Source organism: Ambystoma mexicanum, chromosome 6q (assembly GCF_040938575.1).
Source record: "Ambystoma mexicanum isolate Mex_15411 chromosome 6q, UKY_AmexF1_1, whole genome shotgun sequence".
Lineage (NCBI taxonomy): Eukaryota > Metazoa > Chordata > Amphibia > Caudata > Ambystomatidae > Ambystoma > Ambystoma mexicanum.
In genome coordinates this window covers 1,678,938,175-1,679,010,263 of record NC_090937.1, presented here as the reverse complement: position 1 = coordinate 1,679,010,263, position 72,089 = coordinate 1,678,938,175, and the positions used below count along the sequence as shown (strand labels likewise).

The 72,089-nt window shown below is 46.1% G+C and overlaps 1 protein-coding gene across 1 annotated transcript; it reads right to left on the bottom strand.

Annotated features, from left to right (window-relative positions):
• Positions 1-15,750: 15,750 nt before the first annotated feature.
• LOC138517044 (zinc finger protein 182-like) lies at positions 15,751-43,823 on the bottom strand. The gene is made up of 3 exons (XM_069632562.1): positions 43,653-43,823; positions 43,354-43,416; positions 15,751-18,493 (listed from the first exon to the last, which is right to left on the bottom strand). Exon 3 carries the CDS (start codon positions 17,940-17,942, stop codon positions 16,602-16,604), a length of 1,341 nt encoding a protein of 446 aa, XP_069488663.1. The 5' UTR covers positions 17,943-18,493; positions 43,354-43,416; positions 43,653-43,823; the 3' UTR covers positions 15,751-16,601.
• Between the last annotated feature and the right edge of the window lie 28,266 nt (positions 43,824-72,089).

Below are 72,089 nucleotides of genomic sequence, written 5' to 3'. Positions count from 1 at the left end.
GTTAGTGATGTTCAAATCCAGGAGAACTTTTGCTCCGCGGATATAGCCCAGGTGGAGTCCTGCATGATAATGATCTCTCAGATGCAAGACTCTGGATCCAGTCGGGCCTAGTTCTGAACATCATATGGCAAGGAAGAGCTGAAGCATTTCAACTGGGCCTCATTCTTACTCAAGAATAATTGCTGCACAAACTCAACTCAACATGCCGACGTTCCCAGCTCAATTGCACACTCAAACAATATCATCTTAGACAATTTGCGTCTGGAAGTAACTTGCACTTGGGGAGATTTTGAGTCTCCTCGGCGGGTAGAAACTATACCCAAATCAAATTGCGTCCTTCAATCACAATTCCTAAAACACAATTAACAATCCAAGCTCTTAGAGAAACACATCTGCAAACTCGCCAGTTGGAACATCAGGGGATTTAATCTTTTAACCTCCACCAAAAATCCCTTGACTCCGTATGATATCATTGCTCTGCAATCAATCTGGCTAGCGAAGGACTTACAGCATGACACTGCTGTCAGCTAAGAGCTTGGCCAGAGGGAGACCAATGACAGGCCCATTAGTAGCAGTGAAAACTACTCAAGGCCTTCGGTTAGAGCCGTGGGCCTCCCCAAACCCCTGCACCCAATTAGTCAGAATCAAAACCCCATCTGAAGCGCTGGCCCTCGTCAACATTTCCTGGAACCATTCTTGCATGGAGGTAGACTCGTTTCCGGGAGACTTGGAACACTAGACCTAACCACCAATGACTCTTCCACCAGACATGCCATTCTGGCCGGCGATCTAAATTTGCATTGTCTAACCAGAAAACCTCCTCATGCTGCAGCTTTAGAGCAGCGCTGGCTATCATTAATGGAGGAAGCTAAACGGAGCTGTTCAGGGAGATATTGCCCCTCAGAGCATGTGGAAACGAGGCCATCAGGGAGATATTCCCCCTCAGAGCACGTGGAAACGAGGCCGTCAGGGAGATATTCCCCCTCAGAGCACGTGGAAGCCGTCAGACAGATGGAGATATCCAAGTCAAGCCTCAGGAATATAGCACTCAAGAACTGCTCTCATTATCCTGGACGTGGTCCTTTCCTTTATCTCCATCGCGATTCTATAAACTGACCCTCAACATTTCTGGTGCCAGAAACAGATTCAGATGGTCCCCAGAATCACTAATGCACTTCAACACACTCATACTGAACCAGCAGGAAATGCTGAATCCAGAAATAGTACATTCTGATGGCCTTTATGCAGCTGGGTTGCAAATATTTAAGCTGCGACCATCTTTGTTTTCCAAAATGGTTCATAAGCATAAACATGTCTATGATCGGATGTTGCATGAAAGACCGACTGAACTGCGACATCACAAAAACGAATCTCAGCAGTCTGTCCCTTGAAACTAGAGTTTTAAAGATGATACTATTGAAAACACAATATAAGAACTGGCTCAAATCTCACAGGGCCCTGATTATCCAACAAGATGCCGAACACATTGTACAATCTCTAGCTTCTAAAAACTGCTTCAATTTGGAGCCTGTTAAATCGAGCAAATCATACCACCCAAGTTCCAATGCGAATTAACGCCGTGCTAGAAGAAGACTGGGAGCAATACTAGCAAACATTGCATGCCCCACCTCCTGATACCCAGGCACCCTCCACCGACACAACCATTCGATTTGACTTGGAAGATCCCATTTATCAAATTTCAAGCTTAAGCACCTCTAGAGCTCCAGGGTCTGAAGAGCTCAGTAATGCCATGTTAAAATCTCATCCCAAATCCTGGGCCGTGGTCTTATTCAGTATTTTCACTGAGGTCGTCACCATCATGGCGAAAGTTGATCATTATTCCGATTTTTAAAAAGAGGGATCGCCAGCAATTAGATAATTATCAGCCCATTGCCTTACTAGACGCCCCTGGGAAACTATGTGCACGTCTGATTCTAAGAGATTTCAATCATTGGATGTCTAGTCATCATTTGCACCATATATTTCAGATGGATTTTGGTCCAGGGCTTGGCACGGCTGTAAATCTATGAACTGTAAGCAGTAAGCCAAGTGGCCTGTGTATATAGAGTTTGTGGATATTAAACTGCTTTTAACTCTGTTTCTAGAGAACTGCAGAGGGACAAATGGATCAACGCAGCTTTCCCCCCCTCACATCCAGGCTCTGGGTTTGCAACTATGCTCTGGTACAACAGTCCTAATTCGTCTCGCTCTAGACGGTAGACTCGGCTCCAATTCCCATATGTAGAAGCCTCAAGCAATGATGCATTTTAGCCTACCCTCCGCATAGTTCATTTTTTTAGATCTGACATGAGGCATCACTTTACTAGCGTAATTTCTGTTTCCCCAAAACTTGGTCAGTGAGTTATGCCATAGCTGCTGTCTGCCGACGATCGAGTTCTTCTCTCCGAAACCCCGAAAGGCTTGCAAAGTCTCTTAACAGCATTAGAGCAGCCAGCTGACAATCAATCCAGATAAAGCCAAGATCTTAATCTGTGCAAACAAGCGCCAGATTAATAAAATGCTCATATACCTGGCGGCTACATGTCTCGTGACTAGAAGTGGTTAATGAATAGCGCTATCTAGGTTTAAACACCAATAATCACTTCTATGACTTGCCATATTGCCAGAAGTTAAGGAGAAAAGGTCAGACAGCTGCTGCACAAGTTCGTGTTATTCACGCGAAATATGGCAAATATTCCACTAGTCGCCCCGAGTGGGACGGGTATGCCGAGATGTGGGTCCCATGCCTGCTGGGCCTAGAGACCCAAGCTTCTCCTCACTGATGTTGCCAAATATGGTTGAAACATGTTTGGGGATGCTTGTGGTCTCGTGCAGAAGGGATGTGACTTAGCAGTTCGGGCTGGGTTGCCCCTTTTGGGGTCGGACCAAGCCTGATTTGCATATGGTCTTTCCCCTTCTGTAATGACTTGGCAGGCAAAGAACGATGGTCTGGAGGGTTGCCCAGAGCAATGCCAGAGGTTAAGATTCATTCTAAGCCTTCCAGCCATCACCTCTTGTGTTTTGCTAAAATATTCCTCTAGACCACTGATCCAATCTATAAAGAGAAGGTAGTAGCAATAATAATCTACAGTTCGGAAACGAGAGCCTGGAACAAGGGAATGTTCTGATTGCGACTAGAAGGCCTGTTTTGGAAGCAGGTTCTTTCGTTGCCCTTCACCCAATCCATGTGCATAATGAGGAATGAGCTGGGATTGCTTTCAGACCGCACTTCTTATGTTTGGAAACTCTGTACTTTGTATAGAAAATGCTTATTGGCTACCAACCCACTTTCCTTGCTGTGACCTCTGGCCTCTTACGTGAACTCTACCATGGTGCTGTCAATGAAACGTCCTAGTACTTCCTTCATGGTCTTTCTATGTATTCAGTCTTTAGTTTCCTCCTATCATGGCTATCTCTCAGTTAGTTGTTCGATATGTTGTGGAGTCTCTTCCTTAAAAGCTAGGGTCTGTTGGAACATGGCTATGGTTAGGGCCAGGGTGCTATTGATGATTCATCCTGTGGTACTTCCATCTTGGTCTTGCTATATGTTCGGTCTTTTGGGTCCTATCATGGCTGTCTCTCTGTTAGTCGTTTTGGTCTGTCTTGGAGTATCTTCCTTAGAATCTTTTCTCACTTGATTGCTTAGTGTGGATCGTAATCGGTCTCTTCGTTCATCATTGTTTTAGTTGTGTGTGTGTCCCTGTGGGCGGTCTTCTATATATGCAGTGAAGAGCCAGGTTTTGAGTAGTTTCCTGAATAGTAGGTGGTTTCTTGTGTTGTGTATGTACTTTGGTAGGTTGTTCCAGGTTTTTGGCGCCTGGTGAGAGAAAGACGATCCTCAGAGTTTTCTTTTATTGCAGGGTTTCGGTTCCAGGCAGCGGTCGTCGTTTGTTCTGAGCGTTCTTATTGGTTGATGTAGGCGCAGTTTGTCTCTCTGGAACTCCGCACTTTGGTTGTGTACCGCTCTATGCGCGATACACATTGTTTTGAATTTTATTTGTTGTTTTATTGGTAGCCAATGTAGTGTTTTTAGCGCAGGTGTGATGTCTTGGCTTCAGGGTAGTTTCTGAAGAAATCTGGTTGTGGCATTTTGTACGCATTGTAATTTTGTTAGAAGTCGTTCAGGCATACCCAAGTATGGGCTATTGGCATAGTCTACTCTGGACATGACAAGAGCGATGATGGTGGTAGTTTTGTTTGCAAATAATAGAAACGGTAGGATCCTCTTCGCGGCTCGCTGGAGAAAGAAGAATTTCTTGAGTAGAGAGTTTACTTGTGGCTCTAGGGTGAGATTGTTGTCAATTAGGGCCCCAGGTTTTTTACAGTCAGGGAAGGTGCTGGTGCTGTCCCGAGTTCCCTTGGCCAAGGGATGAGGTGGTTTTCTCCTCCATTTTTTGTGACCATCATTATTACTGTTTTGCCTGGGTTGGTTTTGAGGTAGTTAGCGTTCATCCAGTTGAATACATCATGGAGTCAGTTTTCTAGTGTTGAATTTATTTCTGGATTCTTTTGTATTTGGAAGATTTGTGTATCATCAGCATAGTTGTAGCAGGTGAGGCCGTGACTTTTGATGATTTTGATTAGTAGAGATAGGTAGATGTTATAATAATAGCGGGGAGAAGGATGATCCTTGTGGTACTTCGCATGTGGTGTCTCTTGGGTTGGACTTGAAAGGTTTTATCCATATGGTTTCCGTTCTATTTGTTAGGAAGGATTTGATCCATAGTAGGGAGGTGTCTGTTATTCCCAGTCCTTCTAATCTCGTTATGAGGATGTCGGGGTCGACTGTGTCGAAAGCTGCGGATAGGTCTAGAAGTATCAACGCAGTGCTGTTGTTCGAGTCAGTGTTTATTTTTAGGTCATCCCATATTGAGAGGAGAGCGGATTCTGTTCCTCTCATTGGCCTGAAACCAACTTGTGCCTGGTCTAGTAGGCTGTGCACGTCTATGTATTCTTGGGTCAGTTTGTATATGTACGTTTCGAGCAGCTTGGCTGTGTACGGGATGTTGGAGTTGCGCCTGTAGTTGGAGAGGTCCTCTACATTTCCTACTGTATCTTTGAGTAGTGGTCTGATGTGCGCTGATTTGAAGGCTTGTGGCACTTTCCCAGTTGCGATTGACAGGTTGAGGACGTTCCTGTGGTATTCCAGAGGAGTTCCTTGTTTAAGAATTGATTTGTATATGTCCGGTGGGCAGGGGTCCTCAGGAGAGTGAGTTATTTCTTTGATTTACCAGTTTGACGAAAGTCTCTACTGATATTTCGGGGAAAGCTTTGTAATTTGTTTGAATGTTCCTCCTGAGTGTAGGTGGGGATCGTGGTATGATCGTGTGGTCCGCTTTGTATGGTTCGTTGGATGCTGGAGTTCGTGGGTTGTTGCAGCCCAGTGGATTTTTTATTTTATTTATGGTTTTGAAGAGTTGTTTTTGGGTGTTTGGTGCTTCGAAGATTAGGTTGTCATAGTGTTTCCTCTTCGCTTTTTGTATTTCCTTTTTGTATGCGCGGTTGTGTTGTCGGAATTACAGCTTATTCGCAGTGTCATTTTTTTATTCTCCAATCTATTTCTAGTCTTCGTTTCTTTCTTTTCATGTGGCCTCGGTAATGGTAATGGCATTGGTAATGGTGCTGTTAAACCCGTTCCTACCTATTACGAGGTTCCCTTGCGGGACCCGCTCAGAACGTCTGGTCAGACCAGACGTTCTTTGCAGGTCCCGCAAGGGGACCAGAGAGCTAATAAAGGGCCCGTTATTAACGGGCGCCTATGGGGGCTCAAATGGGAATGGGGATGGGTTTATTGAATGAGGAATTACTGGGTCCTCCAAGGTTGGAATGACCGGTAATTCCTCATTCAAGGAACCCGTACCCGGATACGATTTTGGAGGCAGCCATGGTGCTAATAGCACCATGGCTGCCTCCAAACTCGTAATGAGGCCCATGGTGCTGAATAGTGGGGTGACCCATTTTGCCATTACTCTTTGATGAGAAGGAGTGAACGTTTTTTCTTCGTTGTCCTTCCAGGCACCATGCTGGAAGCTTTGGTGGTGGTATTACTGAAGAGTGGCAGGGACACAGAGGATTGTGGGTCATGTAGGCCATTGTCCATGATTAATGTAGATATAATGGAGAGTCTGGTGGTACAGGAACTGGTGCATCCGGACGATACATACTTCATCCCTGGCCGAAGCACAGTGCAGAACTTGAGGAGGCTCTTTTTAATAATGGATAAATACAGGGATTAAACCGATGAAGTGGTGATAGGTAGTTTGGACTCCAACAAGACCTTTGACTCCATTTGATGGGATTTTCACGGGATGGTACTGGAAAGATTGGCATTTGCCTCCATTACATGGTAGGTAAAGTGTTATATGAAAGGTTGGATTCCAGGGTGAAGGTAAATGGAAATTCATTGGCTTCATGGCCAATGCAAATAGGCACCCGCCAGGGCTGCCCTTTGTCGCCCATGATATTTGCCTTGATCATTGAATAACCCGCGAGGGTTATCAGTAGGAAGCACTTGGCTATGGGATTGTGCATGAGGCCTGGCAACCACTGCATCTGGCTGTATGTACGTAACCCGGACCGCATCTTGGAAGGCGTAATTGACTCGATCAGGGTATTTGATGAACTCTCAAGCATGGAGATCAACTGCTCCAAGTCGGTCCTTTATAGGATACCTGAAGATGTGGGTGCTGAAATGACGAATATTGGCGTGGACACTCCGAGTGCAAATTCAAATATTTGGAAATATGGTTGGTAACAAACAGGGAATGGGTGTATGAAAACACTGCCTGTAAGTCTTCAGCTGATCTGTGGAATCCTGGATGAAGTTCCCCCAACGGTGGAGGGTAGAATCACATTTCTGAAAGCAATCACTTCTCTGCTTACTATACATCTTCCAGGCAATGACGATGTCTGAAAGTTTCACAAGTACGATTAGATATTGGGAAAGTGGTTACAGAAGGATGGGAGTCTGAAGGTAGCATTGAAGACGTTGCCGAATGCGGCTGGGAAGGGAGGTATTGGGGCAACGGACTTCGCTTGTACTTCTGGGTGGTAACGCTGTAACCTATGGTGGAAAGGCTTGTGGTGCGGCAGAAGGTGGTCACCCAGATGCTTGCTTTTCTGTCGACCATTGCATTTGTTTGAGGTGATTGAGGACAGGGAGCTTGCTCGGCTCCCCATCACTACTGGCAACATTGGTATAGGTCTGGTGGCAGGCCCCTAGACTGCGGGTCAAAAGGTGCCCTTATCCCAAAAATGAGGTTGTCCTGCAGTAGGCTAGGCTATTATTGGTAAGGGCACGCACGTGTGGGGGGGGGGGATGTGTGAATCGGTTGATTGGCTGAGTTGCGAGGTGAGTGTGGCTCTCAAATACCAGACATTCTGAGTCCAGCATCCTGGTATGCGGCTTGACTACCTGGAATAAGCCCAAATGATGGTGGCCATTAGGGGTTCATGGAGGGGCCTTCCAACAAGACCAGAGAGGAATGGAGTAAATGTAGTGTTACTGAGTCTTGCGAGTGGGGATAGGTGGGGCGTCACTGAACTCTGTGGCTGAAGGAGCGCTAGAGAGGAAGCAGTGGCTAAACCAAGAAGTAGGTGGGATGAGGATCTGGGCAAACCACTGATGGATGGTGAATGGGCTAGGGTGATGCTTTATGTCATGAAATGCTAGATTTCAGTGGAGACAATATAAGTGTGTAATGCGTGCCTACGTTACGCCTGCGGTGGCAGCAAATATTGCTCCAAATATTGACCTTACTCCTTAGTTGTTGGAGGTGTGCAAGACATGTGGACACATATTTATTTACATGTGTCGGGGATGTGAGGAGGATCAAACATTCTGGGGCCAAGTGATTGATAAAATCTACATCGTCACGAAGGTGTGGCTACAAACCACGGTCCCACAGTGTATGCTGGGTTTGCTCTCCAGCAAGCGTGGGAAAAGAAACCGGAATCTCATGAACGTGGTTTCCCTGGGAATTGACTCTGGCAAAGCAAGCAATGGTCTGAAAGCCGACTATGGCTCCTCTTTTGGACTCTTGGATGAGAGAGGTGCAGAAATGGGTCAAAGCAGAGGTGAGGTGGATGCGGGGGATCGGGCAGTGACACCCGAGAGGGAGGAGATTCACGATGGTGTATGGCATTAAGTTTGGGACATGCTACACGAGCCTTCAGATCTAATGCTCCCTTGAAGCAGGGTTGGGAGTGTGGAGGTGAAATATGAAGGGCAATTGGTGGTATGGAGCCTGTTGTCAGGGGTGGACAAGGAGGCGGGGGGTGACTTGGGTGGAGCGACGGTTATGGGCGAAGGCAGGGTCACATGTTGCACCAGGTTTTGTAAGACCAAGGGAATGTACTGTACTGTTTTTGAAGCTGTCAAGTACTGGTGTAGCTCACAGATATGTAACTGGACAGGATATTGTTGGGCTTGATTTTGTATAATGTTGATTTAAAGGTTGGATTGATACATACATTAGCAGCTTGGTGCATCCTGTCTGCCAATCAGACTGCAAGGAGCAGTGGGTACATCTGCCATACGTGGATGCTTAACCACACTCTGCTGTGTTCCATACCATACCAATGGTATATAAGTGCTATATAAGTGCAAAATAACATAACATAACATCGTGTGCCATTTTATCTCACCACAGTCATTTCCATCTTACCTTTGACACGTTCTGCCATTCATATAAGGGGTGATGTGCTTTGAGAGGGGTAGGGGGGTGTGTAGACACCTGGGAGTTGTCACAATATCTTCTTCCTCTGTATCTCAAGAGCACCTACTGTGCCTGGACCATCACAAACCATACTCTGACAGAGTGGCAGACAGGCTTTTTTTTCTTCATCAGATGCTCTTTTGAGATTTCCTTCCCCCACGTACAAGCTTCTGACAGCTGCGGATGGAGATCCTGGTGTGTGCCACGTGATCTACCAGCCATCGCAGCTACTGGCAGCTGCAGGTGGAGATACTGGTGTGTGCCACGTGATGTACCAGCCACCGCAGCTGCAGGTGGAGATACTGGTGTGTGCCACGTAATGTACCAGCCATCGCAGCCACTGGCAGCTGCAGGTGGAGATACTGGTGTGTGCCACGTGATGTACCAGCCATCGCAGCTACTGGCAGCTGCAGGTGGAGATACTGTTGTGTGCCACGTGATGTACCAGCCATCGCAGCCACTGGCAGCTGCTGGTGGAGATAGTGGTGTGTGCCACGTGATGTACCAGCCATCGCAGCCACTGGCAGCTGCGGGTGGAGATACTGTTGTGTGCCACGTGATGTACCAGCCATCGCAGCCACTGGCAGAAGCGGGTGGAGATACTGCTGCATGCCACATGGTGTACGAGCCATCGCAGCCACTGGCAGCTGCGGATGGAGATTCTGCTGCATGGCACGTGATGTACGGGCCATCGCAGCCACTGGAAGCTGCGGGTGGAGATACTGGTGCGTGCCACGTGATGTACCAGCCATCGCAGCCACTGGCAGCTGCGGGTGGAGATACTGCTGCGTGCCACGTGATGTACCAGCCATCGCAGCCACTGGCAGCTGCGGGTGGAGATACTGGTGCGTGCCATGTGATGTACCAGCCATCGCAGCCACTGGCAGCTACGGGTGGAGATACTGCTGCGTGCCACGTGATGTACCAGCCATTGCAGCCACTGGCAGCTGCAGATGGAGATATTGCTGTGTGGCACGTGATGTACCAGCCATCGCAGCCACTGCAGCTGCAGGTGGAGATACTTCTGTGTGCCACGTGATGTACCAGCCATCGCAGCCACTGGCAGCTGCGGGTGGAGATACTGCTGCGTGCCACGTGATGTACCTGCAATCGCAGCCACTGGCAGCTGCGGATGGAGATACTGCTGTGTGCCACGTGATGTACCAGCCATCACAGCCACTGGCAGCTGCAGGTGGAGATACTGCTGCGTGCCACGTGATGTACCAGCCATCGGAGCCACTGGCTGCGAAATCAGCTGACATCAAAATGGCCATCCCTCTACTTACAGGAATCAATGTACGCCAATGTAAAGCTAGAAAAAATAAACATTTAACTACTAACAATGTACAACACAGTGACATATCGGCTGAAGCTCAATATTGTTTTAATTAGCATTTCATTCATGTTTAATCACAAGTAGCTCAAGTTTAAATTCAACATGTCAGCTTATTCAGGATCAATTTCATTTGGTAACAATTTGTCCACTGTTCATTCTTTGTATAGAGAGGGAACCGCAATGATATCATTACACCCACAGCACTTTAATTTCACGTAGAAAAGTGCCATTTCATGTTCAAACGCGCATGAGTTTTATTGCCCAACAGCTCAGTGATTAACTATTTTTAAATGCATTTGACATGAGCTTCACGCTCTTCACAATGAACACATTTCTTATTAAAATAGTGCTTTAACTGTGGACATGCAGCCTCCCTTAGAAATGGTACCTAGTTCCCTGGCCTAGGATCGGCATCCATCTACTAAACTTACAAGTTCCACTAGAGATTGGCAAACGTGTGGGGATCCTGAGGACTACAGGGGATCCTGAGGAGAAGAATGCTCCACTAGAGATAGGCAATAGTGTAATACACTAGAGGGGGTTCCAAGGAGAAGAGTGATCCACTAGAGATAGGCAATAGTGTAATACACTAGAGGGAGTCCCAAGGAGAAAAGTGCTCCACTAGAGATAGGCAATCGTGTGCGGATCCTGAGGACTAGAGGGGATACCGAGGAGAAGAGTGTCCCACTAGAGATAGGCAATAGTGTAATACACTAGAGGGGATCCTGTGAAGAGTATTTCACTAGAGATAGGCACTAGTGTAATACATTAGAGGGGGTCGCGAGGAGAAGATTGTTCCACTAGAGATAGGCAATCGTGTGGGGATCCTGAGGACTAGAGGGGATACCGAGGAGAAGAGCCTTCCACTAGAGATACGCAATATTGTAATACACTAGAGGGGATCCTGAGGAGAAGAGTGTTACAGAAGAGATAGGCAATTGTGTAATGCACTAGAGGGGGTCCTGAGGAGAAGAGTGCTCCACTAGAGATGGGCAATAGTGTAATACACTAGAGGGGGTCCTGAGGAGAAGAGTGTTCCACTAGAGATAGGCAATAGTGTAATACACTAGAGGGAGTCCCAAGGAGAAAAGTGCTCCACTAGAGATAGGCAATCGTGTGTGGATCGTGAGGACTAGAGGGGATACCGAGGAGAAGAGTGTTCCACTAGAGATAGGCAATAGTGTAATACACTAGAGGGGATCCAGAGGAGAAGAGTGTTCCACTAGAGATAGGCAATAGTGTAAAACACAAGAGGGGCTCCTGAGGAGAAGAGTGTTCCACTAGAGATAGGCAATAGTGCAATACACTAGAGGGGCTCCTGAGGAGAAGAGGGTTGCACTAGAGATAGGCAATAGTGTAATACACTAAAGGGGATGCTGAGGAGAAGAGTGTTCCACTAGAGATAGGCAATAGTGTAACACACTAGAGGGGATCCTGAGGAGAAGAGGGTTGCACTAGAGATAGGCAATAGTGTAAGACACTAGTAGGGATCCTGAGGAGAAGAGTGTTCCACTATAGATAGGCAATAGTGCAATACACTAGAGGGGATCCTGAGGAGAAGAGTGTTCCACTAGACATAGGCAATAGTGTAATACACTAGAGGGGGTCCTTACGAGAAGAGTGTTCCACTAGACATAGGCAATAGAGTAAAACACAAGAGGGGCTCCTGAGGAGAAGAGTGTTCCACTAGAGATAGGCAATAGTGTAATACACTAGATGGGATCCTGAGGAGAAGAGGGTTGCACTAGAGATAGGCAATACGTTAATACACCAGAGGGGATCCTTAGGAGTAGAGTGTTCCACTAGAGATAGGCAATAGTGTAATACACTAGAGGGGGTCCTGAGGAGAAGTGTTCCACTAGAGCTAGGCAATACTTTAATACACCAGAGGGGATCCTTAGGAGTAGAGTGTTCCACTAGAGGTAGGCAATAGTGTAATACACTAGAGGGACTCCAGAGGAGAAGAGTGTTTCACTAGAGATAGGCAATAGTGTAATACACTAGAGGGAGTCCCAAGGAGAAAAGTGCTCCACTAGAGATTGGCAATCGTGTGCGGATCCTGAGGACTAGAGGGGATACCGAGGAGAAGAGTGTTTCACTAGAGATAGGCACTAGTGTCATACACTAGAGGGGATCCAGAGGAGAAGAGTGTTCCACTAGAGCTAGGCAATGGTGTAATACACTAGAGGGTATCCTGAGGAGAAAAGTGTTCCACTAGACATAGGCAATAGTGTAATACACTAGAGGGGCTCCTGAGGAGAAGAGGGTCCCACTAGAGATAGGCAATAGTGTAACACACTAGAGGGGATCCTGAGGAGAAGAGGGTTTCACTAGAGATAGGCAATAGTGTAATACACTAGAGGGGATCCCGAGGAGAAGAGTGTTCCACTAGAGATAGGCAATAGTGTAATACACTAGAGGGGATCCTGAGAAGAGTGTTCCACTAGAGATAGGCAATAGTGCAATACACTAGAGGGGATCCTGAAGAGAAGAGTGTTCCACTAGAGACAGGCAATAGTGTAAAACACTAGAGGGAGTCCAGGGGAGAAGAGTGTTCCACTATAGATAGGAAATAGTGTAATACACTAGAGGGGCTCCTGAGGAGAAGAGGGTTCCACTAGAGATAGGCAATAGTGTAACACACTAGAGGGGATCCTGAGGAGAAGAGGGTTTCACTAGAGATAGGCAATAGTGTAATACACTAGAGGGGATCCTGAGAAGAGTATTTCACTAGAGAAAGGCAATACTGTAATACACTAGAGGGGGTCCTGAGGAGAAGAGTGTTCCACTAGAGATAGGCAATAGTGTAAGACACTAGTAGGGATCCTGAGGAGAAGAGTGTTCCACTAGAGATAGGCAATAGTGTAATACACTAGAGGGGATCCTGAGAAGAGTATTTCACCAGAGATAGGCAATAGTGTAATACACCAGAGGTGTCCCGAGGAGAAAAGCGTTTCACTAGAGATAAGTAATAGTACAATACACTAGAGGTGGTCCTGTTGGGAAGTGTGTTCCACTAGAGCTAGGCAATACGTTAATACACCAGAGGGGATCCTTAGGAGTAGAGTGTTCAACTAGAGATAGGCAATAGTGTAATATACTAGAGGGGGTCCTGAGGAGAAGAGTGTTCCACTAGAGCTAGGCAATACTTTAATACACCAGAGGGGATCCTTAGGAGTAGAGTGTTCCACTAGAGATAGGCAATAGTGTAATACACTAGAGGGACTCCAGAGGAGAAGAGTGTTCTACTAGTGATAGGCAATAGTGTAATACACTAGAGGGGGTCCTGAGGAGAAGAGTGTTCCACTAGAGCTAGGCAATACTTTAATACACCAGAGGGGATCCTTAGGAGTAGAGTGTTCCACTAGAGATAGGCAATAGTGTAATACACTAGAGGGACTCCAGAGGAGAAGAGTGTTCTACTAGTGATAGACAATCGTTTAATACACTAGAGGGGCTCCAGAGGAGAAGAGTGTTCTACTAGTGATAAGCAATAGTCTAATACACTAGAGGGATCCTGAGGTGAAGAGTGTTCCACTAGAGATAGGCAATAGTGTAATACACTAGAGGGGATCCTGAGAAGTGTGTTCCACTAGATATAGCCAATAGTGCAATACACTAGAGGGGATCCTGAGTAGTGTGTTTCACTAGAGATAGGCTATAGTGTAATACAATAGAGGGATCCTGAGGAGAAGAGTGTTGCACTAGAGATAGGCAATAGCGCAATACACTAGAGGGGATCCTTAGAAGTGTGTTTCACTAGAGGTAGGCAATAGTGCAATACACTAGAGGGGATCCTGAGAAGTGTGTTTCACTAGAGATAGGCAACAGTGCAACACACTAGAGGGGATCCTGAGAAGTGTGTTTCACTAGAGATAGGCAATAGTGTAATACACTAGAGGGGGGTCTTAAAAGGTAAACAAGAAACTGTGGTGTTCAGCAAGGAGGGCATTCGAGGTGAGGTGATGCGTTCCTTGGAAGCTGACTTCTGAAGTAATATTGGAGATTCCAGTTAATGGATTCCATACTCTAAGTTTTCCCCTTGAATAATATTGCCTTTTCAGATGGTTTTGCCAAACAGTCTAATTAGCCACGTGAGAATGCAACTTTCTCCCACTGAATTAAGGAGGCCACCAGGTAATTTAAATTTTAAATGTTTTAATGCCTGATTTGAAGCTGAAAGTAAAATTGCTTTCAAATGTTATACTCATTCCCAGTAGAGGCAATTTTTACTTAAGTAGAAAAAAATGGTAACTCTGTTTTTCATGCATCTTTGTGTCTAGCAATTCATTTAAATAAAATATGCAATTTTACTTTACAGTCACTCTACAGATCAGGCAGTGATACCTGGAGAACACCTTCCAGTGAGCATATCCATGGCGCTGAGGGGCGAGAGCAGGAAGGCCGGCACCTATGTGCCCATTGCTTCCAGTGGCACTGCATGGCTGGTATCAGTGGGCTATACATATCCATTGAGCTGAGGGGAGAGAGCAGGAAGGCCGGCACCTATGTGCCCATTGCTTCCAGTGGCACTGCATGGCTGGCATCACTAGGCTGAACATATTCATGGAGCTGAGGGGTGAGAGCAGGAAGGCCGGCGCCTATGTGCCCATTGCTTCCAGTGGCACTGCATGGCTGGCATCACTAGGCTGAACATATTCATGGAGCTGAGGGGTGAGAGCAGGAAGGCCGGCACCTATGTGCCCATTGCTTCCAGTGGCACTGCATGGCTGGCATCACTAGGCTGAACATATTCATGGAGCTGAGGGGAGAGAGCAGGAAGGCCGGCACCCATGTGTCCATTGCTTCTAGTGGCACAGCATGGCTGGCATCACTGGGCTGAACATATCCATGGCGCTGAGGGGAGAGAGCAGGAAGGTTGGCACATATGTGCCCATTGCTTCCAGTGGCACAGCATGGCTGGCATCACTGGGCTGAGCATATCCATGGCGCTAAGGGGTGAGAGCAGTAAGGACGGCACCCAATTGTCCATTGCTTCCAGCATTACAGTTGGGAGTATTGCTACTTTTTTGATGCAAGTATTTGCCAATTCTTGGGGAATAAGTGTGGTCAATACACAGCTTGTCTGTAGGGCGGGTACTAAGAGCTGCTTATGGCACTTGTCCACCCAAAGGTTTATGATTTCTAACAGCAGGTGGGCATTAAACATAAGAGCAACCAGCAACATTAAGGAAAGGGAAACCAGAATAGATGCGTCTTCAGCAAGCATCTGAAGGTCACATGGTACCGGGAGGCGTGCAATTTTCGACAGAGCCCATTTCAGATATAGGGAGCTAAAACCAAAAAGGGTGCATCTGGAGTACTAGAATTAAAGGTATAGGGAGACGAAGGGTGGAAAGGTGTTGCGGGGATGCCATGAAAGGCACAATCAACAAAAGACCTTAATCAGACTCTGAGAGATCACAGGAAGCCGGTGAAGATTGCAAATGAACCAGAGTGATACGGTTCCATTTCAGAACATACGCAAGAGAACCCATGAACAAATGGTATAGGCACAGTCACATCTGGAAAGGATTAGGGTTGTAGCAACTGAGATCCGAGTCTAAAAAGGTGGGGTCATTTACAATGTGGAAATAATGTACTTCCAAACACAGTGTCTGAGAGACAAGTGAACGCTCATAGGGGGAGGGTGTGCACACCAAGACCAGAGGAAGGCCAGGAAAGCATGCCAATTGCCGGTGAAACGCCCAACATCCAAAAATGTTTATTTCAGAGTCCAGCTTTAGTCATTGATAAACGATTCACAGGTTCACATTTATCAGACAGCTCTGAAAGTATAGTGATGCTTTGCTGAGCTCCCAAATAAGTGCCAGAGGATCCGAGTGTTGTGACCGTAGAATACATAGTAGATTAGTCTGGTCAGGGGCAGAACATACAATCTCAAGTATAGGGGATAAGACAGTATGCTGGGGCATGCCACATCCTGTAAAGCAGGGATACTGATATCAAAAGCTGCTTATGTTCTATTAGCCTGGTAAGATTGTAAAAAGGAGTAGGCGGCGGTACCGGATGCAGGAGTCTCTTAGGATAAGTAGGGTCTAAGGGTCAATGTTGACATGGGCAACTGAGAGGTTCAAAAGAATGACTAGAGGTTGCCCAAATTCACTTCAATGATGCAGGTTCTCATCTGTATACACTCTCCGGCACCATCTACACAAATGACTACGCATTCAGTGCTACGTGGCCTCTTGGAAACTAATTCATAGAACAGTTTCTCCTTTATATCCAATGAAGGTCTATAGTTATTGATTCAATCAGTCTTTAAGCTTTTACAAAATGGTGGGGCCCATTAATTATGAGACTCCTTTTAGAACATTCCAAAAGGGATGCATTTCTAAGTGATTCAACCAATCGTAATCACCTTCTATATCTGTGCCACAGGACAGTGGGAACAGCTGCAGAGGCAGGTTCCACACTAGCCAAGTGAAACTGAGTCCCACTGAAGAAGCCCCTCCTCCTCTCAAAAGCAACCTACATGTCCTCTCCCATGGTAGGATAAGAACACCCTGCATACTGAAGTAGTTCCCTTACATATGTTCCGCTAAATGGATCCTCACATGTCTTGTCTGGTGCCTGATAAGATGACAACTCTCTCTGAAGCTTTTCCCACATTCAGTGCACACATGAGGTTTCTCACCTGTATGTGTTCTCTGGTGGCGATTAAACGCTCCCTTCTCAACAAACGCTTTCCCACATTCAGTGCACACATGAGGTTTCTCACCTGTATGTGTTCTCTGATGGATAGTAAGATTTCCCTTCTGAGCAAACCCTTTTCCACATTCAGTGCACATATGAGGTTTCTCACCTGTATGTGTTCTCTGATGGACAGTAAGATATGCCTTCTCAGCAAACCCTTTCCCACATTCAGTGCACTTATGAGGTCTCTCAGCTGTATGTGTTGTCTGGTGGAATGTTGGTGGTCCCTTCTGAGAAAACCCTTTCCCACGTTCAGTGCACTCATGAGGTTTCTCAGCTGTATGTGTTCTCTGGTGGTCAATAAGACAGCCCTTCCGAATGAACCCTTTTCCACATTCAGTGCACACATGAGGTTTCTCACCTGTATGTGTTCTCTGGTGGCGACTAAGTGCTCCTTTCTCAACAAACCCGTTCCCACATTCAGTACAATGGTATGGTTTCTCACCTGTATGTGTTCTCTGATGGATAGTAAGATTTCCCTTCTGAACAAACCGTTTTCCACATTCAGTGCACTCATGAGGTTTCTCACCTGTATGTGTTCTCTGGTGGATAGTAAGATTTCCCTTCTCAGCAAACCCTTTCCTACATGCAGTGCACTTATGAGGTTTCTCACCTGTATGTGTTCTCTGGTGAAGCGCAAGATATCCCTTCTGGGCAAACCCTTTTCCACATTCAGTGCACTTGTATGGTTTCTCTCCTGTATGTGTCCTCTGGTGGCAAGTAAGATACCTCTTAAGAGAAAACCCTTTTCCACATTCACTGCACGCATACGGTTTCTCACCTGTATGTCTTCTCTGGTGATGAATAAGATTTCCTTTCTGAGCAAATCCTTTCAAACATTCACTGCACTCATGGGGTTTCACACCTGTATGTGTTCTCTGATGGATACTTAGCGCTCCCTTCTGAGCAAACCCTTTCCCACATTCACTGCACTCATGAGGTTTCTCACCTGTGTGTGTTCTCTGGTGAAGTGTAAGACCTCTCTTCTCCGCAAACCCTTTCTCACATTCAGTGCACTCATGAGGTTTCTCACCTGTATGTGTTCTTTGCTGGCAGATAAGTGTGCCATGTAAATGGACACTATATTCAGATGCAGTGCATTGATCAATATGTTCACCAGTGTCCTCATGTGGGCAATTAGGATGTTCTTCAGATTGTAATATTTCACACATTCTGTGCAAATTTAAGGTTTTCCCCCTGCTTATTTTGTCAAGTACTTAATAAGAGGAACCTTTCCAATGAACCATTTCCCAAATTCAGATCACAGATGAGCTTTTCCATGTGTGGGTATTTCTGGTGACAAACGAGATTTATCCACTGACTGAAGTTCTTAATATATTCACTGCATGGATACAGGTTGGCCATTCATATTTGCAGGTGTTGCAAAAAAATCTGTTAAAAAAACTAGCCTTACATTCAGAATATATATAAACTAGAACTCACATGTGTTCTCTCAGGAATAATGTGCAGTAAAATGAGCCTTTTTGCTCTGCCTATCAAACCACCAGGATTGACAAAAAGAACACGCTTGGTTGCATGCACCGAAGCAATCACGTATCCAAACGGCTCCTCAATCCCAGAATACTCCGAAAAGACAACAGCACCCCAAATGTTTATCCTTCTAAAAGATTTGGAAGTTGCATATTCTGAGAATGATGCTTTGCAGGGCACTAGTCCAGAGAATATATCAATCACTGCTGTTGCATTTCTGGGCATCAATCACCTATTGAAATAAAAGGAGATACGCATTATTAGTTTCAACGCATAAACTATCGCAGGCATCACACGTAAGAGGAAGACTGGTTCTCAGTAGCAGTGATGTGCACTAGTTATTTACTCACTTAGTTAAGTGGTGGAGTAGCAGTGCTCCAATTATAAAATGTAATGTCACAAAGATGGCATGCAGCAAAAAGAGCACGATTCATTTTTATTGAGAACATTTTAGTATCCAAGAGCATGAGGGCCAAAAAAAAAAGGAAAAAAACAGGATGGGTAAAGAAACATTGGGCTTCAACCCGGGTTGCTGCCGGACTTTAACACTATTTCCACCTCCTGACATCCCGGTGCCAGCGGGACATTACAAGACCGAGCAGCCTGGGGTATCAGGAAGCGGAAAATGTTAATCCACATTCCCAGCACTCCCTGGGAATGGGGAGGCGGAAGCACCGACACTGTTGCTAACAATGCCGGTGCTTCTGTGACAAGTCTGCTTTCCGTGGCATTGCGCCCGGCAGCTCTCGGAAAGCAAAGTTGTAGTCTGCCGGTCCGGAAAGGGTATCGGTACGTTACTACCGGCACCCTTTGCTGTAATGTAGTCTTGTGATGTGATGTCACTGGCCAGGAGTGCTTGCTGTCCGAATGTTGATGCATGAATGCAGCTCGGGAGAATGTTGAGTGGATCTGTGAGTGAATGTTCTGAGAGTGTCAATTGGGGGCCTGAGCTGGGATGTCAGGATGGCCTGTGGGTTTTCTCCTATGTATGTAGAGTCAAATTCCATTCCCTTTCCTGTCCTGTCATCCATGTCACTGTACACAGCACAAGAGTAACTGGATTATGTATAAAATGTACATTCTGTACAATAAAGCTTTCCTGGATCAACCCGAGACTCCACAGCAGGTCTGTGTGTGAGTGCCAGCTTCAATGATCACAAATAGACTTTATAACACTGTATTGTACATTATGTACAGTAGCCGGTTACTCTCCTTTTCATACCCAGAAACAAACCACAACACCCTTGTTTCCAGACCGCAGACTTATCATGATGCCCATTAAGTGGACACCTTTATCATCAGGGTTCTGCATATAGGTGCTACCATTTTATTTCTTCAGAAATTACTGAACTTATATTGGCCACCTGGAAAACTGATGTCAACAGATACATGCTCATATGTTTTGGTTCTGTAAAAAGGTAGATCATCAGGTTTACAGCTTCAAATCATGAATCTCAATTTGAACCTTTGAACAGTAGTAATAATGGATATACTATTACTGAACTTGAAAGAAATCTATCGAATGCTAGATGCTAGAAAAAAAATAGAGGCAACTAGATACATTCCCAATGACCCCAAAAAATGGACTGTGAGAAATAAGAAGAAAACGTACTCCCAGGCAATAATGTACAGTAATAGGCCTCTCCTTTGTAATACAATAGAAAGTGTCATACTTGATAACGCTGAACAAGAAATAACATCTAAAGTAGTTGCATTGAGGCCTCTGCCTCTACTATATTGGGCCACACACAGTCATGAGTCATGAGTCATGCCAGAATGAGGCACACGTATGGTCCTTAAGTGCTAATATAGAGAATGTGAGAAGAAACACAGGACTCTGTGAGGGAAACACCTGAAGGTACAACAAAGATAATGGCAAAAGGCCCCCCAGTGAAAGGTAACAATGACTTGAGAAGTAGATCTAAATTGTCTGAAGATGTGTGCCTCACACTGAAGGCTACTGGCAGTGGCTGTCTTTAGAATTTAAAAGTTAAGTTATCTGGCGACTCGGTCCCGATGACATTGATTTAATCATGTCATGGAATACATGTGGTAATTCACATTATGTGGCAGTTAATGGTTTATTTGAGTTTATTCCCCATACTAGCATAGTGGCATTGCAAGAAACTAGGCTCTACACTGTATGTGATATAGATGGGCGAACCACAATACAACGTTTAGCCACAAAAGGCCGAACAGGCCGAACAGGCCGACCGACCTCTATTAGGCACCGATGGACAAGCCAAAACACCACCTGGGCAACATGTATGGTTTTAGCAGTGTTGGTGAAGTGTAACCAATCAATGTTGCCCAGTGTTATGATAGTGAACGTCTACAATCCACCCAGTGGCTTGTTTAACAAAGAAAATATAGCCACACTTACAGGTATATTGGATGAATAGAATTCTTCTGTTCCTATCATTATACCAGGAGACTTCCACGCTCAGACTGGAATGGTGAATGGTGAATCTATAGACAAACAGAGGTCTGGCCCGATGGAACCCCAATCTAACACCCATGGAAAACCCTGGGCCCAGTTATTTCTCAAATATCATTTTACGATGTTAAATGGAACCACTTTGAGTGATCCCAACCGTAGTGTGACACAGATTTGTGGCTTATATATGTCTACCATGGATTACATCTGTACTACTGAAAGTGCACATGCAGTAATACTGGATATGGCAGGAGGTTATCGCGATGAAAGCAACCATCTACCCCTGTATCTCTTGCTATCCACGATTTACACATGAAGCAAATTTCCATTGAATGGAAGTATCAGTGTAAATAACAGGGGGGAATCAGATTGTTTGGAACACAGTTAAACTGGAAAAAGGCAAATTGATTGCAGAATGAGAGCTGGCAACATTTATTGACTGTATGATAAGTATGCAAGATGAGAACCACAAAGAAATGATAACAGAATTTGAAGAGATAGTTGTAGCTATAAAACTGTAATGACTCAGACGCACAAACTGAAGTACTTATGATCGATGGAACTCTACCCATGACAAGAACCATCAATTTGATGCAGCGATATACACAAGTCCAAAAAAGAACTCAGAGTTGCCATTAGAGAAATTAACAATAGTGGCAACAAAGATACCATATGTCTTCGATGCCATGCTAATGAAATATGGCGTAATATTGCTCTGTTTGCAAAGAATAATAAAAGCAAAGGATTTTGGCCGGTAATTAATGGCACCAAGAAAACAAAACTTCCCTTAAATAGTGTTGCACAGAAAGATTGGATAATACACGTAGAGGTGCCTTTGTATCTGCTGACACTAATATATCATGTACCTTTGCCCCCTGAAAGGTAACTATACCCTTAATGACTTGACCACATTGATCAAGAACTTGTGTAGTTCAAGAGCATCAGGCCCAGATGGCACTTGTAATGCTCGGAGAAATGGGTAATTGCATTGAATACTCTGTTCCAATGGACCAGTGAACATGGGGAAATACCTTCATCCTGACGAGAAAGTATAATTCTCTTGGTCCACAAAAAAGGTTAATGGAAAGCTCCTGGACACTACAGGATGCTAGCCATGCTCGATATCCCTGCGAAGATTTTCACTATAATTCTCCAGATTGAATTTAAACACTGGATAGATGAATTTAATATACTGCCATCTAATCAATCTAGTTTCAGAAAGCAATCTTCCACTGTGCACAACATAGTCAATTTAGTAACAGCTATTGATTATTCTTGGAAGATCCGAAATCTCCCTGTATTTGCTGCGTTTATAGATTCACAGCAGCCTTCGATACCATAATACGGGACCGACTATGGGTGAAATTGAAAGCATGGGGAATACCAGCTGGCTTATTAGGCATGATCCAACTATTACACACAGACACTACTGTAAGAATACGCCTCGACAACAGAGGAAAGTTATCAGCCTCCATGAACACTAAGGGCCTCATCACGACTTGGGCGGTATTAGCCCTACCGATGAACTCCCTGGCGCTAATAGCGCCGGATCACGAGTTTGGCGGTAATGTTAATCCCCATTCCCCAATGAGCCCATTCGGGAATGCCCCATTCCCCATTGGGCTCAATGGGGAAATTTCACGCTAATACTGCTGGCGGATTTCCCGCCGGCAGTAATAGCGCACATTTTCGGCGGATTTCCCCCCAGCTCAGAGCTGGGGAGAAATCCGCCGAAAGTCCTGCTTTGGCAGACCCTTAAATCCGGCGGTAATAGCGCTACCGCCGGATTTAAGGGTTACCGCCAAAGTCGTGACGAGGCCCAGTGTGTGGAGTCAGGCAGGGCTGCATATTGGCAGCTGCCTTATTTCATCTTAAAGGCTCAGAGCATATTAGCAGATGACATTAAACAGGGTACCTTGATGCTGGCATGGCTGTGTTACGCAGATCTGCTACTTATAGATTATTCCTCCAAAACAAACTGATGGCCTTGGAAAATTTCCCAAAACTGAATGGTATTATTATTAATAATTGTAAAACCAAAATTATACCATTTATAAGTGTTGGGGAGAATTCACAAAATGTGCTAACTTTGCTGGATTTCTAGGATTTGATATTTTTTTTACCTGGTAAGAGTGTGAGCCTTTTTTCCCCACTCTTCCATGTATTTTGATCTCGGAGTAATAGAGCCCTCTACCAGTCCATGGTCTAGTCGAGTTATTCTAGTACCAAAGGCAGGATCCAAGGAGTTGAGATTATATGTGCACTATAGAGCTCTTAATGCAGTCACCAAGACTGATGCCCACCCTTTACCAATGATAGAATCCTCCTGTCCCTTATTCTGGGGGGGACGAGTGTTAGGGAGATTTCTCAATATGTGCTAATTTCCCTTACCTTTTGAGACCCCCAGCAACTTTGCTGGATTTCTAGGATTTGATTTCTTTACCTGGGAAGAGTGTGAGCCTTTTTTCCCACTCTTCCATGTATTCCGATGTGTGTTTTACTTTTGTATTCTTTGGTTATGGAGTTTTAAAACAACTCCAGAGGCATCATCTTTTTCTGTGTGTCACACAGCACCTTCAGTGCTGTGGCACAGGAATGTCTTTCAGACTTCCCAAGGTTTAAATACCTTCTCTAGGACTGACTACCATCCCCCAGAGCATGTAAAGGTAAATTGACTTTACTAGTCTCTTTAAATTTACAGACCCAGCACACACTGTCTTCCTATAGAATGCTGGAGGGGCTGCCTAGCTTCCCCTGAGTCAAAACACTCATGTAACAGTAAAATGTTACCTTTCCTACTTTAAATGGCTGGTGGCAGTGGTTTAGATCAAACTACAATGATTTTTCCCCGACCACGAACAACGCTAGCTAAAAATCGAGTCAGCCATGTTTTTCAATATGGCGCCCAAGATCTATCTGTAAAAACAGACTCTGGTCATCTTTTTTTGCCATTTCTTTTAGGAAAGGTCCTTCTTGTGTTTGTCTCTGCGCGCCAAACCAGGTTTGGTCCCTTTGTTCATTGGCGGGCTTCAGTGCTGAAACCCTCCTCTGGCGCCTGAGTGTCTGGGATGGACAGGATGTGAGGGAGGTGCCCGAAACTCCCTGTGCTTAGTCTCCTAGGAGACCTGAATGCACCCTGGCGTGATTGGCCGGCAGGGACAGCCACCCTGCTGTGTGAGTGACAGCCAGGCTGGAATGAATGGGGAAAAACTGTTTAAAAGCAGATCTCTGGAACTTGGAAAGCAGAGTTGACCACTGGAACAAAAGAACCGAAGGCGAGCTGAAGGAACTCCTGGACGACCGGTGAAGCCCTGCTGTAGGTCCGAATTGCCTGAAACTCCATCGATAGGGAAGCCCTTCAAGGTTAACTTCTTCCCTTGAGTTTGGTGGGAACAACCAACTCGCAAGTCACCTGGACACTGACCCCATCTTGGTCGAATTTTCTTCAGAGTGCTGTTGAAAACCAGATAGCCAGAGAGAAGGAAACCAGCTTGTGGACTTTGAGGCACTCACACCTTAAACCGATGTTTTGCTAAGCTTGTGGCCTCATCCCTGGGCAGTGCAGGAACCTCCCGACGTCGTCCTTCTTGTCCCCACGACTGAAGCTCAGGAACAGCGAGATCTGCTTGAACTGCTAGGAACAACTGCCTCAGCGACAGCTCTTCTTCACTTTAAAGGTTCTGTGCAAACGCGGTCCGGAAATCTTTTCGGCCACGGAGAAAGTTTGTGAAACTTTCCCGACTTCGAAGGCTTGTCCTTCCCTAAACATTAGTCAAACGGTTCGCCTAGCCAAATTCTTCTAAGAACCGTGGCAAAGAATTAACCATTTATTACCGGAACTGTGCTATCCTATAAAAAGACCCTGAACCATTGACTTTGGCCCACGCCTATGAACTGAATCGCTGGTTGTAGTTTACTGGAACCTTTTGCCCTGCCTATGCAAGTATTTGTGTGCTGTTAATTCTTATAACCTTGTCTTTTTACCCCTTTTAAAAGTATCTGAGTGCCATTTTGCTCCCACTTCAGGGGAGCTGAACTTGTTCAGTTACTTATTGATTGTGTATTTGTGGTTTATTAGTATATGATATTGAGCTCGTCTGCTAGTGTAATGTTTTCAAACTGACTGTGTAAATAAATGTATATTTTTTACCAAGAAACCTTGAGTAAGTGTTTACTTGAATCACTGTATTGGTTGGTCCTTTGTGTAACTTGTTCTACTGCTCACTCAAGAAGAGATGTCTGGCTGCTCAGCCATCACTACCACATTACTGTGTAGTACAGGCTTGTATCAAAGGTGAATTTGTACTGACACGTGTAGTCTTAATTGCATGTAGTGTTCCCGAAGGGGACTGCATGTGATTCTGCCTAACAATAGATAAGGTGAAAGGTTTCGATTTTAACAATCATAGATCGACCATTATGGACCAAACTATAGAGGTAGTCAAATGCTGCAAATATGGCTTCACGGTTAACACCGTTCTGTTGCTATACTCAGCAAAAGTGTCATGGTGTCTCTTGCATGCTACAGAAATATGGGGAATAAGGTTGCCAATGAAATAAAGAGGTTTGGAGCTAAACTTATAAACTTTTTATTCAGAATGCCTAAATCACTAGCCAGAGAATATCTTTTATTAGAATGTAATTTTATGGGCGCCACAGACATTCTAGAATACAAAATTCAAATTCTGTTTTATGTGAAACTATGTACTTTATTTAACAAAACTTTTATTGTGGTATTAATGAAAAGCATTGAAACAAAAGCTGAGAAAATGCATGTCTATGGTTGCAAAATACCCAGGACAAGTCTAGACGTCTACTGAAATCAGCCATAGTTAATTGTGTGCAAGAACGTGACATGGTTAATCTGGCGACTAAAGCGATCAGCGGCCTGTCCTAAGCAGCTTATCCAGACTGTGGACATATGAGGTAGTACTTGCTATTTAAATGTAATATGCAAGACACGTTGGAAATTCTAGGAGCAACATTGAAATTCCCCAAGCACATGAGATACTGTAGACTGTGCAGGAATCTAACCATAGAAACTGCAGAACATTTAATGTCACTGTGAAAGCCTGAGGGCCTCGTTACGAGAATGGAGGCAGCCATGGAGCTATTGGCTCCATGGCTGCCTCCGTTCCGGGCTCCATTACCGGGTAACCCGGTACCTGCAATGGGGACTTAACGGGTTACTCCGACAGAGGAGGCCTCGATGCATGCCAAGTGTGATGGGGTGAATAACACAGCATGACCAATCAGCTCCAGTTCCTGCAGCCTCGATGCATGCCTAGTTTGATGGGGTGAACAAAACAGCATGACCAATCAGCTGCAGTTCCTGCAGCCTCGATGCATGCCTAGTTTGATGGGTGAATAACACAGCATGACCAATCAGCAGCAGTTCCTGCAGCCTCGATGCATGCCTAGTTTGATGGGGTGAACAACACAGCATGACCAATCAGCTGCAGTTCCTGCAGCCTCGATGCATGCCAAGTGTGATGGGGTGAATAACACAGCATAACCAATCAGCTGCAGTTCCTGCAGCCTCGATGCATGCCAAATGTGATGGGGTGAATAACACAGCATGACCAATCAGCTGCAGTTCCTGCAGCCTCGATGCATGCCTAGTTTGATGGGGTGAATAACACAGCATTACCAATTAGCTGCAGTTCCTGCAGACTCAATGCATGCCAAGTGTATTGGGGTGAATAACACAGCATGAACAATAAGCTGCCATTTCCGCAGCCTCGATGCATGCCACGTGTGATGGAGTGAATAACACAGCATGACCAATCAGCTGCAGTTCCTGCAGCCTCGATGCATCCCAAGTGTGATGGGGTGAATAACACAGCATGACCAATCAGCTGCAGTTCCTGCAGCCTCGATGCATGCCAAGTGTGATCGGCTTCAAGGCGGAGCACTACATCAAAACCTTAGGTACACTTCCACTGCTTCCAGGCAGTGTGTATTTTCATGTTCCTGTAGGCAAACACCTCACTGCAGTGTTACCCTACTGCCCCTCCCTCCTACAATGTACCTGCCCTGAGAGTTCTGCGGCAGTGCAAGGAAACCCAGAGCCATTAGATGTGATACCGTATCTCATCCCACCACCTAATGCCACATGTGCAAATCTTGCACTGCCATCTTGGGATTTTGGGTGTGGTTTCCCATCAGGTTTATTCTACACATTCCTATACAAGGGATACCTTGGATTATGAATCATCTGCTGCGCTTCATTCCTCTTTCTTACACCTCGTTCACTAACCCTTTAGTCGTACGCTCGGACACTCATTATTTAACAATGATATCGTACACAGTTTCATATCTTCCTGCTATTTACTTTACCCGCTGTACTGAAATAAAGGAAATGTGTCCCATTTCCCGAAGGGGAAGCCACCTCATTGAGGCTAGGGAGGTGAGCTTAGGGGCAACAACGTATGGGGGATAAAACTGTAATTTCTGCATCCTAAAGTCACCTTTTGGGGCTCAATGAAAATGTTGAATGGCATACTGGGCCTGATTACGGGCGCGGCGGTAGCCATGCAAGTGCTACTGGCGGGTTACTACCGGACCCGTACAAATGTACCACTGCCTGACTTCCCAGTGCCACCGACTCATTGCGAGTCCGGCGGCCGCGAAGTCAGGTGCCGGTACATTTATAAATCCTCATTCCCTTAGAGTCCGTGGGGACACGGAAGATCTGGCACCGTTGCTGATGCTTCCGTGATGGCTTTGCTTATCAGGGCCACTGCGCCTGGCAGGGTCAGACCTGTTGGGCACAGCAGCTCTGGCATGCAAACCCGTAGTTTGCCGGTACGGAAACAAGGGTGTCAGTGAGCTTACCGGCAGCCTTAATTCCAGACCGGCAAACTTGTAAGGAGGCCCAATGTGTCATTATAAATTCCTTGTGCAACTTTGGTGGATGAGTCTGTGTTATCTTATATCCTCTCCCTAGAGAGTGAATTTGGTTCACGATGGACTTGGTTAATTTGGAGGCCCATATGTGAGTCACTCTTTGCATTGGTGATCTAATACTGTTAATATTGTGAGATGATATCGACCGCTGTATTTACTTGGGTTAAACCTGACATGCGCAATGGCCCCTGCAGGCAGACTGTCACAGAAGCACCGGCACTGTTAGCAACGGTGACGGCGCTTCCGTCTCCCCACTACCATGCCCGTGCCGCTGTGACTTGTAATGTTCCAGGGGCACTAAGAAGTCAAGCGGCAACCCACCGGAATGAGGGCTTGTGTGTCTTTGGTTTTTGGTTTTAGCCAAGAAAGTTTGCGGCACTTCGATTGAATACTAGGGAATACACATACATTATTTTTTGCTCAGCCCCTGAGCAATGTTCCCCCCAATTATTTTTCTCTGTAAGCGGGACTAGTTGGCTGTTGTGCGCACATTATTTTCCATGTGCGCAACTGACGAATGAGGAAAGCCACTTTGTGAGCTATCGCCGCAGAAGAGAGTTTGGAAAGGAATTTCCTCTTCCCAGCCACTGAAATTCTTTAAAAATCTTACAACACTTTTTCCAAACACATAGGCTAAAATAAAATAGGTCATATGTGATATTACAGAACACTCATCAGCCAGTCCAAGCCTTCAATATCTTCCACAGTACTATGCAAATGTACTTCTGTGCAGAGAAAGATTTCGGCCTCATTACGAGTTTGGTGGTAAGTGGTAAAGTTGGCAGTGAATCCACTACCGCCAACTTTACCACTATGCCAAATTACGATTTTGGGCCTTGAGTGGAGGATTTGCCTCTAGGAAAACCCTGGAGGTAAATCCTCCAACTCAACGCCGAAATCGTCGGAAATTTCGGTGTGGTAATTCTGCCAAAAAAGCCTGAGTCCACTGGACTCAATATGAATGGGGAATTACACCACCACCACCAGAATTTCCTCCAGACGAAGTGGCGGTAACAGTAATTTGTTTGGTATTCTGGTGGATTTACACCGGGATACCGCCCCAAGTTGTAATGAGGCCCTGTATACTTTATGCCACTGGAAAATCACTCATTTATATTACAAAACACAAATATCTCTTGACATAACTGATGTGGCTGTCAAGAAACTCAGAATACATTTGCTGATGGATTAATGGCAATTAAAAGCAATGTGTTAAAACCATGCTAAAGGAGTTCAAAAGCCACTTTAATGAAGTCATTCAAGGGCCACAAGAACATGGTTCTAATAATTTGTGTAAGGATGATAATTGTATCAGAATAACTGCACCTTAGAATATGATGATCCAAAATTCCTGTGCCTCTGCTTACTGTCCACATTACGTTCTCCTGTGGGTAGTGATAACACCAGCCTTAGAGCTAAGAGACATATGCACCATGCATTTTTACTTCCTAAAAAAGGAAAATGTGCTTAACAAAAACGAGAAACAATGAACACTGATATTTTTTCGAATTAGTGACCAGTAGAGCAGTGGCATAGGAAGGAAGGAACTCTAATTATATGAATTACCGATCTCAGGAAGAATTTTATGGGGAAAGAACATATTTTAATAAGCAGAAAGTATCCATATCAGCAAAGCAAATTATTTTACTCCCTGAAAAATGATTTGACTCCAAGTAGGGAGCAAAATCTGATTAGAGCCCTGCTTGTACCGCTGAGATAGAGAGTGAAATGACAGAGCACATAATAAAGTGTATAGTTTTGCTCACCCTTCCGCACCACAGCCTAGATACAATTAAACAAGAGCCTTAGTGTGGTTTATTATGGAGCCCTGTTGAAGAAAACCACACATATATGCCTTTTAAGTTAATTGCATCAATTCATCAGAGATACAGAAGAAGGCACTCAATCAGTTGTAACTATGGATCCCTCTTCTGTAATTCTTTGTGATCAGTTAAATAAGATGCAGGGAGATGCCAGAGACTGCAAGCACAGAACCGTTGAGCATAGAAAGAAAACAAAAGGTGATGTTGTCTAGATGGGAACTACAATTTCCTATCCTTTAGCAAACACGCAACACATTTCCTTCTGTGTACTGCTGAAACGTCTGACTTGGGGGTCATTATGAATTTGGAGGTAGCCATGCCGCTATTAGCGGCATGGCTATCCCCTTACTGAGTACCGGGTCCGGGTCCCTTAAATCAGGAATTACCGGGCCATTCCAACCTTGGAGGGCCCGGTAATTCCTCATTCGAGGAACCCGGACCAGGTCCATCCCCATTCCCATTCGAGCCCCCATAGGTACCCGTCTACTGGGTTGCGAGGGGTGGTAAGTCCTCCCTTCCCCCGGGTATACTAAGTACAGGAATACTCTTGTGGATAACAACAATACAGGAGAGTAATGTGAAACTTGATGTGCTACGGCACTGCGACTAAATGCAGTCTCTGTGACTTGAAAGACAGCAGGTCTATAGGGATCTACTCTATATCACTGCGGATTAGCTGTTGGTCATTTATATTTTATAATCAGTTATTTGGCATTTACTACTGTGTATTAAAAACTTTTTTTTTTATATTGGGAATACCTGTTTAGGCACTTTTTTAGGCGTTGTTTATTGTATATCTTTCCCTATCCCTGGGACGTATGTGTGATACACCATGAAATTGAGACATACAATAAGACCAGGATTGCGTAGCGCACGAGCTGGAAATGTCAAACGGACCCAGAGTCCAGGGATGGTAATTAAAAAGAGGGTCCCAGAGGGAAAAAAGAAAGAAAGTTCACACAGCAAATCTGAAACTCATGGCACATCAGATGAAAATTCGATTTTTTTTGTAGGATCTGAAAATGCTAAAATAGATCCCCTACTTGAAAGAAAGTCAAACATTGAAAGTAAAGATGCATGTTAACGGCCCTTGCATCTACTGGAAGGTGCTGATAGAAACATGACGGGGGAAGATCAATCACTTGGCTATGAGGGGTCACTCGATAACAATGGTTCACTCGTTGCCCTTTGTGCAAATGTTAGAAGAAACTCCATAGGGGTCGGTTTACAAGCTAGTATTACTGAGACTCAATTTACTAATCTATCGGTAAGTCCTAACTTGGACTTCCCCACCCAATCACTAGGAGCTAAGGCACACTGTAGAGAGGGGTCAGTATATGATGATCCTATTAGTGACAGAATTTCTTTTACTGGGGGATAATATAATGCAGTCTTTGATTGAGGCCCTTAGGGAAATGTAGAAGCATTGTTTTCCCTGTGCTCGGTGAAGGCATCTGATCAACAAAGACTGTATTCTCTCACATCCAAATTGATCTGTCATAGTGATTTTGGTGGATGTGAGTCCATCAAACCGGGTAAAACCAGTAGGAGCGCAAATAAGACGGTGGTTAGAGCCACCGACCCTACTCAAGCTAAAACCTTGAGTAATGCTCGAGTAATGCTCGACCGCTGGCGACATCTGCTGGGGTAGCAGAAGCCATTATAATTTCAGACACACAAAACACTTTGTGGTGGTTGGAAGACTGTGAATATAACAGCCGCATCTGAGGAGGATTCAGGCAGGCAGCCAATCAGGCTCACAGGCATTCAGGCCATTCACTTCCATCCAGACACTCACAACACGGAATGAGGATTTGGACAAGCACTCGGCCTTTCGGCACACCACACTGCATTCATGTCAGTTTCGGGCAGGGCTGTCTCATTCTTTGTGTCACTTACCCAGATACCCGACAACCACAACAAGAAGTGCTTATTTGTCATAAACTCCATTCACCCAGTTTCACCCCGTCAATGGGAAGGCTCCAGCCAGTGTGGCCTGGACTTCCCTACCATACAGTATATGGAACTTCCACCCAACAGCTAGTCAGCGCAAGGGACAGTCAGGGCTTCCCGGGACTTCGGGAAAACAAGCTAACAGGCGAAAGAAACCAAGAGGACACGGGGGCCATCTTGACTCCTATCCGGAATCCACCGATTCCTATGGCAGAGCCTGGGTATCCAAAAATGGAGGATACTCAGAGCAACTGTCAAATTCAGCATGGAGCTGCCACCAGCCCATAACCTGCTCTGTGGGCCACACACAGGTGCTCAAAAACATACACTAGGGGTACAGGGTTGTACCCCCACCGCTGGGTGCCATAAGGGTATCCCTAGGATCTGTTCACCACAACCAAAAAGAGGAAGAGCTGCACTGCCAGGAGTCTCACATGGACTCCTGTGCAGAAAACAGCACATAACACACATGATAAAGGAGTACAGGACAATGACATGGAAGCCCTGTCCCTCCAATGCATTTCCAGCCTCACACCTGGCCACCACCATAGAAATGTAAAAGGTACTAAGTCCCTTTTCCCATATGGCGGCAGCCATCTCCCTCTCCCCCTCACCCCCAACTCCCACAATTCGTTTGTTTTCCTACTTCAGGAGATTGGCTGTGCAAATGACGTCAACCTGCTATTGTTAGACCAGGTCCTGTGCCTATGCTGGGGTAGATGCACCTGCTCTGTATCCTATATCTACACTACAGTCCGTACACCAGCCTCGTACCTGCTATCATTAGACTGGGTCCTGTGCCTATGCTGGGGCAGATGTACCTGCTCTGTGTCCTATATCTACACTACAGTCCGTACACCAGCCTCATACCTGCGATTATTAGACAGGGGCCGGTGCATATGCTGGGGCAGATGTACCTGCTCTGTGTCCTATATCTACACTACAGTCCGTACACCAGCCTCGTACCTGCTATTATTAGACAGGGGCGGGTACCTATGCTGCGGCAGAAGTACCTGCTCTGTGTCCTATATCTACACTACAGTCCGTACACCAGCCTCGTACCTGCTATTATTAGACAGGGGCGGGTGCCTATGCTGGGGCAGATGTACCTGCTCTGTGTCCTATATCTACACTACAGTCCGTACACCAGCCTCATACCAGCTATTATTAGACCGGGTCCTGTGCATATGCTGGGGTAGATGTACCTGCTCTGTGTCCTATATCTACACTACAGTCCGTACAACAGCCTTATTTGACAAGGTTGGGTGCCTATGCGGGGGTAGATGCACCTGCTCTGTATCAAACATCTATACGACAGTCTGTAAACAAGCCTCGTGCCTGCAATTATTAGTCCGGGCCTTGTATCAATGCTAGAACACAAATACCCCCATTGTGGAACGCTGATGTTGCACTTGAAAAGTCAGCTGTTCATCATTCTGTGACCACCATGGAGGTGGGGGGTCAGGAGACTTAGAGGGAAATGTTTTGTTAAAAAAAAGATTGCATTGTTGTGATTTGGTTGTTCATACACAACCTTACACATCGAAAAACAAAAATAAATGTCAACATGTAAAAAAAAAACATTTCCACAATACATTTCATATAAAATCAAACATTAAAATGTACAGTAAGGCAGCAGACAGGAATAATCAGGAAAAAAGGACATAATACTCTATTACACCCACATTATCCATAGTTCTTCATGAAAAGCATAGATCACCATCTGACTGGAATCAGGCCTGCATCTCGTAAGAGCGTAAGCACTGAGCTGGTCACTGGCGCCTTCTCCCCACTAGAGAGTCTGTAGAAGAAATCCTGCATTACTATGTACTCCTGGTTATGAAAGATTCATCCTAACAGCAGCAATATCTCGGACTGGTACTGCAAGAGGGACAAACCACTAAAATAGGTTCTCTCGTCTGTACCACCTTACTGTTGTTACAAAGGTTCCATCCTTCATTGGCCCCTTCCAAAGGTGACCTGATGGCACTAATTTCACCCGTTGGGAGCAAATTTAGTCCACAACTGAGGAACGTTTGGTGCCAATATCCTTTGGGACAAATTCTTTTTAAGTATCTCCGAATGGCCCCCATAGGTTTGTCAAGAAAGGACAAACTACTATACAATTGAAAGGCTCTCATTTTAGATATTGTTAATATCCAATCATGTTCAAATAGTCATTTTTTGCCAACATTAGTTTGGAAATTAGAGCATTCACGGTTTCCTCAAATATATATATATATATATATATATATATATATATTCTAGTCTGCTTGTTTTCTGAAATTCATCAACGAGGAACAGGGAGGGGACCTCATGATCTCACCAATGTCTGCGTGTTATAGGGGAGGCATTGTATCACAAGTATGACACTGACACAAGGGATCAAATTTGTAAAACCTTTATTAAAATGGTTGAGGAACTCCTAGTCTGTCCTATACCCAAGATGGGAGTGGTATCGACCATCAAATAATAAATAACAGTCCTAGTGGAGTCTGTCAAATCAAAATGGCCTATGCTAACAAAACCCAATGCCTGCCCTATCTCTTGTACAAAAAGTTTATAAAGGAGAAAGGTATGCAAAATAAAAGATTAGTGTTCCAAATGAACAAAGGTGGTTGAACCAGCTCTCCTCCCCATGTTAGACCTCATGGAGTAATGACACTGGTTTAGCTAATAACACAATAAACAGTTCCAACACATGGATCGAGGCCCGTCTGGCCTTCCAAGTTTTAGCCTCTTTTCTTTGTTTTCAAAAATAATGTTTCATCAAAACAAAGGTCCCCATCTCTCGGGCTTAGACCTTGTACCACACAGTTCTCATAGGTCCCCCTCTGCCAGGCTCAGACCTCTCAAATGAAAGTTCATCACAAACTTGCAAGGGGGCTCCCTTCCCCAAGCTTATCTCACTTCTGGTCTGCGGGCTCGGATCGCTTTCAGATGTCGAAGACTTTCAAATGTGTGTGCTTTTACTTTTTGAACCATGACTCAAAATAGACAGTTAAACTTTCACTCTCCCCTTGTCTAGGAGTCCATTTTCTTTATATTACTTTTGCTGTAGATTTGCTTTCTAGCTTAGAACAATTCACCTTTCACAGATACTTTCGAGTAGGCTACTTGCCTTCGCCGGACCACTTTGTTACTTAGTATTGCTGAACCTGCAGCTGTCTTTCACTTCAAAGTTCATTCACAGGTCTGCCTTTCCTCACGTCTCACACACACGTGCAGCCTTCCCTTCTGACAAAATGTTGCTATTTCAAATTTTAATGCACATCTCTCTTTCAGGTCGCTTGCCAACTAACCAGCTGTGCATGTCTCTACTCTGCTTTCCGATTTTTATTTCACAAGTCAAGGTTAGTACCACAGACTTGGCCTCGCCTCCCCAACTCTGCCGTTCACCCGGGAGGGTAACTGACGTCCTCGAAACACAATGCAGTTTTTACTTGCAAGATCTGGCCCTCTCCATGTGTCTCCCAGGCTGCTGGAGGCAACAGCCTCCTGTAGGGAACTCAGGCATTTTCTGACCCGCTGCTCTAGTCCCTTTGTCCGTCTCTCTGCTCCAATAGGTTTGCCTTCGTCCCGGAGGCCCTGCTCATTCATGTGTTCTGCATTGCTCAGAGTGTGTCTTTAGTGTCTGCCTTTAATTCGTGCGAGGAGAGCTAATTGGTATCAGGTGTATGCACTTAGAATTAAGTGCCTGACTTTGCCTGAACCAATTAGCGGGACATGGCCGGTACAATGTGTGAAAATTAATGTTGTCACTCTCAGTCACCCTCTTCCTCTGCCCAGTGTTTGTGTAAAAAGGGGGGGTGGTTTGGGACCTCGGTGAATCCTAAAGCATAGGATGGGTTGGATAAACAAAATAAGGCTGAATACTGTGTCTCACCATCAGCTGCCTCACCCCCAATCCCCAAAGACCCCTCACCCAAGTGATCCTCCGCACAGGTCCACCTCCAAGGTCTGGATCCAAAGGCGATGGCTGTGCCCTGGCCACCTGAGAGATTCCCAGGGACTAGCGGGTGAGGCAACCTCTGGTTTCTCATAGCATAGAAACCCTCCTTGTGGAAACTAACAATTTCCAGTAGAGCGTCAAGATCTTTTACTCCAATTGACTACTCCTTGAAGCTATACCAAGCTCATACCGCAGGGCTACAATTGGGACGCAGTTAGGTCGTTTCAAGGCCCCCTTCCACACTCTGGACTCTACCATGTCAAAGTTCATAGACCTACCGTTTATGCCAATCTCCATGCCGTACATTAGCTTCGGAACTACTTTCATCAGCCAAGAGAGGGCATAATAAAATGCGGCAAAGACTAGCATTGAATTTCGGCATTTGAGTGGATAATTTATTTGCCTTGCTATGTTGATTTATACCACGCACCGATACCACCCAAGGGCAGTCACCAGGTGTTCATGTGGCTCTGCAAGAAAGAGGGCCGGGTGGGTTAGTGAGGGAAGGATGACAGGATAGGTCCAGAAAAAGGGGAAACTGGTGTCTGTGTGTGTTGGCTTGCAGATGGTAGGTTGTGTGCACTGGCTTGTTGTGTCCATACGGATAAGGTCCTGTGTCCAGGTTTGTTTGTTGTAAGTGTGTGTTGCGTGTGTTGGGTGTGTGTTCACGTATACGTTGGCTAGCCCAGTGGGTGTGTACAGTGTTTAGGTGGTGTGTTTGAGGAAGTATGAAGTGGGTAGGAATATAGTGAATGACATGGCAATACTACACAGCGAAGAAAGTGACAGCCTTCCACTATGTGCATTAGTAGATGTAAATGAGAACCAGAGTGAAATTCAACTAAACCGCAACATCTTTCTTAACTCAAGTAATAATCGTATATGCTGAAATCCAGCTAATTTTGAGTAAACATGGTTGATAGTTGAAACATCCCTCCCTCAATTTAGTAATCGTTGGCAACATACAGTTGAAGCGAAGAGTAAATCAATGCTAGGTGACTTTTCTAATATACTTGATTCGATCAGAATAGTCACACAAAAAAGATCTAGGTTTAAGACCCCGAGCTAACGATGGAATAGACCCCAACTGAAGAATCAGCAACTTGATTGTAGTATCCAAATAGCAAAAAAAACTTTAGGAATGATATCTCACTGGCACAAAAAAAATGAGCGGCTAGACATACAACAGTTCGACATCCAGAAAACTATAAAAAAAATCTTAAAATGAAATACTGTAGATGGCTGCGTAGACAAAAAAGCAAAACATGCATGCGAACTTTGGATGAAGCCAACACATCATGCAAAGTCTAACAATAATACTGGGGTCTGGACAACACAGGGCGGCAAAGAAAACGTACCGATTAATAATGTCCCGCAAGAGAGTTGGCGTTGCCACATTAAGAACACATTGGGTGCCACACTACCTCGGGATGAAGATCACATAGTGGAGAAAGCAAAATGGATTTGCATATCATCCATTGATAACATCTCGATGATGAAAGCAAAACTACCTTCATCTCGGACAATAGGCCCTGATGGCACTTGCAATGCACTCCTCAAGCTCTCCCCCTTCATCCTCTATTCAGCTAAATAGGTTCCAGTGGAATAGTACCAGCTTCCTGGAAAGAGAGCACGAACCTCCCCATTTACAAAAAAGGCTTATCACATGCTGGTCATGATAGATAGTCCGGCACAAATATTTGCATGGGTTTTAGTAAATGAATTTAACCAATGGATAAATGACCATCAGGTCCTACCTCCTAACCAGACAGGCTTTGGGGCAAAATCCAGCACTAGCCATAGTTTACTAGGCCTAACTTCAACCAATAAATATGTTTGGGAAAGGTGCAGTCTTCATATATAATTTATCTATTTTATTGCAGCCTTTGGCACGGTCATGAGGAATAAACTATGGAACAAACTATCGACATGGAAAATTCCTCATGGCCCGTTACATATGATTCACCTACTTTATACAGAAACCAAGGTCTGAGTTTGTACTAACAGTAAAGGCAAAATATATGAGCCCTTTCCGACAAGGTGTGGAGTAAAACAGGCTAGCATTCTATTTGCCACCCTGTTCAATCTCTATTTGGCCGACCTAGCAGAGGCACTAAAATTAGAGGAGGCACGACCAGTAAAATGTGGTGCACTCAACTATAACTGGTTAGGATACGTAGATGATCTGCTGCTCTTGGACTCCACCCCTAAATGCCTGCAAGTGCTTCTAAATGCCTTGGGAGAATATGGCACTAAAAATGGTCTCAGAATAAATATCGGAAAAAAACAAAGATAGTTGCACTTGTAGGCAAAACGAAGAGTAAAAAAACATCTTATCTAAAATGTATACTAGATGAAAAAGGGGTGGAATGTGTAGAATATTACAAATATTTGGGGATATTAGTTGATAATAAGCTGCGCTGGACAGAGCAATGGACAGCGAACAAGGCAAACTGTTTGAGAATTGCATACGCCATTAGCCATTTCATTGGAAAACAAGGAGGATGCTCTATTGAAACCATCTTATTACTATACTCCTCTAAAAGAATCCCATGTATGATATATGGAGCAGAAGTGTGGGGTTTTAAATTTCGATCTGAACTCACCCAACCGGAGGCCAAAATCTTGCAATTACTATTCAGGATGCCTAAGTCACTGTCTATTGAGTACATCATTTTAGAATTAGATCTCGTGAAAGTAACAGGAGCAATTGACCACAAAATTGATGAGTGACGAGAAATGCGGCAACTCGAGAATGGCACTATAATGAGTTAATTCATGACAGCCTTCTCAGGAAAAGAAACCACCAAAAATGTGGGACGCCTGGACAACTGCATGAAATACATAGTTGTTGGTTGAAGAAAAGTAAGCCAGCTGAAATTCTCTATACCCAGATGATGTTAGAGATAAGAAAAAAGGAAAAAATAAAAGATCTGTACCAAGAAATGGATACGGTTAAATTAGCATCCGATGTTAATAGTGGCCCTTTTATCTCATATTGGATGGACCGAATCATAAAGCCAAAATACATCGATGCTCACCCCAACAACTCTACCATTCCTAACTACCTACTATGCAAATTTAACCGCTTTTAGGTTTTTGAAATAGTGAGGGCAAGAATGGGCACACTGCGCATATAGCGTTATGTGGGGAGATCACTATTGAAACGGGTGAAACATCTTATGTGATTTCAATGGCCAAAAGACGTTCAGAACGCATTTTATCCGATCATATATCAATACGTCAGAGGATGATAATAAGCCTTCATTGTGGAACCGATTAATGGAAGGTAATGATGTAAATTTAATCTGCCACATGTATGTATGAAACGTTTAGAGGAATTAACTAATGAATAGGGCGAATCGATTTTAGTGATTAGGTGGTATTTTCTCTCAGATTAAATGCTGGTTACAACCTGTAATTGTCCTTAACCCATGAAGTTTTATGATGTTTGTAAATTGTGTGTTTATACAAAGTCAATGTTGGCTACATGTATAAAAAATACATTAAAAAAATACGAATAAGGTCCAATGCCTGTGATTTTTTCTGTGTGCCTGTTTGTTGTGTTTGGGTGTGTATGTGTAGATTGGCAGGTGTTAAAGGTTGTGTGCACTAGCTTGATGTGTCCATATGGGTAAAGTCCACTGACCGGCTTTGTTTGTTGTATGTGTTGCTTGTTTTGGGTGTGTGTTCGCGTATAGGTTGGCTAGCCCAGTAGCCGTGTATAGTGTTTGGGTGGTGTGTTTGAGGAAGTAGAAGCGCGATGGTTAGTGCTTTGGTTACTCGTAAAATTATTCTATGTGGCTAATCTACACAGTCCTATCTGTTGTGACAAAAGACTATTCTCAATAATTATATCTAAGTGTGACTCATGGCTACACTTCACAATTGTATCTAAGTTTGACGCATGGCTAGACTTCACAATTCTATCTAAGTTTGACACATGGCTAAACTTCACAATTCTATCTAAGTGTGATGCATGGATAATCTTCACATTTCACAAATAAGGATGAGCCAGGCCCGGGGGTGCGGAGGGGCTAGCAGGTTGGCAGAGCTGTAAGCAGCCCTCCCATGCACTGGTCTGTTTGCATTACAGGCCGTTTCTCTCTACATTTGTTCTCCTTTGTATTATTTGTGTCCAAGTGTGCAAGCGATTGTAGGGGATCACAGAGCTTTATGCTGATTTCCTTGTCCGTTAAACAGGATGACCATGTTCCCACATTGTCAACCGCGTCAAATCCAAAGCCAAGGTAAATAAATCCTCGAGTCGGAACGATCTTTGAACGTCCCATGGACCATCCAAAACCCATCTTTTGGTTGACATTATGATGAAACCTAATAATACTGGTTTTATTCTCGTTTATTCTGAGTTCATTCCTCGCTGAAAACTCTCAGATCACTGTGAGCTGTCTCTGCAAGCCCATCGGGGCTTGATCCAGGAGGCAGACATCATCAGCATAAAAGAGATAAAGGAACTGTGAGGGTTGACAACCTTGGGGGGTGTAAAACAGAATATATTCAAAGCTTCTCACAGGTCTGAAAAAGATTGAACAGACAGGGACCTAAAACAGAGGCTTTTTTGAGAGTTTAAGCGTTCCGTCAGAGGTTGGTTGAATTGTACAGATGTATCGCATGGTCAAGAGCCAGGAGAATCAACCAATCCCTCCGTTTTTGTCACAATAGGTTATAGTTCATACAGTCGTAGGCTTGGGAGTAATCGATAGCTGCGATGTACACCGCAAGACTTCCCACCCTCATCGACTCCTAAAGCCATTCAAGTAAGTCCCTATCCCTCTCTTGAAGCCTGTCTGAAAGTTCTTCAAGCGACCAGTAGAGGATGCCCAACTCAAGAAGGAAGATTGGATGATAGTTAAGATGACTATTCCGATCTCCCTTCTTATATATGGGCACTATAACCGCCAAGTCCGAAGCTGGAGGTCTCACACCCAATGTAATGATTTCTGAAAACAAAATCTAAAGGACAGTAGCCCACAGACGAGGGTTCCCCTTCAGGACTACGTTGGGCAGCCCATTAGGGCCTGGAGCCCTAAAGCTAGAGGCTATCTTTATTATACCCTCAATTAAGTACACATGGCGGGTCAGATCCCAAGGGATATTCTGGCGTTTGAAGGGAAGGAAGTAGTCATATTCACTATATACATGCTGGACATGATTAACCCAGATGTTTTTGGCTATAGGATTGCTCATTGCATACTCTTGCCTAGTGTTCATCCTGTTTATCACCTCCAAGAAATTACAAGCATCATTCCTGGTCAGTATCTCCAACATTCTTTCCCCTTCGTTTTGGGCTAAAGTAAACTTGTAACTTTTCATCCAAGTTTAATACTTTTGTTTAAGCTTTCGTATGCCTTCCCTTTCTCTGGCCCCTTAAAGCTCTTCTCAGTGCTTTCTTTCTTTCTTGAATTACTGGGTCAAAATAATGCGACACTGGACAAGCTGCAGACCTGTTAACGACTGAAATCCTTTTAAATTTGTCGACAAACGCCTGGAAAGCTTTAGGCACTACTGCTTCCATTTTCTCTTCCAAAGTTGTAGTATTGAAGAAGTTCATTTTGGCATTATGTTTGTTGGTGTTTGGACCCCGTACTAACTACCAAAATAATTCATATAGGCCGTCAACATTTTATGGTCACTTAGGTCTGTGTTTCTGATCCTCATTTCTACACAGATATCGAACAAGTCAGAGGATAAGAACATATAATCCAAAAAGGAAGTTTTTCCACCAAAGTGACCAAGCATGTTTTGTCGGAACATCTCCAGAAACAGCGCCATCTTCCATCTTGAGATTCCAGGCATCTGTGAAATAAGATTTAAGATCACATTTTCCGCCTTCCGCCCCTCCATACTTGAAGTCAGGGTTTTAGGTGGAAGCATCAAGGTAGCCCTTCCAACGGCTGAGCCATTGTTTTGGCAATACAGTCATTTGGGGGAGGAGGGGAGTCGGTATTGGTGTTCGTAGAGGCGTACTGAGCTTCTGCTTCAATTCTGCTCTCCTTCCTTCTCTTTGCAATATTGTAGCCAGTGGTCCAAGTGCACTGTTCTGTGGGGGTGGGGGCTTGGGTCCTTAAACAAATCAATTCATTCCATGCCACCACTTTCTCCAGTAATTTGGGCTGTATTAAGATGTGCCCGCTTGGTAACCCCCAGCTCACCCTTCTTCCTTCCTCCTTTTGAAAGGGACTCTGTCATTTTAAATATCAAAAACGTTGCTCCTTGACTCGCTTCGTCGGGTTCTGGCTTGCTCCTCAAGTAATAGTTCTTAGGTATTTTCTATGCGTAAACAACCAAACAGTCAGAAGGCAACTGTAACTAGGTGACAGTGTAAACAGTAACTTCTCACCTCACCTCCAACAGTGATACTGACACCGACGCAATACACTAGGCGCGCTTCGCAAAGTCAATCAGGTTTTATTTTCTGCTTGGGGGACCAGTTCGACTCATTCCTGGCAGACAAGGCAGAACTTTAAAGGGCCCAGCTATTTTAGCAAACTGAAAGTGCTGCCACCAACAGCTTTCAGATGGTATCAACAGTGTTGCTTTCCCCAATGTCCAGAGCCAGCAGAAAAGACGTAAAGTAGTCTGAGCTCCACATCGACCCAATACAATTGTCATACTTCACGGGAGCTGGTTTTTATTTGATATCAAGCTATGGGCTGTGACAGGGGCACAGGGGACGGGGTTGTGGAGGGAACTAAGTTTCTTGGGGCCAGCATATCAATCTATGGGTTGAAAGGGGGAGAACGGGTAGGGGAGACCAGAGCTTCTTGGGGCCAGCATATCAAGCTATGTGTTGTGATGGTATCCACAGAAATGATCGCCAATACAATTTTGAATGGAGAAAGGAGTGCATATTCTTTACGAAATGGTGGGATATTTTTTCAAAATATATATTTTTTTATTGTTTTGGTTTATATAAACCTTTACAAAACTGTACAGAAATTTCAATATAATCACAACTCAATGCAATACAGTTATTACACACAAAAGTAAAATATTCCAAGAACATTACATTACAAGTATTTACACTTATTGCAGGTACCTAAATAGAACTCCATAATAACATTTTTAAAATACAGTGGTGGGGCATGGTTAATACTTAAGGTGGGGGCAGAAGAAGGGGCAGGGGTGTCACTCCAGCATTATAAAATAAATGCAGTCTTTTCTCCTCTTGAAAGGTTCATGGATATCCGTTGTGATGGGGAGAAGGGGGCGGGGGACCAGAGATTCTTGGGGGCCAGCATATCTAGTATGGGTTGTGATGGGGAGAAGGCAGAGTGGGAACCAGAGATTCTTGGGGCCAGCACTTCAAGCTATGTGTTGTGATGGGGAGAATGGAGCGGGGGGACCAGAGATTCTTGGGGCAAGCATGTCAAGCTATGCGTTAAACTGGGTTCCTGGCCAAGCATGACACTGATATCAGTGTAGGAACAGGAAACATCTTTACCGAGTTCCAGCTCGAGGTACATCCTACAGGAATATTTGTAGGCCACATAAGTTAAGTTACGTGGACAGACATCTACCACCATCCCCTCTCAGTCAACCCATCTTCTCAACTGATATTCACAGAACCATTCATAACTTAACATTGTCACACACAGCATTCCATGCATGCAGGGCAGGGTGCAGGGAAAGACAAGACAAAACACTATGATATGTGACAGGCGTGCAGGGGACGGGGGTGTCGGGGGTGAGAATAGATTCTTAGATCTCTAGAGTTCTTTTGAATGGGTGGAAAGACGAATTTGTCTTTATGGGGCCCCTAGAATAATTTGAACACATTTAAATCATTACTTTTTAATCACGGTTTATTGATAAATGTGCTTTCAAACACACACTTTCATCCTACAAACTCTCCTTTCGAGCGCTGTGATTGCTCGTTATCCACCCACAGCTCACAATGGGGAGGGGGCGAGTGTAGAGAAAGGAAGGTGTGATAGGGAGGGCTGAGCACGCAGGCCAGGAGAGAGAGGCAGGCAGATATCACAGCAGTCATTTACCTTCTGGATCCTGCGCTCCTTCCTTTTTGCTGAACACGACGACACAGACACCAACATTCAGGTCTGGAGAAATAGAATATTATCAAACGATTAAATAATCCACCACAAGTGGTTAAAGTAAGAAGATCCAAATGAACTACTCCAAGCATTTACATGACAGATAAAATATACAATGGAAATGTGCAAAGAAGGAGCCCCCACCTCCTGCCCCTCCCCCGCCCCCACCATCGCAGTGACAGGGGGAAGGGGAGGAAAAGCGAAACAGGTCATCAATTCTCCAGAAAAGACTCGTTTCTCACCACGACAGACTCGCCTCCAGTGAATGATGCTTTAATTACTGCTCCATAGTTTGCGCTACATTTTCCATTTCGAGATTCAGCTTTTGAGGGTGCAATGAGCGCGAGACCGGGCAGAGCCCCCAAAAACGACTGAGCTACACCAGCTATTGCTTCATCGGTATAGCCGGGAAATGGACATGCGCAGATAGTTATCATCAGAGCATGCGCAGAATGAACAAGATACCCGAGCCATGACTTCAGCAGCAGAGCCGGGAAACAGACATGCGTAGTGCAGAGACACCTATCACCAGAGCATGCGCAGAATGAACAAGATACCCGAGCAATGACTTCAGCAGCAGAGCCGGGAAACAGACATGCGTAGTGCAGAGACACCTATCACCAGAGCATGCGCAGAATGAACAAGATACCCGAGCCATGACTTCAGCAGCAGAGCCGGGAAACAGACAGACACTACAGTGATTGTTGTATTACATATATTCCTTGATAAACACTAGTAGACAGCACTAATGTTCTTGAAGTTTATTTCATTTAGGAGATCCCCGAGTGGGTGCATCCTCCAACCTCACAACGACGCCTCTGTATGATTCTGGAACATACAGCACGTCAACAATGACACAACAATATAAAACAATATCACAATATAACACCGATCATCAGCACATACGCAGAGTGACCGAGATACCCGAGCTATGGGCTGCAGCAGTAGAGCCGGGAAACAGACATGCGCACAGCAGAGAATACTAGCATCTGAGCATGCGCAGAGGAACGCATCTGCCGCTCGGAGCCTCCCAGAGTGTCCGAGATACCTGAGCTATGGACTTCAACAGCAGAGCTGAGAAATAGACATGCGCAGTGCCAAGACACCGATCATCAGAGCATGCGCCCAGGGACCGAGCTATGGGTTAGGCAGCAGAGCCGTGCTACAGAGCCGGGAAACAGATATGCGCGCTGAATAAATAGGAAGTATTAGAGCATGCGCAGAGTGGCCAAGACACCCAGCGTTGAACTTTGGCTGAAGAGTCGGGCCGCAGAGCCGGGAAGCAGACATGCGCAGTCCAGAGAGACAATCATTCGCGCATGCGCAAAGGGACTAAGATACCCGAGCTACAGGCCTCTGCTCTGTGTTGCAGGTCGGAAGGAAAAAATAAGCTGAATGCCCCTTCAAAACAAGCCTAAAACAAGCTGACTTCCAACCAAATACTCTGAAAAAATAAGCACACCTCTAAAACACTGTGGATAGGTCTTAGAAGTTGAAAAATAACTATAATGCAAATAATACATACAGAGAACACAAACATGTTAACAAAAAGCATTCATTAAAATTGTTATTTTCTAACAATTGGTGTCTATTTTAATTTCTTGTATGTGTGCGACTTATAAAAGCGCATCATTGGCTTTTTGGATCGTTGGCTGCTCTGGTCCTTCATTCCATTGATGGTACCTGCCAAGTAGCCCCATGTCATTCATGACACTGAGTCCAGTTATTTCCTGCTAATTGCTAGGACTGGTATTTTACTTCTTCCCATTATAGGTATAGGCCTACAAGGACCAGTATGCAAAGTGAAAATCCAGGACTGGCTCATGGCAACACTCGTGACATAGCATAGCTCTCAACCATTTGTGTCGCAAAGACAGGTGTAATCACCCGATTTTGTTTTTGGCGGGTGAGACGCCCATTGGAATAAATGGGCTTGCAGGAGGCTTGGCGGGTGAGTCAGCCCTTTGTTGTGTGGCCGCCTGTGCCTCGGGCCTGCCTGCATGCACTCATGCGCTCACTCACTCATGCAGGAAAACACGGGACACAGTGTTGGCCGGTTCACCTCCCGGCCGCAACTGCCGGCACGGGCACACTTTATTTTCAACCGCGCATGCGCGTAGCCCGAACGAGGCTCGCGCATGCGCATACCGTGACTCACACGTCACATCCCTTTTTTTTTTTAACGAAAACACAAAACCCAACATACCTGGAAATAACAGTTCAAACTTATAACACCCCAAACATTTTCTTGCTCTCAGAGAACGCCTCCCCCCACCTCGGCTCAGTCTCCCGAGTCCAGGACGTAGTCCTTGAGGTAGGAGGGGGGTCTGCGACCCCTCCTCGTAGGGTACCTGGACATCTCTGGCGCAGCTCCACGGAGACCATCCTCAGCTGGGCCAGGAGCCCTCTGGATGTCTTCCACTCGACCCTCCGGGGTTTCCTCGGAAGCCCTGCCCTCACTCGGCTCACTCGTCTCCGATGAAGTATCGACTCTCTTAAAGAAGGACCTGTTGCGAGAGACTGTGCCGTGGGCACAGGCTGCCGTCACCATGGTCCCTTTTACATGTGTGACTTTCCACGGGTGGGGTTAATAGGGCAGTGACTGCTTGCCCTCGGGGTGGCGGTTACGGACTAGCACCGCGTCCCCTACACGTACTTCTTTGTCTTGCAGACCCCTCCGTTCACTTTCTCGCTGGTTTCGTGCGATGCAATCCTCTCTGACTTTCTCATTGTCAATGACGCCTGGCCCGCGGCCATCCATCTCCGGTATAATGCCTCTGGGGCAGCGTCCAAACAGTGCTTCAGCGGGGGCTACCCCCGTTGACTGGTGCGGGGTGGTTCTGTACTCTCTTAAGAATTCCACTAGCTTCTTTGGAAGGTCTTTCCCTCCATGAGCGGAAATTCTTAGCACTTTGTTCAATGTGCGCATTAACCTTTCGGCCTCCCCATTAGTGTGAGGCCACAGAGGTGATACTCTCCGGTGGTGAATGCCTCTGTCTTTGAGGTACTGGGCGAAAACACTGCCGGTGAATGGGGGTCCATTATCAGAGCATAGTATATCCGGGAATCCATGTGTCGCGAACATTTTGTCCAGGGCCCTAGTGGTGTATTCAGTCGCTGTGTGTTCCACCACCTCCACCTCCGGGTATCGCGACCATTGGTCCACAGCCACTAAAAAATACATGCCCCGACCAGTCGATCCAAAATCCACGTGGACAGTTCCCCAGGGCTTCTCTCTCCGTTCCATCGACCTAATCGGTGGGGCCTTGTCCCCAGGAGCCGCTGCTTGACATGGCAGACACCTTCCCACAAAGCGCTCCACCATCCCTTCAAGGTCGGGGAACCACACCTTTGGACGGAGCCTCGCTTTGGTCTTGACGACCCCTTGGTGCCCAATGTGTGCTAACTCCAGGACGCGATTCCTCAGGGCTTGCGGAATCACAATTTGTCTCCCTCTCAGTAGCAGTCCATCATCCGAAATGGACAACTCATCCCTCACCTTCCAGAGCGCCTGAAGGTCCTTTTGTGCTTCTAGCTGCCGCCTGGAGTTGTCCCTTAGCACAGCTTTCCAGTCACCACTCCTCACTGCCGCCTTGATGATGTGGAACACCTCATCCTTGGATGACTCAGTTGCGATGGTGAGTCTCGATAGCGCCACTGGCAATGCCCCTTCCACGACGTGGCAGAGTAGTGTAACGCTCACCTGATTCCCACGGAGGCGCGGGTCTTGGCAGGAAGGTGTCTGTAACACGAAACGTGATGTGCAGGATTCGGTTGGCTTCTGGGGTCGAACTTCTCCGCACTGTGTGTCGAACTCGAAGGGTGAGGTTTCTGCAGGTGAAATAATATGAGGATTAAAGGTCTGGGTTGTTGAATGTTCCTATCTCTCTCTCCTCCCAGCTTGTATGTTGAGCCCCCCTCCCAGGTCAACGTGCTCACCTTAGATAGGTTAATGCTGGGCTCTCCATCTGCGTCTAGTGCAGGGTGCCGTTGCCAGTTCCTTCACTGGTGAAACGTTGGCCTCTTGGCTTCAGAGGATGGATACTGTCGTTGTCTGCACGACCGGTAAGTTTCTGGACACCTTTAGTCTTTATAGTCTTTTTATGCCTGACAGTGAAGCGCCTGGAATTGTGTAAGTATGGCAAGCGCTCTTACTGTCTTTTTCTCTGTCTTTGCAGGTGACGATGCGGAATGAAGAAATCTGGAATTCGCCGCGTGCCGGTAAGTGTAACACTGCTGTTGTCTTTGCAGATGAAGATGCAGCGTGAAGAATCCGGAATGCACAGCGTGCCGGTAAGTAGATTAATGCTGTTTATCTTTGCAGGTGAAGATGCAGCGTGAAGAAGCCGGAATGCACAGCGTGCCGGTAAGTAGAATAATGCTGTTTATCTTTGCAGGTGTAGATGCAGCGTGAAGAAGCCGGAATGCACAGCGCGCCGGTAAGTATGGAAATGCTGTTTATCTTTGCAGGCGAAGGTGCAGCATGAGAAACGGCCGCTGCCGATGGATCAGGTAAGCACTGCGTGTTTAAAGTTCGTTCTGCTAACCTGTTGTTTCTGGTCTTTTGCAGGTGCTGATGTCAATCGGGTACAGGAATGGTAAGTATAAATCTTGCAGGTTCAGGATCCAAAGAAGAAAAGCTGGAACAGACTCGGTGAGCGTTCTGCTGCAGATGCAGAATAACGCGAAGCACGTTTCATCAATCGGGTGTGGTTTAAATAGCCTTGGAGTGATGAGGCGTCTCCTTCCACGGCCCCGCCTAGGTAAGAAAAGAGTTCCTGTGCTGTATCCAGGGAGTGGAGCTGCCCCACCCAGGTAAGAAAGTAGTCCCAGTTCACCGAGGACTTCTAAGAGTCTGGTAAGTAAGCAGCATGGTCTGCCGCAGGTAAGTCCACCCAAGCACCTTCACACCAATGATGAGCCCGGCGCTTCCAGTGCCGGGACCGATGCTTCTGATGAGCCTGGTGCCACCGGCGCCAGGACAAGGTCCAAAAGGTCCCTGTGGGGACCGGCTGGTGCCTAGGATCAGGGTAAGGGGCCTGCTTCCAAGGACGTTGGGCTGATCCTGGCTCCTTGGAAGCAGTGATCATGACAGTATCCCCCCTCAAGGCCCCTCCTAAGTGTGTCTTTCCGGGGGGCTTTGGCTTGTCGGGGTGATTCAGATGGAATCTCTTGACCAGACGAGGTGCGTGGACATGTTCTGAGGGTTCCCAAGACCTTTCCTGGGGACCGTATCCTTTCCAATCAACCAGATAGTATAATTTAGACCTGGAAATTTTGGAGTCTAGTATGTTCTTCACTTCGAATTCGAGTTCTCCGTCTACCAAAACGGGTTCTGGGAGTTCAGTCAATCAGGTTTCTGGTTGTACTGGTTTTAATAAGGAGACATGGAATACTGGATGTATTTTCATATGCGTAGGTAATTCCAATTTGACAGCCACCGGATTAATTATGGCAGATATGAGGTAGGGCCCAAGGTATCTCGGGATGAAAGTGCGGGGTCCTTTTAAAGGCAGGTGCTTAGTGGATAACCAGACTTGATCTCCTACTGCGTAGTGAGGGGCCTCTTTATGGTGCCGATCGGCTGCCTTTTTGAATTGAGCTTTAGCTCTTTGCAGATGGGCAGTGGCTTCCTTAAAAGCACAGGTGATCTCCGAATGCAAGTGATCCACAGCAGGTGCTTCCATTTCTTGGGGAGGATCCAGGTTGGAGGTTCTAGGATGGTGTCCATATAATAGGAAAAAAGGAGTCTTCCCGGTTCCAGAATGAGTCGAATTGTTGTAAGCGTATTCAGCGATCCAAAGAATGTCCTTCCAGGGGTTTTCTGTTTGTTGGAGCATGCAGCGTAGATATTGTTCTAGTGTCTTGTTTGTCCTTTCGGTTTGTCCGTCAGTTTGGGGATGGTGACTGGTTGAAAGTCTTACATCAACTTGGGCTAGACGACAGCAACTGTGCCAGAAGTGGGAGATGAATTGACTTCCCCTATCGGAGACTAAAACCGAAGGAAAACCGTGTAAGCGAACGATGTTTGCCAAGAATTCCCGGGCCAATACTGAGGCTGAAGGCAGACCCTTCAAGGGTATGAAGTGAGCCATTTTCGAGAATAGATCCACGACTACTAAGATGGTAGTATATCCCAAGCATGGAGGTAAGTCAGTGATAAAATCCATGGACAGGGTATGCCATGGACAGGGAGGGATGTCAAGTGGCTGCAATAGGCCGGCTGGTTTTTGCTTTTGACTTTTATTCTGGGCACACACTCCGCAGGAGATTACAAAGTCTCTAATATCCCTTTTCCACGATGGCCACCAGAAATGTCTTTTAATCTTTTCCATGGTTTTGGTAATGCCAGGGTGCCCTTCCATTAGAGAATCATGATAACCGGAGATTACTTGTTTTTGTAGTTCCTCACAGGGCAAGTGCAATCGTCCTCGGAAATATGGTAGGTCTTGATCTACTGAGAATTCTTTTCCCTTTAACTGCCAGTCCTGCAAATCGGTCGGAGTTAGAAGCGATTTCACCGTGGTCTTGATGCCTTCAAAAGATTGAGTGCTGACCAAACCCAAAATCCTTTGTTCCGGGATTATGGGTATTGGATCTGGATTGATCAAATGTTCATCTACTCCCATCTGGGAGAGGGCATCCGCTTTTCCGTTCTTACTACCTGGTCGATAAGTAATTATAAAGTCAAATTCTGCTAGGAACAGAGCCCAGCGAAGCTGTCTGGAAGACTGAGCTTTGGCTGTCTTTAGATATTGTAAGTTGCGGTGGTCAGTCATTACGGTGACTGTGTGTCTGGCTCCTAGAAGATAATGCCGCCAGGCCTTAAAGGCCGATCTGATGGCCAAAAGTTCTTTGTCTGTAATTGAATAGTTGATCTCAGGAGGCGAAATCTTGCGGGACCAAAAGGCAACTGGATGTAGTTGGTTTGTGACCGAATCTCTTTGTGATAACACTGCTCACATAGCAAGACTAGAAGCATCCGTTTCCATGATGTAAGGAAGTTCTGGGCGAGGATGTTTTAAAACAGGTGCAGAAATGAATTTAGCTTTTAAGTCTTGAAAAGCTTGTTCCGCTTCAGAAGACCACTCAAAACGTTTGTTCTTTTTCAACAGAGCGGTGATGGGCTGGACTATCCGGGAAAATTCAGGAATGAATCTGCGGTAAAAATTAGCGAATCCTAACATGCTTTGAACTCCTTTTACAGAGGTTGGTGATGGCCACTTGATAATTGCATCAACTTTCTTTGAATCCATATGGACTCCGTTAGGTGACAATATGAATCCCAGGAACTCGACTTCCGTTGCGTTGAAAACGCATTTCTCAAGCTTAGCAAAAAGACTATATTGACGCAATCTCTCGAGAACCTTTTTAACGTGTCTCTGATGTTCTTCTTCAGATGATGAATAGACGAGGATGTCGTCAATGTAGACAACTACACACACGTCAATGAGTTCTCTAAGGACATCGTTCATAAAATATTGGAAAGCAGCCGGAGCATTACACAGTCCAAAGGGCATCACTTGATATTCGAATAGCCCGTACTTGGTGCGGAAGGCCGTTTTCCATTCATCGCCCTCTTTGATCCGTACCAAGTGGTAGGCTCCTCTGAGATCCAGCTTTGTGTATATACATGCATCTTTGACTTGGTCCAGGAGTTCAGGGATCAAAGGTAACGGGTATCTGTTTTTAACAGTGATCTGATTCAGGGCGCGGTAATCTATGCAAGTCCTAAGGTCTCCTTCCTTTTTCGGAACGAAGAACAAAGCCGATGAAGCTGGAGATTTTGAAGGACGGATAAACCCGTTAGCTAGGTATTGGTCCAGGTACTGTCTGAGGTGAAGGTTCTCTGGCTCGGTGAGGGCATAGATCCTGCTGCAAGGAGGAGTTGTTCCAGGTATTAGATCTATTTGACAGTCGTAAGACCTACGAGGAGGTAGGGTGTTAGCTTGATCCTTCTGGAAGACGTCTTGGAACTCCTGGTATTCGGGAGGTAATTTGAGAATCTCCTCAGAAGAGATCGCCGCTAGTGAAACATCAGGTCGAGGATAACAAGTGGTAGAACACTCTAGAAACTGAACCGTCTTTGCTCGCCAATCAATCTGAGGATTGTGCTTCTCTAACCAAGGGATTCCCAGAATGATCTGGAACTGAGGGGCCTTGATTACATCGAACACTATTCTCGCCCGGTGTCCATTGTGACTCAACAGCGTCACTTCTTGGGTGGCATGCGTTACTAGTCCGGAGGCTATCTCCGTGCCATCCACAGTAGTGATGACGTCTTTTACTGCCTTAGGGACAAGGGGTAGATTCATCCTTGATACCATTTCACGGTCCACATAGTTACCGATTGCTCCGCTGTCAATGTAAGCTTCAATTGCATGCAAACGATCCGGACGTTCAGGACTAATGAGGACCATGGGTATCACGAAATGCGAGGTCACGGGACAGGTCTTAACGCTCGGCAAGAGGACCTCTACTCTTGTCGGGCGAGGTCGTTTCCCTGCTCAGACTTTGTGGTACAGGTATCTGCGGCTCCTACAGTCTTCTTAGCTGGTTTCACGGGACAGTACCGAAGAAAGTGTCCTGAATTACCGCAATAGAGGCATAATTGCAGCTGCCTTCTTCTTTCCCGCTCTTTCTGGGTTAAAGGTCCTCTCATGCCCCCTATTTGCATGGGTTCCACAGTGTCCGTTCCCTTATTCGAGGTCTGTGGTTTAGAAAACACCCGGGTATCAAATGTGGAACGATCTGCCTTCCTGTTCTGTAGTCTATGGTCCAGTTGGACAACTAAGTCAATATAGTCTGAACATTCTTGTGGAGGATTCACAACTTGCGCTAGCACATCCTTGAGCTCTCCACGCAGGCCTCTGTAGAAAAGCGTTATTCTCTTATCCTCGGGCCATTGTGTTTCCACTATGAGTCTATTGAAAGAGGCTATATAAGTCAAAAGGTCTTGGTTACCCTGTCGTAATGAGAGAAGTTCATTGTCCAAGGCCTGCCCTTGTGCATGTCTTGCGAACAGTTTCTCCATGCTGGACTGGAAGGCTTGAAAATCGTGTAAAACCGGATCATCCTGGGTGACTAAAGGGATCGACCAATCTGCAGCGCTGCCACTGAGATAAGAGAGCACGAAAGCCACCTTGGCCTGGTCTGTTGGGAATGCAGCTGGTCGACATAAGAAGTGCAGGCGGCACTGGTTGATGAACACTGCAAATTTCTTTGGATCACCAGCAAAGCGTTCGGGCGGAGCCAAGGGCACATTACCGGGCAGATTGATTTGCACTGGATTTGAAGCTGATGCAGAAGGATAACTCCCTCCTGGAACGGGCAAAGGTGTCTGTCCTGCCTGCGTTTGTAACAACTGCCTAGCAAGGTCCTCAGTTCGCTCCTTAGAAATTATCAGTTCTCTTCTTAGAGAGCTCGTTTCCTGGCGAGCTGCATGTACTTCTGCTCTTAATTCCCCAAGCAACTGGGCTAGTTGATCAGTATCTGAGGTTTCCATTGCGCCTGGGTAGGAGTTTTGTGGTGGGCTTCGCGTTCTGTAACGCTCACCTGATTCCCACGGAGGCGCGGGTCTTGGCAGGAAGGTGTCTGTAACACGAAACGTGATGTGCAGGATTCGGTTGGCTTCTGGGGTCGAACTTCTCCGCACTGTGTGTCGAACTCGAAGGGTGAGGTTTCTGCAGGTGAAATAATATGGGGATTAAAGGTCTGGGTTGTTGAATGTTCCTATCTCTCTCTCCTCCCAGCTTGTCTGTTGAGCCCCCCTCCCAGGTCAACGTGCTCACCTTAGATAGGTGAATGCTGGGCTCTCCATATGCGTCTAGTGCAGGGTGCCGTTGCCAGTTCCTTCACTGGTGAAACGTTGGCCTCTTGGCTTCAGAGGATGGATACCGTCGTTGTCTGCACGACCGGTAAGTTTCTGGACACCTTTAGTCTTTATAGTCTTTTTATGCGTGGCAGTGAAGCGCCTGGAATTGTGTAAGTATGGCAAGCGCTCTTACTGTCTTTTTCTCTGTCTTTGCAGGTGACGATGCGGAATGAAGAAATCCGGAATTCGCCGCGTGCCGGTAAGTGTAACACTGCTGTTGTCTTTGCAGATGAAGATGCAGCGTGAAGAATCCGGAATGCACAGCGTGCCGGTAAGTAGATTAATGCTGTTTATCTTTGCAGGTGAAGATGCAGCGTGAAGAAGCCGGAATGCACAGCGTGCCGGTAAGTAGAATAATGCTGTTTATCTTTGCAGGTGTAGATGCAGCGTGAAGAAGCCGGAATGCACAGCGCGCCGGTAAGTATGGAAATGCTGTTTATCTTTGCAGGCGAAGGTGCAGCGTGAGACACGGCCGCTGCCGATGAATCAGGTAAGCACTGCGTGTTTAAAGTTTGTTCTGCTAACCTGTGGTCTGCCGCAGGTAAGTCCATCCAAGCACCTTCACACCAATGATGAGCCCGGCGCTTCCAACGCCGGGACCGATGCTTCTGATGAGCCTGGTGCCACCGGCGCCAGGACAAGGTCCAAAAGGTCCCTGTGGGGACCGGCTGGTGCCTAGGATCAGGGTAAGGGGCCTGCTTCCAAGGACGTTGGGCTGATCCTGGCTCCTTGGAAGCAGTGATCATGACAGTAGTCCCTGGCAGTCCGACACTTCCTCGTTCAGGTCTCCACTCACCCTGTTGGGGTGACGCAACAGGTAGTCCGCCAGGTTGTTGGTGCCTGGCCTGTACACGAGCCTCACCCCATACTCCATCAGGGCCAGCATCCAACGCTCGATTCTGGGAGGCGGCTTGGACGACACTCCCACCAGGATGGGCAGTAACGGCTTATGGTCAGTCACGACCACGACAGGCTTGCCCAGAATGTACAGCCGAAAGTGGCGACAGCCCAATAGGATAGCTAGAGCCTCTCTTTCAATTTGCGAGTAGCGCCTTTCAGTGTCAGAGAGTGCTTTGCTCGCATAAGCGATGGTCGCATGTCCCCTCTTTTGTCTGGCTGTAGTAGTACTGCTCCAACACCCACGGGACTTGCATCTACAACAATTTCGGATTCAACTGATGGGTTGAAATACGCCATGGTGTCACTATCCGACAGGGCATTCTTGAGGAGCTGAAAGGCCTCTTGCTCCTTCCTCTCCCATGCCCACACGGCATCGTTCCTGGTCAATGCCCTGAGGGGTTCCGACAAGGAGGCCAACCCTCTGATAAAGCGCCCGCAGTAATTGACCATCCCCAAGAAACTCCTCACCTCGGTAGGGGATTGGGGTGTATCGGTCTCACGAAAGTCTTTAATCTTTGCCGGATCCTGAGACACACCACTGGCATGGAAGATGAATCCGAAGAACCCAATTCTGTCCTTGAAAAATTTGCATTTTTCGCGATGTAAGGTGAGTCCCAAATCATCCAACCTCTTTAGTGTGCACTCCAACCTCTTCATGTGCTCAGACTCAGATTCTGCGAACACTAGAATGTCATCAGTCATGTTCAAAACGCCTTTTAGGCCCGCCAGCGCCCCCCTGATGGTGTTCTGGAAGACTTCGGCAGCCGATGAAATGCTGAAGCTCAGGCGCTTAAACTGGTATAGGCCTTCATGCGTTCTGAACGTCGTAATAAATCTGGAGTCTGGGTGGAGTTCAAGCTGATGGTAGCCCGCTCGCAAATCTAACTTCGAGAACACTCTTGCGCCCTGCAGTTCCCCTATAATGTCGTCCAGAGTGGGTGTGATGTGTCTCTCCCTCTTGATAGCAGCGTTGGGGAGACGCATATCTACGCATATGCGCACCGCTCCAGGCTGCTTTGGCTTGGGGGCTACCACAATGGGCGAGACCCAGGGCGTAGGGCCTTCCACCCTCTCGATGATGTCCATCTGCACAAGCGAACGAAGCTCCTCTTCAACCTTTTCCCGGAGGTGGAAGGGGATTCTACGATGCTTGAGCGCCGTAGGCCTGACGGTGCCATCGATGTGCAGACGTACCGGAGGAGCCTTCAATTTCCCCACACCTTCGAAAATACCTGGGAACTAGCCCAGTAACTGCTCAATGTCGACTTGGTATCCTTCCCATGCGAAATGCACCAGGTCGAGGGCCTCAGAAGCTGCACAACTGAGTAGAGAGTGAGGGCTCACATCTGTGACAAAAAAACAAGCTTTAATGGTCTTGCCTCCTCTGGACACCGGTGCCACGAAAACGCCCTTGATAGGGAGCGGTGTATCTCCTCCGAGCGTGAATATTTTCGCCGTTGAAACGTCCAGCGCCAGTGGGCCCGGTATGGACTGGAAGTGGTCGGACGCCAGTACACACACCGAGGCTCCCGTGTCTACCAGTACTTGTGTCGGCACCCCTTGAATGTCCATAACACACTTCGGTTGCCTCTTCTTTCTCGCCCCCGTGGCCAAGCTTGAAATGAAGAACACCTCCACCTCCTCGGCCCTGTTGAGCCTCTGCATTTCCTGCTCTAGCACGGCAATGCTCCTTAGTCTCCTTGAATTTCCGCCAAACGCCCTGGCGGGGCCCCTCTGTACGGTCACCGGGGTGGGAGCACGACACATCTGGGCATAATGACCAGGACTGTTGCATCTGCCGCATGTTCTCGACTTGGCCGGACACTCTTCAGAGTGTGGTAGGTCATATCCACAGTATTGGCACACAGACGACGCCCCTTGCACCGACCCCGTGTCCTGGCGCCTTTGGCCCCACTTAGCCTTCGACGCCACCTGTTTGCCAACGGCAAATTCCTCATCCACTTTTCCCGGGCGCACTGCGGCATCCATTTTGGCAGCCTTTGACTCCGCCAGCTCATAAGTCCTGCCGCTGTCCAAAATTTGTTGTAGAGTCCAACCCCGCTCCCTCAAAACTTGCCTGCGTAACTTGCCTGAGCCACAGCCTTGGAGGACCTGATTCCGAACCATGGATTCCTCATTGCCCCACGGACAAGTTGTAGCCATTTGATGCAGGCGAGCGCAAAACTGGTCGAGTGACTCCTCTTCCCGCTGCTTTTCGCCGCAAAACAGGAATCTCTCGTCGTCCACATTGGACAACGGGATGAAGTAGTTCTCAAGAGCCGCTTTGACGGCGTTATAGGTTGTTACCTGTAGATTCGGGGACTCATAGATGCGTATACGTCCATGCCCGCCGAGTACAACAGGGTGGCTCTCTTTGCGTCGTCATCGGTTTCCCCCGTCGCAGTAAAGTACATGTCTAATTTCTTGATCCACAGCAGCCACCTCGGGCCTAGTTTGGAAGGGGGGCCCGTCGTGTCGAATTCTTGCATGGGTAGTAACGCCCCTTGTTGCCTCCTTACCACCACTCTCGCTGCCTTTTGTTCGGCGTCGCTCTCTGCCATGTTCACAGGTCGCAAAGGCATCTCGTGGTGGGTTCGAGGCCGCAAACCTGCCTTGCGTGACCTTGGATCACTGCGCAGTCCTTGAACCTCCAAGTTGCCTGTATTTTGCACCAGCTGCCCCTTGGGTGGTGGCGGCTAGTTCAGGTGCAGTCCTCCTGTCTGGTGAAGACTGCAGAATTTCCAAAAATTATGTTCTGAGAGGCTTTTTCAGGTAAAAGCAGCGCACAAGCACCTTTTCAGGCCGCTACTGCTGTCTACCAAGCGTGAAAACACCTCCGTTGTGTTCGCGCCGGGTTCGTAACGTACCGCGATGCGGCGTTATGAAGATGAAAGCATTCGGCGGCGTATCACTCTACGCCCCGCTTGCATCCCGCCTCGTCGCCACGATGTTGTGTGGCCGCCCGTGCCTCGGGCCTGCCTGCATGCACTCATGTGCTCACTCACTCATGCAGGAACACACGGGACACGGTGTTGGCCGGTTCACCTCCCGGCTGCAACTGCCGGCACGGGCGCACTTTATTTTCAACCACGCATGCGCGTAGCCCGAATGAGGCTCGCGCATGCGCATACCGTGAGTCACACGTCACACCCTTCACAAGGCGGGTGACACCTGCCAAAAGCGTGTGAGTTGAGAGCTATGGACATAGCCCCCACCCCCCTGCCATCTTCCTTCTTTTCTTTCTGGTATTTGGCGTAATAAGAAAAAGAATAGCCATTTACAAAGTGTCGACTTGTACTCCCCAAGTGAACTAGCCAGGTGCTATGGCAGTGCTGGTGAATGGACTCATTCTTCCGGTTCACGCTAGAGTTGGCCTGTCAATGTACTGAGCAAGAAGGAAAATTTAAACCTACAGGAAAAATAATATATGAACAAAAGCACAAGTGGGAAGATAAGAATCATACCTGACCAGTAGTGCCCAAAACACCTTCGGGAGGGTTGGCATGTATGCCTTAAATCCGGCGGTAATAGCGCTACCGCCGGATTTAAGGGTTACCGCCGAGGTCGTGATGAGGCCCAATGTCTTCATTTGAGCTGTAAATGCTACCGGTTTAATAAAAATGTCTTTACCTGGTCTGCCTTCAGCCAATCAAGTTATAAGCACTGTGTGTGCCCTTCAGTGAAGTCCTGTTAATAGTTTTTGGCTTTTAAAATCATATCAGGCATTTGCCAGGCACTGCCATTTGTTTTCCTCTTTGCTAGGTAATGCGTCTTCAAAGGGTCTCTAATATTGAAAGAGCCATCAATGCAAAATGCCTCCACACAACCTACAATGGGAGCACTGGGAGTACTTGCAGGTCATTAAGGGGCTCCAGACAGCCCGTCCAGGACGCTGCGTGTGGCTTTGAATTAGAATGGCAATCAAGCCGAGCCTCACAGCATATGCTTAACTGGTTATGGGAGGACGGGATGTTCGCGTTGTTTCATATGCATTTTTTTTTCTTTTTCTTTTTTTGTAAATGTGGCCAAGTCGAGCAGGGACTGGCAAACAAGCGGAACAACACACACACAATTAAGGAAAAACGCGGACAAAACCGCGACAAGCGACCTGCAAATATTATAAGCGACTTTGGGCAAAAACAAGCCCAAAGTCGCTTATAATAAGCGGACATGGCAACACTGCTTCTGCTGCAGAGGTGAGCTATAGAGCTGAGAAACATACATGCGCAGTGCGGAGAGAAGGATCATCAGAGCATGCGCAGAGGGACCGAGATACCCCAGCTCCGGCTGAAAGGAGATAGTGTAAGGGGCATGCACAGTGTTAAACCAGGAACATGCGTGTAATATACGTGTCTCCTGTTTCTGTATGCAAGACTTGGCTTGTGGCTACATGAGTCCCTGTTTCCCGAACTCTGAGAACGCTCGCTGCGAGAATGCGAATGCCAGTTGAAATACAACGGCGGCAGTAAAGGCGTGAAATGGTGGGGCCTTATTGTCCATCTAGCTCCCATGTAGTTATAAGAATATAATTATAAATAAAAGGATAATTATATTAACATTAATATTGTCTCCCGACACATCATTGCTTACATTACATGTGGCGACGAGGATGAGCCCTGGCCCCACCGCCTCTTCGAGTTCGAGTTCGGCCATCCCAGAGCAACGTAACGGCTCCTAGCCCGGCTGTCCCAGAGCCTTGTAGCGGCCTCTTGCAGTACTAAGGGACATTGCTGCCGCTCCGCTTCCTACGGGCATTGAGTTTTTCCTTCCAGCAATCTAACAGGTACTCTCTCATATCAATTTAATATATATATACATGCGCTGCCGGGTCCCTGCTTACGGAGAGTCCCAGAGTGTTGATAAGACTCCTCCAGCTCAATCCTTGCCTCACATGCTCCGTTCAACGGAAACAATGCATTTCCTCAAGCTTTGATAGCAATGCAATATTGATGCCGCATTAGTGACGCTCTCACTTGTTTTTAGCCTTCTTTTCCTGCAACTGCAACAAAGAATAATCTCTCTTAATTTTCATTGTGGACATATATTATCACGCTGATGCCAACTACAGATTAATATACAATTATTTTGTACACAACATTGTGAGATTTGTTGCAGGTGGAAGTGGGAATATATATATAGTTAGTGTACCCACTGTCAACCTATAGACTGCGATATAGGTATCTGTGACCATTTCTAAAGGAAAATGTATTTCAATGGTGTGCCTCCACCCATGTTCTTCCTACCAGACGTAGGGGAACCAGCAATTCCATGGAGGAGATGGATCAAATCTTTTGAGCACTATGCGGGTGTTGCTACACTGCCTGGGCCCAGCTGGACAAGAAGAATCTGAAGACCTGCCAGAGTTACCCCCTGATGAGCGTTCTGTGAAGAAGATGAACAAACACTATGACAAGAAGCTAAGTACAATCCTAGAACGATACACATTCGGAAAGAGAGTACAGGAAGAAGGGGAGAGCGTGGAACAATACATAACTGAATTGAGGAAATTGGCAAAAACGTGCAATTTCAATGCACAACTGGAAGAGAGATTGAGGGATCAGTTCATGCTAGAATGCAGGAGCAGTAAAGTGAGGGAAAGACTGAGGTCTGAAGATGATCCACCTTTAGATACTGTTTCACGTGTGGCCAAAGAGGTGGAACACATAGAAAAACGTGTCAGAGAATTGGAAAATAGAGTCCAGACGGTTGAGATTAAACATGATATTCCAAGAATAACTACTACAAATAATGCCAATAAAAATAATGAATCTGTAGCCCAAGTGACGGAAATATCGAGCAGACGGGTTGCACTTGAGAGAGTTTGTAAAACACCATGGAGAGAAGACAGGAAGAGCGGAATGTCTTCCAGGCCACAAGCTGCGAATCAAAGGAGGAGAAGTCCACGCAGACGAAGAGACAGTCCAAGGAGAAAGAACACCGGCAGATGTTTCAGGTGTGATGGTACAGACCGTTGGGCGAATAACCCAGAATGTGCTGCTGTCCAGATTATTTGTGGCAAATGCAAAGGCAAAGGACATTATGCAAGATGTTGCAAAGTTCAGAATACTTGGACAAATTGGATAGGAGATGAAAGTTACAGTGATGAAAATGATGAAGAATGTGTATTCGTCATAACTGATGAAGAAAATGAAGAAGAAATGGAAAGTCCCAAAGCCACAGTATGTGTTGATGGTATCGACATGGAAAGGATGATAGACTCAGGTGCCAAATACACAAAATGTATGGAACAGAAGTAAGCATGAATACCTGCATGAATCAGATATAAAACCCAGAGCTTATGGGGGAGTCAAAATAGATATTACTGGGTGGTTCTGGGGCACACTCAAATTTAAGGACAGAAGAGCAAATGGCAAAATATACATCACGAAAGCAGGAAGAACACCTTTACTAAGTTGGACTCATCAGAGCAAGCTTAAAGTGAAACTTGATGCCAGTGCCAGTGAGTCTGTACTAGCAGTCGAGAATGCTACATTCAAACTTGGGAAGTCTAAGTGTACTACAGAGGTCGATGAAATGCCAGGGAGTGTGTTCACGAAAGGAATTGGATGTCTTTGTGGCTATGTGTTAGGCAGAATCCAGGGCAGTTCCCTTAGGGAGCACTACCCCAGATTAGGACTACAGGTGAGAGCAATAAATCCCCTTTGGTATCAGTCTGTACCACAAAGATTTAGTTGATAGCTGTGGCTGAGCAGTCAGACTTATCTCAAGAGGAAGATGAGCAGTATTCAGGGTTTACACAATAGGTAGAACAGTACTAGGGAGCAAGGAAACACTGACCAAAGCTTTGTATCTTCCTCCCCGAGCCCTTCGCTCATCCGCCTCCAACTCCCTCATGGTCAGCCGCTTCTCGAAGCAACGAGCTGGGGGTAGATCTCTCTCCGCGGCAGGGGCCTCCCTCTGGAACAGCCTTCCTGCCTCCCTGAAACTTGAGGAGAACCACCTCCGGTTCCGGAAGCACCTCAAAACCTTCCTCTTTGCTTCTGCTTTCTCTCTCCCTCTCCCCTGCTGAACAGCTAATTAATTCTTCACTAAACTGCACTGATCCTGCAACTGGACCACTCTAAACTGCCTTCGGTCCTGGTCCCAGTCACTGATCCCCTGGAACCCCTCTGCACTACGGGACTGTCTCTGTATCCCTACAGCCCCCCCCCCCTTCCCCAGCACTTGTTCTGCACTTACCTTGCACTTGCCACTAGCTGGCCCTTTTTTATTTATTACTTTACGCCACTTACCTTTACTGCACTTCCCCCCCCCCTTCCCCTTGCACTTCTCCCCCCTCCCCCACCCCTGCACTTGCGCGATCTGAATGACACCTGGCCTAGTAGGATCGTTTGTTTTGTCTCCCCTTGTTCCTCCCCTCCCTGCCTCGTCGCGCCTTGAAACACCTGTGTATAGGCGCGTTACAAATACCATATCATATCATATCATATCATATCAAAAAGAGAATATATATTTATTTTATACACTTATAAGTCAACACATAATCACCATTAGTAAAGTAAGTAAAAATTCAGTCAAGGAAAAGTAAATACAACTCCCAATTCAATTGTAGACAAGTTTGCGGTAGAGTGAAAACTGAGCAAAACGGCACAGTGAAAACTAACTACAAATGGCACTCTATCAATTTAATGAAAGGGAGGGAAAGCACAAATTAAACCAAAATATCTTCAGACACCCCCTAGCAACACTTCCCTGAAGTTTTGTGAACAAGTAATGCACAGTAACACTTTAGCCAAAAGATAAGTGAATGAAAACTGAACAAAATGGCACTCCACAAATTAAAACAGTAGGAAGGAAGAGGGGTTTAGAAGATTTATGTGCACCAACACATTTCTTATTGAAAACTAATCTAGTGAGAGCAGATCTAACAAATCAGCCAGAGTCAATAGGCATGAGCCAGAGTCAGTGGTACGGGACCAAGAGTTTAGGAGCAAGAATGTTCTTGTAGCTGCAGTCTTTAGTAGAAAAATATTGAAGAGGTAGATGCGAGGCGAAAGACAATGTTAAGAGAGGGGGCGGCCGACCCACAAGTAGATAAAGGATTTAAAACACCTTTAGGGCTACCATGGAGAAAGGGCGACCTGGCGGAACAATGTACCTTAAACGTGAAGAAGTGGCTCCTGCGGTGGCGGTTCTTCCTGGTAGTTCCTGCAGGTCGAGGGGTGCAAAAGAGGAAGAGAGGCTCTCGTCGTGGAGGAAGGTTTGAGTCGCTGCACTACCCAGGGATGAAACCAGCCGCGGTGCTGCCAAAGTTTAAAAGGTATGCTCCTTTTAATCGCAGTCCGGGGCGATAGCTGCCTAGCTATCCGGTCTCCAAGTGCTGGGCACTGTCGATTCGACCAAGGCAGGTCCGAGGAAGTGATAGGTGAACTGGTTGACCCCACCAGCTCAAGGGAAGGAGGCTCTTTCGCTGAAGATCTCCTCTCGTCGTGTGGAAGAAAAGTGGTGAGACGATCCAGGGCAGGGCTTCACCGGTGGTGTAGATGCTGAAGATATCTGTGGCTTCTCTCCCCTTCGGTTCCGTAGTTCCAGTGGTGACGTCTTGCTCTTCCAGTCCTCAGGACCCTACTTTAATACAGAAAGAGACCCATTCACACAGCCTAGCTGTCACTCACACAGTGGAGTGGTCTTCTTGGCGGGAGACCCGCCAGCCTATCAGGTTAGAGTGTGACCTGAGTTGCTGTGGCAACTCTGTCCAGGGGTTCTACTCCCCCTCCCAAACAACAGACCCACCCCCGACTCAGAGGCGCCGAAAGGAGGGCTTCTTGGCAGAAGCCCGCCAAAAGAGCGAACAAAGGATCCCCGACCTGGGTCAGGAGTTTAGAGTAAGACACGAGAAAGAAATTATATCAAAGTTCTGGCAAATAAAACCTACCAGAGTAAAGTTAATAATAAAATAAACCGGCGGTATGTTAGAGGCTGTCAGTAAAAGTGTTAGCCTCGAACAATGGGAAAATCCCATAGGGAAATATTTGCGGTCAAATATAAAAGGTAGTAACCACTGCCACCAGCCAGAAACTTTGTAGAGGGGGACTTTAAAGTACCCTCTCGAAAATGAACATAGGGGAAAAACTATGAACCCCTTCCAGTACTTCCATATTAAGATGGGCTGTACTGGTTTAGTTCATAGAGATTGACTAGTAAAGTCAATAGGGACTTTACATGCCCTGGGAGACAGTAGTCAGTCCCAGGGTATGGAGTCTATGTTTGGGGGTCGCTACGACACCCCTGTGTCACTGCACTGAGGGTGCTGTGTAACACATGTGCATAAAGATGGTTCCTATGCGTGAGAGAAAAGATCCCATAGGCATTAAGCAAAAATAGCCTAGAACCCACACAGCAAAGATGCCTAAGAGTGGGAAAAAGAGTCTCACCTTTAGCAGGTAAAAAGAAATAAACCGTTCAGCAAAAGCTGCTGGTGGACTCTATAGGTAAGGGAAATTAGCCATATGTGACAATTCTCCCTAACACTCACCCCCCCCAGACTAAGGGACAGGAGGATCTAATCCACTCCTGGATGAGTCTCATACCTCTAGTCGGTTATAAACATCCTAGAAAGACCATCAGCATTTTGGTGGTGACAGCCTGACCTTTGCTCAATGGTAAAAACAAAAACCCTTGGAGGCAGATTGACCATCTTATCAGTTTTGGGTTTTCCCCTTTCATTTGCATCAACCATCTCAAGGGTTGGTGGTCTGTATCCATACATATATGGATCTGTTTGGTGAAAGTAGATCCATATATGTATGGTCTAAACTTCTTCAAAGCCCACACAATGGCAAAACATTCTCTCTCAATAGTTGCCTACATTGTCTCAGGTTCCTTCAGTTTCCTACTGATGAAGCAAATGGGGTGCTCCCTACCTTTCTCATCCAGTTGACTGAGTACTGCACCTATACCTATATTGGAAGCATCTGTCTGCACAATGAAGGGTCGGAGGTAGTCAGGAGCTCTGAGAACTGGAGCTTGACAAGGGGCTTTCTTCAGGCTTTCAAAGGCCTGATTGCACTCCTCATTCCATTTGATCTTTTTAGGGAACTTAGGAGAGGAGATTACATTCAGTGGAGAAGCTATGGACCCATAGTTCTCAATTAAATTCCTGTAATACCCAGTGAGGCCTAGGAAGGCTCTCACCTGGGTTTGAGTAGAAGGGGTTGTCCAATTTTGCACAGCTTCAATCTTGCTGAGCAAAGGCCTTATTTCGCCACCTCCTACCTCATGCCCAAGGTAGACCACTTTACTCTGACCAATCTGGCATTTGCTTGCCTTTATGGTCAGATGGGCCTGTTCCAGAGCCTGAAAAACATATCCTAGGTGGTCAACATGTTCTTTCCAAATAGGGCTGAACACTGCAATGTCATCCAAGTATGCCATGCAGAAGTCTGCCATCCCATTCAGAACTTGATTGACCATCCTTTGGAATGTTGCAGGTGCATTCTTTAATCCAAAAGGCATAACCTTAAACTGGTAGATGCCAACTGGGGTGGAGAATGCAGTTTTCTCCTTGGCATGGTCAGTCAGGGCTATTTGCCAATAGCCTGACATGAGATCAAATGTGCTAAGGAACTTGGCTGAACCAAGCCTATCCACCAGCTCATCTGTCCTTGGCAAAGGATGGGCATCAGTCTTAGTGACTGCATTTAGAGCTCTATAGTCCACACAGAATTTCAACTCTTTGGATCCTGCCTTTGGTACTAACACAACTGGGCTAGACCATGGACTAGTAGAGGGCTCTATTACCCCGAAATCAAGCACCTTGTTGACCTCTCCTTTGATGTGGGTTCTTACATTCTCTGACATCCTGTAGCACCTGCTTTTGACAGGTAAACAGTCACCAGTTTGGATATCATGTTGACCCCAAGGGGTCAAACTGTGGAATTGGATAAAATGAGAAGCTTGGAATTGTTATCATTATTAGAAATCTTTAGACTATCTGTAGAGAACCATTATTAGACTCACTGTTAGAGAATCATTAGAATTACCTTTGCCTACATTGTTATACTTTGCTATGGAATCATTCCATTATTGCTTTCTGTTTAGTTATCCATAGTACATTGCTGAAGTAGGCAATATCCAATATTAGACTGTCACCTTTGTATGCATTTGCAATATGCTTTTAGAATGATACTGTATGCATATAGTGCTTGCCATTAAGCCGATTTGCACTTTGCCATTTGAAATAGAATGACACTTGCATATATCTGAAGTGCCATGTAGTGTTTTAGGGACACGATATGATATTCTATGTATTTATGTTTGCATTAGATATAGCGCTTAGGCTGAGAGTGAAAATGCATTACTTGCACGACACACACTGGCATATTTGAAATGCCATGAAAAGCCATTCACACATTGTTATGCTTTGTAGAGACACATTTAGAGACTGTCATGTATGTGTGTATGTTGAGTCACTTAGAATGAGTTGCTTTATAGTGCCTAGATTTGCGGTAAAACGCTAGAGAGCATTAGGCTGGCATTTGAATCCATTTTCTGATGGAGAGAGAGACAGAAGACACTGGGCTCAGTGCAGAGAATTATTTCATAAACATTGGCAGAGAGTACAGATAACATGGACCCTTGTCCTAGTAGAGACGGCCTAGGAAGCTTATCAGCTTGGCTGGTGTGCTTCGCGGAGAGAACCATGAGGGTGGGGGCCATGAAGGGAGTGACATGGAGAGATGGAGGGAGTGCCTTTTGTATGAGAGGGACGGGGCCTAAGAGTGCATTTTGTAATACAGAATGAAGCCAACAGTGGAGAGAATGGAGAAACAGGGAATAGATGATGTATTTCGCAACATACTCGGAAGGCCATGAAAGAAAGATATGATGTTCCAATGTCACTTTGACACGAAGTGACAGGACATGCCGTGCAAGGAACACGCAAGCACAGACAGGCAGGCATTTTGCTATACGCCGAAAAGAGACATTCTTAGAATGCAAGTAATTATAGAAATATGGAGCGTCATGGGAAACTATAACCAGGAGGGCTGGAGAGAAAGGACAGAGAGAGTTGGCCAGAGAGTTCGAGGGAGTTCGAGGACTGCACGAGAGAGAACTGCACTAGAGATCGGGAGAGCCAGAGAGTTGCCGAGGTTGGCTGGAGTTGTTGGCTGGAGATGGTGCTTGGTGCAGCAGACTGATGGGCCTTGATCAGATCGATGAGGCAGAGAGAGAGCTTGGCAGTTGGCAGTCTTGAGGCCTGCCACTGACTGATTGAGGCCTGGCTGGAAAGACAGCAGAATGGGAAGTATGGGTTTTGCCTAGGCTTAAATTGATTGATAAGAACAGACACACACACACACATACACACACACAGAGGTTTGGGTGAAGGAGAAACTAGACAGGGATTGTCTAGAGCGTGGATGGTGTGGATTCATTGTGTGGATTTGCCCATGAAGGTGATGGATGCTAGCGCTTGCACTAGATTGCATTAGAACCACACATTAGACATTTGCAGCACAGGCTTACATTAGGAACCTTAAAGGCTCATAGATACTGCATGGTAGCTTTGCACCAGAAGTACAAAAGGTGCAAATTAGACATAGGGCCTCATTACAAATAAGGTGGTCCTGAAATAATGGTGACGGTAAACCCGCCGCCAACGTTGTTTCCGGACCACTTGATCCCGACTCCTGCAGGCGAGAGGTGATGTTCCCGCCAAGTTTGACCTGGCGGGTTTAACACCGCCCGCCTGCAGTCGGACAAGGAAACACTGGCAGCATCACGAGATGCTGCCGATCTTTCCATGATCCCCATTCCCATTGAGTCCCAGAGGACTCAATGGGAATGGGGATTAACACCATTCCGCCTCCGTGATTCCCGGGAATTGTAATGCCCCGGTAATTCTGGGAATCACGGAGGCGGAATGGTAATACGAGTCCGGCAGTAACCAGGCGGTTTTACCGCCTCAGTTACAGCCGGACTCGTAATGAGGCCCAGAGCATTAGAACTGCCTGCATTGTTATGCATTATGCTTAGCTGTGTGTATATAAATACATGTATCCCATTGTTATAAATTGAATCGATTCTTTGTGTCTTAATGTTATTTGTTATTGCTCACGGTAGTAAAATAGGTGTATGTTATTAGCAGTAATCTAGGAGTAAGTAACCACAGTGCACATGGGGCCTGATACGAATGCAGTCAAAGGGGGGGGTATAGTGATCCATAACCCCCTAGGAGATTGTCAAAGATTGTCTGAAGACCGGAGAGCGTGCTTGCCCGACAAGGGGGGGCAACACGATGGTTAGGGGTTTGGTTTTTTCAGACTGACAAAACCTGGTGTCAGAGAGAACAGAGGGGCAAATTGATTTAACAAAAGTTTGCACTCCTTCTGTTGCTCAGGTGTCAGATTAGAAGAGAGATCGACTCCTTCTATTTTCTCATCTAAAGGTTTGCCTCTGAGGAGGTCAGGCAGAGGTTCACTCTCCTCCACCTCTTGAGCTGAAGCTAGAAGCAATGCTCCCAGTTCTGGTCTCGAGACATAAGCTTTTAGACGGTTGATGTGAAAGACTCTAGGAGCCTCCTTTGGATTGCCTAAGTCCACCAGATAGTTTACCTCTCCAAGTTTTCCCACAACCTTGAAGGGTCCCATCGATTTGTCCTGCAAGGCCCTCTGCCTTGTGGGGACCATAACAAGAACTAGCTGGTCTTGAGCGAACTCAACCATATTGGCCTTCTCGTCATGCCAATGCTTGACCAGAGCCTGACCTGCTTTCAAGTTATCACTTGCCTCAGCCATCATGTGTGACATTCTCCTCCGGAGTCCTATCACATAGTCAGTGACTCTGACTGGGGTGGGGGAAGGAGCACTCTCCAACCTCTCCTTGATCAGTGCCAATGGTTCTCTAACCGGATGGCCATAGAGAAGTTCAAAGGGACTGTAACCCACTCCCTCCCGAGGGACTTCTCTATATGCAAAGAGAAGGCATGGCAGTAGATCCCACTTTTTCTTGAGAGGGTCTTCTAAAGCTCCTATCATGCTCTTCATGGTTCTGTTAAACCTTTCTACCAATCCGTTTGTCTAAGGGTGGTAGGAGGTTGAGAACCTGTAGGTAACTCCACATGGCCTTCATGTAGTGGGACATAAAAGTTGACCCCCTGTCGGATATTACCTCCTTAGGAAACCCAACCCTGGTAAAAATACCAAGGAGGGCCTTAGCCACAGCCGGAGCTTTAACAGTCCTCATAGGAATTGCTTCAGGGAACCTAGTAGCATGGTCTACTACAACAAGTATAAACCTGTTGCCTGAAGAAGTTGGAGGATCAAGGTGACCAACAATGTCAATTCCTACCCTCTCAAATGGTACTCCCACCACAGGGAGAGGCACTAGAGGTGCCATGTTCTTGGAGCCACTTTTACCATAGGTTTGGCAAGTGTAGCAACTCTTGCAATACTTATCTACTTCAGCCCCCATTTTAGGCCAATAAAAGTAGAGAGAGAGAGATCCTTTCCTTGGTCTTCTTGAAGCTCAAGTGACCAGCCAAAGGTCTCTCATAGACTAGTTGCAAGAATTGGAGTCGGTTTGCTTGGGGCACTACAAGTCTTTTGTAGTCCCCAGGGGTTGACTCTGTCGGTTCACTATAGAAGAGGCCATCTTCCCAGTGTAACCTATACTTCCCAGGCTCTTGCCCTTCAAGCTGAGAAGCTGCCTGGTGGCGAAGACCTTCCAGAGTTGGACATTCTCTTTGTCCCTTACTGAAGTCTGCCCTTTGGGGTCCCCCTTCTGCCAGTAAAGACTGCAGCTCAGGATGGTCCACAGGGTCAAGATCTCCAATGAGTTCCTTCCCTCCTGCTAGATCTGAATCATCAGGCTCTAGTTCAACCACACAGGGTTGTACCTCACTCTCAGCCTCAGCTGGAGAAGGAATCACAGGCGTGATTTTTTGCTAACCTATTAGATTTCTTGGTTGGCAGCACTGGAGTGCTTTCTACTGGTTTCTTCTTGGAAGTCTTGGGTTTCCCCTTTGCTTCAGGTTGCTTTGAAATAGCAGTTAGTAACTCTAGTGTAGTAGGAGTGATTTCCATCATCTCCTCAGGAGAGCCTCTTAAGGTCCTCTCCCTTGCAGGTCTGGTAAGCTCCTGTAATCTCTTACTAGGAGGTCTGGGGGTACTTGACACTACTCCCAGATCTTTCAGATCATTGCCCAACAGCACCCTTCCTGGTACTTCAGATTGTACACTCACAGGTATCCTGACAGTCATTTCATTGCACTGGATGAGAGCTGGTAATTGGGGAAGCATCTGCACAGGCCCTCCAGCTAACTTGGTGAGGTGTTTGGGTGCCTTAGCAACATCCTCCACCTTGAAAAAAGATTTGTCCACCACAGTTATGCTGGCCCCAGTGTCTCTAATGGCAGGAGTCTCCTGACCATTGACTAGGACACTGTCTTTATAATACTCTTTAGTATTAGGAGGGATAGAATTATACACATCTAAATTCTGTTGTTCCCACAACCCAAGAGATACTAAAGATACACCAGCTGAGACTCCAATAGGGTCATCAGCCAGTAGTTGAAAGTTTCCACTGACCATATGTACTTCCTCCTGTGGAGCGAAGGCTAAGGAGACAGTGTGGACCCCTGAAGGTTTACCCTTGCATCTGGGATCCCCTTTCACATGATCAGTAGAGCTACAAACATAACATTTCCCAAATGTCTTTATGAATGGTGGCTTGTTCTGACCTCCTTCTGGTCTGGGACCAGAAGGTACACTAGCCTGAGTTGGTTTCCCTGGTGGATTACCCTTAGGATTCTGTTTGTGGCCCTCTTTTGAATTGGAATTATTTGAATTCTCTTTGGTGTCCTTCTTAGGCTGCTTTCCCTCATCCTTTTTCTGAGTTACCCCAGAGTCCTTGTGAGTGGCCCTGTTAGCAACCCACAAGTCAGCAGCCTTAGCTAGTTTCTTGGAATCTAATTCCTTTGAATCAGCCAAGTGCTGTCTGAGCTCAGGAGAGCAGGCATCATAAACTCCATCATCACAAGATTTCTAATTCCTTCATAAGTGTTAACTCTATAACCCTTAATCCATCCCTCTAAGTTCTTCAAACATTCATTCACCCAAGTAGCCGAAGGGGTACTATCATGCTTTTTGAGGGTCCTAAACCTCTTAAGGTACTGGGAAGGAGTCTTCCCGAATCTAGCTATCAAAGCTAGCTTTACACATTCATAATCCATCCTATCCACCTCCCCCAACTCCATTACCACATCAGATGCATCAGGGGGGAGCCTAGAGAATAACCAGGGGTTCAACTGATTCCCTGTGATATCCTGGAGCCCATGATTGTATTCAAACATAGCAAGCCAATCTAATACATCCAATTTAGGTTCATACATACCCACAATCTCTTTAGGCATCCGAGGTCTTTTTGGACTGGAAGATCTTGAGGATTCGGGGAGAGAATCATTTTCCAAAGACAATTTCTTCATCTCTTGCTCATGGTTGAGCTCCATTTCTTTGAGCCTTAGTTCTTGATGTCTCTGTTCAGTTTGGGCACTAATTCTTTTGAATTCAAGCTCAAGTCTCATTATTTCTAGAGATATAAATTCAGGACTTAATGGGGGACCTGGTAAGGGTCCAGTAGCTACAGGTTGAGGTCCTTGAGCAGGTAGAGGACCAGAGGGGGTGACATTGTTATCCTCCTCTTCCTCATCTGACTCAACAATAACATTTTCAACATTATCCTCATTACTGTTTGCCACATTTGCTGGAATAGTAGGGCCTACAGCACCACTATCCAGACTTTGTTTCTCTAACAGTCTATCAATCATTTCTGTGTTCTTGCCTTTGACAGGAAGACCTTTCTGTCTGCACAAATCTTTAAGATAATCAGCAGTTTTTAAAGGAGGGTCTCCTGACTATAACTTTCCACACTTGATTTTGTTAAACTGACGTTTTGTGATTGTTAACCTTGTGGTTAGTTGCACCAAGGTACTGGTAGCACACTCAAATGTAAATCCAATACTTTTATCCTCACAGCTGTACACCAGTGTTAGGCAGAATCCAGGGCAGTTACCTTAGGGGGCACTACCCTAGATTAGGATGGTGGTGAGAGCAATAAATCCACTTTGGTATCAGTCTGTACCACAAAGATTTAGTTGGTAGCTGTGGTTTAGCAGTATTCAGGGTTTACACAATAGGTAGTACAGCACTATGGAGCAAGGAAACACTGACCAAAGCTTTGTATCAAAAAGAGAATATATATTTATTTTATACACTTCTAGGTCAACACACAATCACCATTGGTAAAGTAAGTACAAATTCAGTCAAGGAAAAGTAAATACAACTCCCTATTCAATTGTAGACAAGTTTGCGGTAGAGTGAAAACTGAGCAAAACGGCACAGTGAAAACCAACTACAAATGGCACTCTATCAATTTAACGAAAGGGAGGGAAAGCACAAGTTAAACCAAAATATCTTCAGACACCCCCTAGCAACACTTCCCTAAAGTTTTGTGATCAAGTAATGCACAGTAACACTTTAGCCAAAAGATAAGTGAATGAAAACTGAGCAAAATGGCACTCCACAAGTTAAAACAGTAGGAAGGAAGAGGGGTTTGGAAGATTTAGGTGCACCAACACATTTCTCATTGAAGACCATTCTAGTGATAGCAGATCTAACAAATCAGCCAGAGTCAATAGGCCTGAGCCAGAGTCAGTGGTACAGGACCAAGAGCTTAGGAGCAAAAATGTTCTTGTAGCTGCAGTCAAGTCTTTAGTAGAAAAATATTGAAGAGGTAGATTCGAGGCGAAAGACAATGTTAAGAGAGAGGGCGGCTGACCCCACAAGTAGATAAAGGATTTAAAACACATTTAGGGCTACCACGGAGAAAGGGCGGCCTGGCGGAACAATGTACCTTAAATGTGAAGAAGTGGCTCCTGCGGTGG

Coding starts and splice junctions, on each gene's coding strand:
- LOC138517044 (XM_069632562.1), bottom strand. CDS start 17,942: ATGTGTGAAATATTACAATCTGAAGAACATCCTAATTGCCCACATGAG.